General features: G+C 41.0%; 1 protein-coding gene across 1 annotated transcript; it reads left to right on the plus strand.

The window, feature by feature from the left end:
* The first annotated feature begins 447 nt into the window (after positions 1-447).
* MDFI (MyoD family inhibitor) lies at positions 448-57,587 on the plus strand. The gene is made up of 4 exons (XM_060773070.2): positions 448-1,467; positions 39,744-39,971; positions 55,278-55,553; positions 55,991-57,587. Exons 1-4 carry the CDS (start codon positions 1,365-1,367, stop codon positions 56,245-56,247), a joined length of 864 nt encoding a protein of 287 aa, XP_060629053.2. The 5' UTR covers positions 448-1,364; the 3' UTR covers positions 56,248-57,587.
* Positions 57,588-72,089: the final 14,502 nt, after the last annotated feature.

Raw genomic sequence — 72,089 nt, forward strand, 5'->3', positions numbered from 1 at the left:
TATTTGGTATTAAGAATAACCAATTCTTACTGAAATTCTATAAACATATTTAAGAGATGAGTCATTTTCTTGCCATCCCCTCTGAAGGTGTCCCCCAAAGTGGTATGCCCTTCCCCCCATATAGATGCCACTGACAGCACGTCTCTTGAAAGTCTTTACCTTCTTCGCACATCTTAAAAACTGTCTTCTAATGGGACAGCATCGCATTGACTCGACTTTTGTTGCGTTCTGAGACTGTAGGTGCAAACGACTTTTTAGAACAGACACGGTACAGGTTTGGAGAGGCCATTTCCGTTGAGCTAACTGTAATGTAACTGGGCTTCGGTCCGCGTCTGATTCCCCCTCCCCTTCCCCTCGGCTTCCATTTTCTTGAGTTTGGGTTTGTGGGATTGTTTTTTGGCGCGTGCGTGCCTCCGTGCGTGCGCGCGCTCCCGAGCATGTGTTTACTTTTGTCGTCTAAAGCACTCACACAGAGAGATGAGCGCCAACAACTTATTCTAGGTTGCCTGAACTCCAAATATCTCTTTGCATCAAGGAAACGGAGTAATCGAGGCCGGAATGCAATTTCCTGCCTCAGAGCCTGGAGGCTGAACTCACGGGGGGGGGGGGGGGGGGGGGGAGGGAGAGAGAGAGAGAGAGAGAGAGAGAGAGAGAGAGAGGCAGAAACTTCTCCAGTTGTGACCAAACTTTGCCACAAAGAGCGAGCCAGAAAGAGATAAGCTCCTCTTGCGCCTCTTCAGGGAGGGGGACTTGATGGAGGACATGCCCTAAAGAGCTGGAACCCGAGCAGAAGTGGGGTCCGCGTGGCGAAGCTGAGGGGAGTTGTTGACTTTGCACCTCAGTTTAAAGCCAAGAGGACGGAAACCTAGCGGAGAGGAGACATTGTTTGGCACCGAGTAAAACAGTAAGATGACACTTGTGGGAGCGCGGTGAAAGAGTCGCCCCGAAGGAAGTCCTCTCCCACATTGATTCCTTTTCCTCCAAAAAGAGGGAGAGAGTCTCTGTGTCGGAGGGGAAGGAATTGAGAGAGAGAGAGAGAGGTGGTGCTGCCGATTTCTCCAAGAGGCGAGAAAGGTGTCTCCGCTCCAGGAGTTTTGGTGGCCAAGCTGGAATTCCTTCGTAGTTTGCGCGGAGAGGGAGGGCTGCCTTGGAGCCAGTCGGGGGCTGCTCCCCCCCTCAAAGGCTGATTCAAGCCCCCCCACCACCACCTCCCCAACCCCAGGAGAGAGCGCCTTGTGGGCCGGCGGCGGCGGAGGGGGCGTCTTCAATGCGCGCCTCCTGCCTCCGTCCCTCTGCCCCGCTTCCCTCGGCGCCTGGCTTTGCGCTTTGTGGCAGCGGCGGCGTCTCCAGCAGGGCTCGGCCCCATGTCCCAGGTGAGCAGGACCCAGCCCCAAAGCCCGGCCGCCCACCCGCCCCATGGAGAGCCCCCGGGAGCAGGAGGAGAAGACCCGGCGCCCAGAGCCACAGGTAAGGAGCGAAGCGCGCCCGAAGCGCAAAGGGCACTTCTGCGTCAGGGTCTGCGCCTTGCAGAGCCTTCGCTGCGTAAAGAACAACCTCCCCCTGAGTGTGTTTTGTTTATGGATGTGTACGCGTGTGCTTGGGGCCCAGATCTAGATAGGCACAAAGAAGAAGGACCTCTTCCCCTGACTCTTCTGCTCTCCCTCCCTCTGGTCGGAACTTCGCGTGTGTGTCTGAAGTTTTTGAAAGGCTTCGGAAACCTCTGCGCCAGCTGGCTCTCATTGTGCTCGTGTGTATCTACTCTACGTACATCCTCTCTCGCTCTCTCTCTCTAACACACACACACACACACACTGCGTCTGTCTGGTACAGCAGAAAGTTACAAACATTTACCGAGGGGCTTTGATTTCTTCATTCTTCAGCTCAAGTCATGGCCCAGCATTTGTGTTTTGGAAACTTCCCTCTCTCTCTCTCTCTCTCTCTCTCTCACACACACACACACACACACACACACACGCACACTCACTGCATCTTCCTGGTATAGCATAAAGTTACAAACATTTACCGAGGGGCTTTGATGTCTCCCTTCTTCAGCTCAAGCCATGGCCCAACATTTGTGTTTTGGAAACTTCGCTCTCTGGCTTTCCGCACACGCGCGCGCGCACACACACAAATGGTTGTAACCCCCCCCCCCCCCACACACACACACACACACACCCCAAACCTACGATCTCCAGCTCCACTGCTTTGGCTCTCCCCTGAGTAGGATGTGAAACTATCTGTTCCTTGGAGAGGCGAAGGCCCTTCCACAGATCACGTTTGCCGGGGCTGCTGTGTGCCAAAGGGTCTCTCTCTCTCTCTCTCTCTCTCTCTCTCTCTCTCTCCATCCCTTTCTCTCGCTCTGCCTCCTTCCCTCTCCAACCTTCCTGCCCCCCGCCTCCCATTCCAAGACGAAGCCCACCATTTCCTTTGCTCTCCAAGGCCATCCTTTTTGGCAGGACGGGAAGACTTTCCGAGGGGCGGGGAGGAAAGAGGACTTGCCTGCGAAGTTTCTACCTGATCTTTGTTGCAGGCATTGCGAAGGAGTGAATGGGGCTTTAAGCGGAGAGCTTGGGAGAAGTTCCTTTTCAGGGGAAAGGGGGCTGTCTCCCTCCAGACAGGCCATCCGGGGATTCTGGGGGTCGCGTTGGGCCCCCAAGCCAGGCTTGCCAAGCCCTGGGTGCGCGCCACGAAGGGAGCTGAGCTTCTCTCAAGGAACTTTTTTCTCTCTTCCCCCCAACTCTTGACTTCAGGCGTCGTGTGCTCTTGGCTGTGGGCCAATCTCTTGTGGGATTTCGACTTCTCCTTGCCTCCCTACCCTCCCAGTCCCGATCCCATGAAATTTAATAACATCCTCTAGACCTCGCTGCAGCCAGGAAAGACTTGCTTTCTTCTTTGTTCCATATAATCCTTTGAGCAGATCTTGCTCCAGGCTGTGGAACTGGGGTGGGATGGAGGTCTGGAGGGTGCATTCCAGCATCCCATTGCCTTGCCTTGGCAGCCAACTGAATTGGGGGAGAGGGCTTCTTTGGGAGATACCCCTTCCTGGCACCAAAACACGGAGTCAGGAGCAACAAGAGTTGGTTGAGGAGGAGGGGGCAGAGCTTGGCCTTGTGTCTCAAGGCTTTTGCGCCATACAATACAGCAGTCAAGTCTTAAGTTATTCAAGATGGAGGGTCATTTTTCAAAGCCTGCTTATGGCCAGCTCTCTCCAAAGTAAACAACACATTCCAATTTTATGTAGTACTTTTCCAAATTACTTCAAACTCTCAATGCACATGGTATTTATTTATATGGTACCATCAAGGTGTGGCTCTTTAAAGGAGCAATGAGCAAACACCCTGGTGAGTTTCATGGCTGAATGGATAACTTGGATCTCCTCAAAGGGCTTTTTTAAAAGGATTGGCTGGTCTCCTGTTGAATTCATAGTAGGTGGAGATTTAAGCTTTACTCAAGACTTCCTAGATTGTAGTTTGGGCTCTTTGTAGTATGCAGTGCCACCTCTGCAATGCCCTAAATCTGTTTAGTCAACTGTCATGAGAAAGATAATAGCCTTGCTGGATCGGAGCAACCTCTTTAGGTCCTCCAAGTGTTTTGGAATTCCTGACAGTTTGTCAAGTTGGCAAAGCTGAAGTCATGAGTACCTGGAAAGACCAAAGTTGGGATCCACATCAGTAGGGAATGTGCTCAGCCACACTTATGCTTCCTGATGACTGGTATCAAAAGGAACCAAGCATCCATGTGATGATACTGTGTGTATGCCTTTAAGTAGCCTCTCAATTTATAGTGACTCCATGATTTTAAAGTGTTTCCTGGAGCAAAAAATATTCAGGGGTGGTTTTGCCAGTTCTTTCCTCTGATAGTCAGACTTGGCCATGGTGGTCCATGCTCTAGTTACATCCCGAATAGACTGCTGCAATGTGTTCCATGTGGGGTTGCCTTTGAAGACTGTTCAGTAGCTTCAAGTGGTCCAAAGGGTAGCATCCAGATCGCTCACCAAAGCAGCATACATGGAGAATACAACCCTCTTGTTGGACCAGCTCCACTGGCTGCCCATCAGCTACTGAGCACAATTCAAAGTGCTGGCTTTAGCCTATAAAGCCCTAAACAGTTTCGGCACAGCTTACCTGTCTGAATGTATCCCCCTCTATGATCCACCTCAGAGATTAAGATAATCGAGGGAGGCCCTGCTCTCAATTCCACCCCTCTTGCAAACACAATTGGTGGGAACGAGAGACAGGGCCTTGTCTATGGAACTCCCTCCCCAGTGAAATTAGATCGGTCCTTTCCCTCCTGACCTTCAGGGGAAAAACTAAATACATAGCTTTGGGACTAATCTTTTGGTCAGTAAATGGGAACCGTGCAATAAGAGACTGTAAATTAATATAATGACAACTCGGATTGGCCCTGGAATATGACCTGGATTGTGTGATTTTAATTGATGTTTTAATCTTTATGTTTTAATTGGTTTGGATTTTAATGCATTTGTTTATTTATCAATATGTATAAGTATATGTGGCATCAAATCGTTGCCTTTGCAAGGCCACCCTGAGTCCCCTTTGGGGTGAGAAGGGCAGGGTACAAGTGTGGTAAAATAAATAAATAAATAAATCCTACAGCATCTTCCTGTCTCCCAACCAACTACTCATACTGCTTAACTTCCAAGGTGAGATGGGATCTGACTCTTAAGACCTCAGAGGCCTACGTTCAAATCTTCCTCCAGCCTTGAGGCCTGTCCTGGGCCTGTCTACCCTGCTCTTTACTGATTGGGTGGAAGTATATAATCTTTATGCCCCATTTCTAGGGAGCGCTTTACCCTCCAATGTCATCCCGCAGTGAAAAATCAGGACTTTAATATTGTGTGTGTGTGATTACATGACTGCTAGAACCTAAATTTCACTCTGTTTCACTGTGCTATGACAAAGCCATAGAGGGAGGGAAGGCACTCTTCATAGAGTCCCCTCCTATGGCTTCTCACACTCATAACATGCAGGTTGACTGATTTTCTTCATTTAGAAACCTCATGGTACATCAATCAAATCACGTTTTATTCAGAAGGGGGAAAGGGACATCTATGAGCATGGTGGCCATTTGGATCAATTTCTGAATAATTACTTAAATAGAAATGGGAAACATGCAGCTTTATAAACAATGTTGAAATGCAACAGTCCCTAGTCAGCAGTGAAGAATCATGGGAGATCATTGGATTGCTTTAAGTTTTTCAGGCTATAGGGCCATGTTCCAGAAGCATTCTCTCCTGATATTTCACATGCATCTATGGCAAGCATCCTAAGAGATTGTGAGGTCTGACAACCTCTGACAGACCTCACATGCAGGTGAAATGTCAGGAGAGAATGCTTCTGGAACATGGCAATATAGCCCAAAAAATTTACAGCGACCCAGTGATTCCAACCATTAATGCCTTCAACAACACATGGGAGACAAGTCTAACAGTATCTAAAGGGTCTGGCCCAGTCTTAAAATACATTATTTTGAGATATGTGTTTAGTAAAATATTTATATCTTGCCCTTTATCTTAAAATCTCAAAGTGGTTTACCATAAAACCCACATAAAATCCACAATAATTGCAAAAGTGACTGTTGGATTTTGGAGTTTGCAGCTTGCAACCCCTTTTCAAGGGCAGCCTCACACAAAGTACATTGGTGTAGTCTAATTGACTAATGGGTTGTCCAAATCATTCCTCAGCATGCTAAGAGTTGGCAGATGAGTCCAGCTGTGGACTATGATAAATACTCTTACTTATTTAATTTATACCCCACAGGATTCAAGGCAGTTTACAGCATGGTAGAATAAAGTACATCTGACAACCTCCAGAAAGTTACTTAAAATTGAATTCAATATGTAATTGGATGAGCTTGTTACTGTTAACTTGGGATGTAGTGAATACTCACAAATGTTTTGTCCTCTCTGCGAAATGGTACACCATTTTTGCATTTCACGACTTTATTTTGAAAAGTACTGTCACGTCTCCACTAAATAGAGAAAAAACAAGACAACAGTGCATTTTTGCATACACCACAAGCCATGGAAATCATCATCTAACACCTCACTACCTCTGAGGATGCTTGCCAAAGTGCAGGCGAAACGTCAGGACAGAATGCCTCTAGACCATGGCCATACAGCCCGAATAAACCTACAACAACCCATCATCTAACTGTATCTAGAAGTCTCCATATTCCCCAGTGTTGGCTTGAGGCATTTCTCTCTTTGAGGGGAATTCTTTGAAGTATACAGATGGGGTGCTGGGAGAGAGAAAAGCATCATCTGTATTTGGTCACAAGTGTACAATTGATTCTCATGTTCACCTTCCCCATACAAGATTTTTTTTCTTTTTCACTATCATGTCTTGCATCTCATATCTGTGCAGTTCTACACAGTACCTTAATTCACAAGCTAGCATGAAAAGGAAGTCCTCTGCTCCCTAGTCATGTCATAGGCAGAGGGATGGGTGCCTGGGAAGTATCCAACTGCAGCCAGAGAAAACCCATCTCATTCCCAGTCCTTCAGTATATTTGCTGGAGTTCCAAAGGAGGGAAGCTGCTAATTTTTCTTTGTGGCAGTCAAATTCTCTGGGAACCCATCAAGAGAAGTCTTGGCCACTGAATGACTGAGGCAGAGCATGCCTGCCTTTCTAAACAGCAAACTTCCAGCCAGGGATAGTGGGAAGATATTGCACAAAGAACCACCAGATAGTTCATTGTGTAATGAATGTAAAAAGACAGGCACGCATAAAGCACATCTGGCTGGAAACTTCATAAAACAATTGCATGTGCCCAACAAGTTTCCATCCACAGACTTGTTTGCAAAAAAAAAAAGGGGGGGGGGGTTGTGTGTGTGCGAAACACGTATTCCTGCAGAAAATCCAGAAAGGAAAAACTGATCTTGACCAGTAGGGAAAATATTTTTGAGATAATTTATCTTTCAATTAAAGAATAAAATGGATGGGGATTTACATCCTGACAGTTACTGTTGCAAATATGTATTATGAGTTTATTACATTCCTATTCACTTTTTCTTCCATTTCAGTTCTTTTAGAATCATACACTCATAGAGTTGAAAGAGACCACAAGGGTCATCCAGCCCAATCCCCTGCCATCCAGGACTTTCATAATTCTAAAAGTGAGAAAATGATCTAAAATTGAAGGTAAACTCCCCAAAGCATTCCCTCCCCCAAAGTGATGATGAATGGCAATTAGCTACTCTTATTTGTTACACTTAAAAAAATTAAAATGTTACTAACTGTTACATTGTTTTACAAATGCTGTACACTTTAAAGGTATCAGATAGGGGTGTGCAAAATGGCAGAGAATTCCGTATTGCTTTCATTCTGTTTTTGAGTGTCCCCCTCCTCTGTTCTGTTTTTGAGTAGATTCTTCCCCAAACAGAAACTGAACTCAGGGTTCCAAATTATGAATCTGAATGCCCCCCCTTCTAATCTCCCAAATCTTTCTGAAAACAGAACAGGAGACACCCAAAATTCAAAATGAAAACAGAATGAAAACAAAGCGGATTTGCACACCCCTAGTACCAGATATTGTATCATTTCAAAGTTATGGACTTCATTTAGGTAACTCAAAGGACAGCATCTTACATCACAGAATACTGCATTCCTCTTAGGCATATATTGTTGATGCTGTTTTTGTTAGTCCGGGAGAGGAACAAAAAGTTATACTGGGAACCTATGCCTTATCATGTGACTACTGGAAATTTTATTTGGCAATTCTTCTGACTTCTGAGATTTCCCCAGTTGCTTCTTACCCTACCAAGCATATTTCTGCAACAATAAAATGCAAACCATAAGAAAGTGACTTCAAAAAAGAAGACCTCAAGAAATAGTTTAAAAAGTTGAATTCTCTAAGGTTTTCAGCACTTCCATGGATTGCAACATACACACAACCTTGTGGTGATCATTAGTTTCAGATAACAATTCTGACCTAATAATAATCACCTCCAGAGTTTATGTATAAATACAAATCATCTAAGAAGAGTTCATGGCTGATATAGGTCTCATGCATGAGAATACAGTTTGCAGCTGCATTTGGTGATTATAATCTAATACTATTTTTCCTTGGAGAACTATTGTTTTGAACATGTTGAGATCAGATTTTTCAGAAAGGCATTGTTCTCATATTAAATGATCTTTAGCTGTACATATAATAGGGCTGCTTACAATGCAAGTCTATTGAATACAGTTTCAGTTAACCCCAAAAAGCTTTGAATACAATTGAATCATGCTGGAAGACCTAGTGATGCCTATAGAAGTGTTCTCTTGAGGCATCCAGTGTGTTTCTTGGTCAGCTTCAGGTTATTAAAGTCTAGAGAGAACACTTCTCTGGGCATTGCTATGTCTTCCAGTATGATTCTAGGGTATTCTTCAGTTGGGATCTCAAGACATTAATTTCAGTTAAAAAAAAAACAAAACAGGATTCCAGATTATGTGTGAAAATCAAATCACATGAAGGGTCAGTGGCAGAAGACATGCTTTGCATGCAAGGACCAGAAATTCAATCTCTGAAATCTCCTGGTAAGATTAGGAAATATTTGGACAGGCTATATGGCTCATTCAATGTTTATAGTGTTTGCCAGAATGACCAGTACTATGATTTCCTACAGGACAGTTTCATATGTTCCTAATTATCATTGAAGTATTTCAGATGTAACCGCAAAGTATTGTTATTATGTTTCTAATGTATATCCCACATTTTCCCTAGCTATGAAACTCATATGTTGTGATTACAGGCACTGGCAGTCCCCAAGTTACAAACAAAATAGGTTATATAGGTTTGTTCTTAAGCTGAATTTATATGTAAGTCAGACCAGGTACATTTTAAAGTGCAATTTCAGCCCTATACACACACACACACAGAGAGAGAGAGTATTAGCTCTTGATTGCATAGGGAAGGGTTTGTTTTATTTTGTTTTCTGAAGTGTTTGTTTTGCTGTCAGTTCACCTGTTCAGATTTCACCTCACATCCTATCCCTGTGATAATTGCATTATGAAAAGATTGGTTAGAAAGCCTCACCTTTGCCCCATGATAACTCTTTCAGGAATGAATTTTCCCTCCTAAGGGTGGATTTTTCTCACTTTCTGTTGTTTCACCTCCATTCTTAACTATAGACCTCATCACATTGTACTTTTCAGTGTCCTAGGACACTTCCAGGATGCTTGGTGGAAGGAGCGTCCCAGGTCCCATCAGACAACGCATAGCTACTTCTGGTGGGTCTCCATCTTTTCGGTGTCCTGATGGTGTCCTAGGGTGCTGCCCAGAGTTCACAGGAGGCTTCCCGTGTCCTCATTGACAAGAACCAGGCAGCATTTATTTATTTATTTATTTATTTATTTATTTATTTATTTATTTATCAATTTTGTATACCGCCATTCCCCGAAGGCTCAGAGCTGTTTACAATATACATATGCAATATATTACATTTAAAATCAAAGAAAAATGAAGGTAAGCTGGGTGGCAATACCCTGTGAGATGAGGAAAGCAGTGATGCGAGTGATGTTGGGCATGGCAACAGTTTCCCCTACTGCCCACTGGATTCGCTACTCTGCCTGGCAAATTCCCACCCCCCCCCCCCCATTATTACCTGCTTTTTGAACTTCAATGTGATGAGGTCAGAGTCGTTTGTAAGTTGGATGTTTGTAACTCAGGGATTGCCTGTATATGTGAAACAATGGAAACTATGGTTTCTCCGAATAAGCCAGAAGCATAAACCATTATTTAAACTGAGCTAACTCTCATAAAATATAGTTTAAACTAACCACAATTTACTGTGCATGTGAATCTGACATAATATCAAACCATGGTTCATCTTGTTGTTGTTTATTCGTTCAGTCACTTCCGACTCTTCGTGGCCTCATGGACCAGCCCATGCCAGAGCTCCATATCAGCCGTCACCACACCCAGCCATCACCACACCCAGCTCCTTCAGTCACTTCAAGGATACCATCCATCCATCTTCCTCTTGGTTGGCACCTCTTCCTTTTCCCTTTCATTTTCCCCAGCATCATTATCTTCTCCAAGCTTTCTTGTCTTCTCATTATGTGACCAAAGTACTTCATCTTTGCCTCTAATATCCTTCCCTCCATTGAGAGGTTGGGCATTATTTCCTGGAGTATGGACTGTTTCAGTTATCTTGTGGTCCAAGGCATTCTCAGAATTTTCCTCCAACACCACAGTTCAAAGGTGTCTATCTTCCTTCGCTCAGCCTTCCCTATGGTCCAGCTCTCACATCCATAGGTTACTGTGGGGAATACCATTACTTTAACTATGCAGATCTTGGTTGCCAGTGTGATGTCTCTACTCTTCACTATTTTATCGAGATTGGTCATTGCTCTCCTCCCAAGAAATAAATGTCTTCTGATTTCCTGACTGCAGTCTGCAACTGAAGTAATCTTCACTCCTAGAAATACAAGTCTGTCACTGCCTCCACATTGTCTCCCTCTATTTGCTAGTTATCGTGGTTCATTAGAAATGTTGAAAATCTTTGAGGCCTTTTTGATGCCACAGTGAAAAGAGAGGGATGCACAGACTCAGTTATGGTACTAAACAAAGTTTTAGTTTTATGTCTGAAATCAGCCATTTTATTTGATTTAAGTTTTCCATCAAAATAGTTATGCATACAGAGAAACAAAGAAGTTTTCTAGACCAGCTGTTGCTGTACCAATAATGAGGTGATGGCTTCTGTGATCATTGTTATAAGAGCTGTATTTCTTGGCAATGCAACTGTTTAACTCAACAAAATGGAGATTACTTGGAGTCCTAATTTATTCATGCTTTAGGAAGCTATTTTGAAGTACATATGGAGGCTAGAGCAGTACCTTAAGGGAAATGTGCATACATGTGTGCATGCATCCTGTCAGAATGATATGAACCAGAAGAGCATACATTCTTCTATAGTGCAAGTTCATCAGCATTTGTGTGTGCTGGCCAAATCTGTCTCACAGTCTCCATAAATGTCTCCTAGTGAACACTACAACAGTTGATTCACTGATTATTAGAGAGTCTAAAAATCTGATGTGCAGAGCTTGTTGCACCGTTTCCCAGTCTGTTCAAATATTTTGTCATAGAAGAGGCAATTGTACAGTACTTGTTCTGAACTAAGAGACTGCATTTTATATTAAATGTAGTGCAAGGTACACTGCATTAGCTGAGAGTATTGTTGTCTCATTTCAGCCCTGAAGTCAAAATCTTCTGGTATTTAATATGAGATAATAGTAACTTGCAGAGATTGTTGTAAATGTTAATGAGATAATGTTTGTGAGAAACTGAGTATGACCCAAAATGCTATACAAATACCCATTGGTCTGCTTTCACTAGTCAGTTCATTTCAAGGACAGATGGTAGCAATTCCTTCATAAATCTTCCACTGAAGAAAGCTGCATTTTTGGCAAATATTGCCTTATTGTTTGAAAATTATATCTAGAAATGAATTCAAGTCTTGTTGTGCAAGACACTTGAAAATTTTGAGAAGAAAACAGTGACTTGGTTGGACTGTTGTTCTCCCTCAAGCTTCTCTTTCCATACTCAGTTTTCATGTCAGCTTTAAGACAGCTTTAATAAGCCAAAGATCCTGGCTTATTTTAAGCCAGAGGCTCCCATTAGATCTGAATGGGGAAATTGTGGCTTAATACAAGCAAAAGGCAGAACAATGCTTAGGTCTAGGTGTCATTCATGGCTTCATAAACTGCAATATATTTGTGATCAGTAAATGGCCTGTTCCTGGTATAACCATTATTCAGGTATTTGAAAACTGTAGTTTATTAAGCTTCCTGAGTGATAGTTATAGCCAGATCAGTCCATAAACTGACTAGAGAGCCAGTGTCAATCTAGATTTATACATCAGCGCCAAAGACTATATTTGGCAAACTTTTAAAAATGCCTTGTTTGCATCTTCATTATAATAAGAGAAATGTTGATGCCATCGTGATAACACTCAGACCTAAATCCAGTTCTCAGTCCCAGCCAGCATAGACCCATTGAATGAATGAGAACTTGGTGAGTAAAGATCTTTTTAAGTTTCGTTGATTCAATGGGTTCATTTTAGTTGGGACTAATAAGAGAATGTACATCTAGTCAAAAGTGAGAAATAGAAGTTGACTGCATTGTCCTTTAGAAGTATTTCTGTGCTGAACAAAAGCTGAGATATGAGTACTCCATAGTATCATAGTTTTAAATTTTTTAAATCTGAGCAGCTTTGTTAGAAACACTCTGCTTGGCAAGCCAAAAATTGCAAGTGGTATACTAAGTTTCCCTTCAACTCCACACCCTTTGATGCGGAACTTAAGTGATACAGAATTTAGAGCTCTTTGTCTGCATCAGCCACGGGCAAGTGTTCTTATTAGCTTTTTTGATATGTAGGTGACTGCTCCTTGCTAAAGCATAGGTAACCTTCTAATGTTGCTAAAATACAATTCCAGGAGCTTCCAGGAGCCCAAAAGCTGTAGGATGGCTGTGGGGACTCACCCTTGGTGTCATGGAACAGCACAGTCCATTTTCACAGATGGTGGGAATGTAGTACAACACTAGTTGGTGATCCACAGTTTGCTCACTCTGTCCTGGTTGTTATCCTGTATAGTCAGCTGTCTCTTATAGTCACTTCATGAATTTCCACTGAAGGGGAACAGTTTATTGAGACTCAGGGCCATCCAGGCAGGCTCAAAATACAGGACCTGTCTCAGTTTTTACCAGAGGCGACCAAACGACGCCTCCGGTAAAAAACAAATTAATTAGGAATAAGCCAAGGTTTCTTTGGTTTATTCTGAATTAATTAAATACTTCATTTGATCTGGGCCTTCCTGGAAGGTGCATGTCTAATGAGGTATTGGCTGTGTGGGAACTGACTTCCAGGGCCATATTCCGTATTACCAAGGGTGAGTCCCCACAGCCATCCTGCAGCTTTTGGATTCCTGGAGCCCAAAGGTGTGTGTGTGTGTGGGGGGGGGGTCCCCACTCTCTTTCAGCCACCTCAAACTTACCAAAAAGGTTCCTGACCACCATGAAGCCTCTCCTGGCATGGGAAAATTACATGTGAGGAGACCGGGAGGGGGTCCTTCTCACCCTCCCATCTCCTCCGGTGCCAGGAGGACATGAGGAGAGGCTTAATGATGGTCAGGGACCTTTTAAAGTAAGTTTTAGGGGGTAAATCGTGGACTTCCGGGTGGCTTCATGACTCAGGGTGGCATGGAGCCTCCTCTCAGGAAAGCCTGGGTTTGGGTTGGAGAGTGGGGACTTGAACCCTCACCAAAGTGGGTTACTTTAACCCATTTTGGCACTGGTTTTATGGCTGTCTGGAAGCCCCCTCAACATCTAAGATTATTAGTCTCCAGATGTAATGGTGGCAGCACTTTACCCAGAATATTTGGGGAATGAAATTGTAGGAGTTGTAGATTGAACAAGACAGGGACTATAGAGAGCTGGTTTACTCATTTGTTTGTTAGTTGGTGGATATTTTACCTGCTTCTCTAATAATTCTGGAGTAGGCTTCCTCAATATTGCTTGCATTCTGTGCAATATTTTGAAAGGAATCAATGATGTAGGTTTACGCACATAAGTTTTTCATGCAATGTGAAATGCTGATGGTAAAGGAGTCTGATAATGCAGAAAGCTTATACATGCACATAAATGAATAGTCCCCTCTTTGAAAGGTTCTATAGGATGCATGAAAGTTAGGAGTGGAGCCAGTATATGATGACAAGATGAAATCAAGAAGATCTGTTATGCTGCCTCTTCTGCAGTTTGTATATGGAAAAGGTTGAGAAAATACCATTCTTCTAAAATAGAACCACTAGAAGGGGATTAATTGTTCTCCCAACTATGGAAACCAAAGGATACTCAAAACAAACTCAGCAAGTTTGCACAGGTAGATAAAACTTTGGATATGCCATATGTTCTGCCTCATAGGAGCTCTCTGGCACACATTATGTATATTATATAGCCTCTGTTGCCTTCCTTTTGTCTTTTTCCAGCACTCGCTTTCTCTCCCCCTCCCCGCCATCTTTTTCTTCCACTTTGCATTCTGTTTAGAGCTCAAGAGCTTCTGTGGACTACACTGTGAGGTGAGCGTGTTTCCTCAAGAAGCCATGTACTTCAGAAATAAATAAAAATAAATACAAATAAAATTGGCCCATGGAATTTTCTTCCTTGGCTGCTTTCCTGCCTCTCCTTCCCTATTTTCCTGCTGGAGCCAATGGCTCTGCGGCTTCTCCACACTGCATTAATGGAGTTGAGGGGTGAGGGAGGGAGCACTAACTTGTTATAGACACACAGAGCAGCTTTCTAACCACTCTCAGCTAGTTTGCCCTGAGGTAATACATGGGATTGAAAGCAATTTTGTGTCCAAATCCAGACTTAGCTGGGCTGCCCATCCCCCTTGGACGCTTCCAAACAATGCATCTTTCACGAGATTCTTCAACTGATGCTTCACTTGGATTTCAGCCTTTCCAGCCAAATGAAATGCTGATGTGGCCTCCAATCACGCCATTGTTCTGTCTAAATGCTCAGCTCTCTCCATGTGAGGACCCTTCCTTGATATATTAAAACCATAATTTTAAGTGTCAGTTATTTGGCTGTAGGTCCATCCAGGATTTACTTTAGGGCTTTGCTGCTTGAGTTTGTGGCAGGTAAAATTGGGAAAATATTAATGTGACAAAGGAGAAGCTGAGATTGTTCTAGACATTGTGGGATGTAGTTTTCCCTTGCCTTAAAAATGGAGTCTTCCAGACAACATCTGGCTAAGTGTGTTGCGTCATTGCAAACAGGGAATCTGTCCCCTTTTCAGGGAAAGATTTATGCTGGAGCCAGTAGTTGCAGCCTGTGCAGATGTGAAGTGCAAAGAGAAAGAAAAGGCAAAACCTAAGCATAGAACAGTTCTGGATCACATACAGTAAGCATGTTGTATGAGAATAGAGCAAGTCGATGTAACTCAGTGATGGAGTACATGATTTTCATATGTAAGTACCAGGATCCAGTCTTGGATTTCATGAGAAATTAGAAAGCCGTTATCGTATCTACTCTGATAGATACACCATTGTTCTATCTGTATAAGGTAGCTTTTAACTTGGATCTGAAGAAATGTCAAACTCCACAGTGGACTTCAATCATGTTCAGTGTTACGTGACATAAGTCACACTTTCTAAAAAGATTTCAATGGCTGCTTATCATGATGGCTACATTGTAACTCCAGAATCGAGGCAAAAGAAATACCACTTGCAAGGGAATCTGAACATGATATTGTTATGGTGTTCATGTCCTACTTACATACATGTTGTTTCCTGTGAGATCTGGTGGGAGACAAGATAAACAGTCATCTTTGGACTGATCCAGCAGGAGTCTTATTTTCACTCACTGTGATGTAGCTTAACTCCAAACAGTTATAATGCAGCATTCAGAAATATCTCAGTGCAGCTTTTTCCCAAGTAAACATGTGTGTATCATTTATGGAGATGCAATGTCTAGTCAATCTAATGGATGCTTACTAGCAACAGGAGAAATATGGTATTTATATATTCAGAACTGAATTTCAGTTTCTTGGAGCACGATGATTACTTAAAACTTTTCCGAACTGAAGTTCTTTTCCAAGCCCAATTTGGGAATGATCTGAGTAATCATCTTCCTAAGAAAGCTAGACCTGTTATGGGACTGACATAGTATTCGTTCACTTTGAATGATGACCACCTGTGGTAGCTAGACAAGGAGAATGGATCTAGATCACATGGCAGATTTGAGTATCATTGATCATGCAATCCTCCTGGTAATCTTGGTGGTAGGGGGCTACAAATTAACATGTTGCAGTGGCTTTGATCCATTGCAACATACATGCTTGGATATTTCATGAGAAGGAATTATAGCTCAGCTCTCCACCTACTGTCTTAGGAAGTTCCAAGCTTCTGCTCTTTCTCCCGTGCTGATTCATCATTCATATGAAACCTCTAGAAAAACTAATCTGGGATTTGGGACTTGTCTGTCAGCAATATGCAGATGATATTCAATTCTTTCTTTTTCAACGAATGCCAAGGAGGTTGTGAACGTCTTGAATCAGTGCCTGTGAGCAGTGATGAAGTGCATGTCATCTTACAAGTTGAGACCTAATTCATATAGTACAAACGTACAGATGGTCAGTAGAAAAGCTGATTTGAGAATACACTTATTCTATGTGGAGTTGCACTCTCTCTGAAGGACCCACTTTGCAATTAGGGAATCTCATTGGATCCAGCAATGTGCCTGGTTATTAAGAAGAACTTCCTGGTCATACAGACTGTTCAAGCATGGACCGGACTACCTTAATAGACAGCGGGCTTTACTTTGCTGGAAACTTTCAACAGTGCTTGGATAGTCACTTCTCAGGGATGCTTTATCTGGCAATGGCAAGGATGATATAGAGAGGGAGGGAAGTGAGCCAACAACAGAAGCCCTTCAGGAGGGGGAATTGTGCTTTTCACCATTCCTGGCAGTCAGCCACTTCAGGCAGCTTTTGCCTAACTCAGTTAGGCTCTGAATAACACAATTTTAAAGGTGTTTTTAAACATACAAGACAATTGGTACTACAGCAGTTCAGTTAACCTCATGAAAACTGAATCAGGTTAGTATGGTTGCTCCCATTTACAGATACGGACAGAGACAAAGGTTATTTTAATGGGCGTGTGGCAAGTCTGTACTGGACTTAAGTATAAGTCCAGTCAGCTAAAAACCTTTTCATGTATCTTTGGTACATCCTTGTTCCCGGGAAATCTGTACTGAATATCTGCATCTCCTGTTAAAGGCATAGAAGAAGAAGAAGAAGAAGAAGAAGAAGAAGAAGAAGAAGAAGAAGAAGAAGAAGAAGAAGAAGAAGAAGATGTTTATTTTTCTACCCCCCCCCCCCACCTCCATCTCCCTGGAGGGACTTGGGGCGGCTTACATGGGGCCAAGCCCAAAGCAACATACAGTTAAAAACAGAACAATAAAGTATTAAAATAGCATAAAACAGCACAAACCATAATAAGCAAACCTCATAAGCAACAACAGACTCATTTTTGGAGGGGGGCAATAGGGCATAAGAGCCCTCTTAGTGGAAATTGTAGTTAAAAGGTGGTAAATAAATATATTCTGAACAGTACACTAAGTACTGGTACATATGCAAGTGCACCCTTTCTGTTTCTAGTCCATCAACCAAGTTTGAAAGGGAGGATCTTGAGTGAAAAATTAGTAAATATGAAAGATTCATCACATTATTTGCATAATGAGAATATAATTTGCATAATATGCAAACAAGGCCTCCCAAATTGATAAGCTATCCTTGATGTGAGCCCTTCAGGTTCCTCTGCCTAAATTTTCCACTGTTTTCTGTTTGCTAGCTAACTAATATGGACCTCATCACAAAGGCCAGGTGAAATGTCTCGCTTCGGGGAGAAAAGAGAGGGGTAGTGAAGCAATTCTATCTCCCCATGTGTATCTCCCTTTTGGTTATGCTTTTACTATCACATGGGGGAAGCATTGCCCTTCCATGGAGGATCTGTGCTGGCTCCAATGGAGCAAGCACAACACAGGAAGCCTTCCTATGTTGTGGGGGAAGCCTCCGGCAACACTTTCACCTTGGTTGTGGGTGGGGCCTCTGTGAGAAGTCACATGACATTGTGTGATGGCTGGCATGGGTCTCTGTCCAGAAGACAGGGTAAAAGCACCCTAGGATGCTTTTTAAGTGAGTATGATGAGATTATCAGATGTCTTGCCACTATAGACTACCTCTTCGACATGGATTCATTCTCCATAGTTTCATGTACTCACACTCCAAAAACATCCCTATCAAAAGTGTTTGTCGGTCTCTCAGAATCCTCCAGTGTTCTATGGTATGCTTGCAGGTGAAGTACAGTCAAATATAGGGTTCATAGTTATCTATGGTTTCAAATATCCATGATGTGTGTGTCTTGGAATGTGTCCCCCATGGATGGGGGTTGGGAGGGTGTATGTATCATACTGTACTGTATTCTTAAAACTAGTAACTGTGCGCATCATCTTTACTACATCCAAGCCAAAACCTTCTTGAAGTCAAAGGTAATGAGTGTGAAGATTTATCTCTATTAATTTTTGCTTCTTCCTTCGAGTGGCCCTGAATCATCTCCCGACTTCACCATGTACTCAGGTCATCAGCAGTTCATCTAAAATGCTGCCAACATATATCTAGTAAACCCATATTGAATTTGCTTTTCTTAACAAGGATTGGGGTATAATTTCTATAAAACTTTATAATTATTTTCTCTTTAGTTACGCCAGTTTTATTAGCTTATCTCATTAGTAAAGGTGGGTTTCCACCTTTCATCTGTTAATTTCTTCTCCACATTCATTACTCCATTTAATTTTTAACCTTCCTTTTTAAACAACCACCTTTTTGTAACAATAGCTTGCAAATTATGAATATGCCTGTAGAAGTTTTTAAATGCAGCACTAATTTTTCAAAAGAAGTCAAGTTCTGGTGTTATCCCCATTGTCCTCGTTTATGTTAAGATCTCTCATTTGAAAATGAGGATATAACAAAGGACTATTGTTTAACAGGCTCACACATTTTGCCATTCTGAAATATCTCCTTTTTCCTCCCACCCCCACAAACGCACACAGTAATTTTGTTAAAACTTCATCATTGCAAATTCCAAAGCAGTATCCTAATGTTATGTTCTTCACTACAGCAGATACCCATTGATTATTCTAACAACCAGCCATAGGTCCACGAAGAGTGTGAGTGAGGATGTGTACATCAGCAGTCATAAAGCAAATTGTTTTTATATTATTTATTTCTTTGCATATAGTATGGTGTATATTGGTTTATTTTACTCTTCACACAAGGGTATATCAGGACAACTGCCATCTTGCCATAAGCTAGCAGCTCTCTTCAAGAGGCTTAGCAATAACATTGCATTTATAGTAACATGGCTCAGCACATTACCAGAAATGCAATATTTCCAGCAAGTATCTCGGAGTGAGGTGTTTACTGGCAGAAAGGCAGCATTAGGACCATGAGAATGGCAGATTGGGATTGATCTAACCTGATCCAGCTGTCCACACCTCCAACACTGCGTGATTATTCTGGAGCTTCTTGGAAGCTTGGGAGTAAATCCCATGTTCTTCTTTACTGAATGTAGTGGGTGTGTTGTGTGTTTGGCCCATGTGTAATGTGGACTCACCAGAGCAACTGAGTGATGAGTCCACATGATTTTGGCCATATAGATACAGCCCAAGTTATAGATGTGACTCCTGATAAAAGGTGCCTCTCCAACATTTCCAATAGGATCTCTGTCCTGGCCCTGATATGCCCAATGATGTCCAACCCAGGTATCAAAGCTTTGGTTTTTGTAAGGTTAGAGCCTAGTTTTCTAGTTTTCTATTGTGAAATACTGACATATGTTTAAAATAATAACAAACTGAGGGAAAGGCAAAGGAACAATAAGCAACCTTTTGTCCTTTTCAAAAGTTCCAATTTTAAAGCAAAACAATACGTTCTCCTTCTGGGATTTGCTCCCTGCTGCTTAAGCACTACATTCTTGCACAAATTTCTAATTAGATTTCCTTTGAAATTGCCTGACTAGATTCTATTAGTTGCAGAAACCAAACAGCATCCCATTTGGATATTTTTGAATTTCATATTCTCATTTTACAATCTTTCCCAGAACTGGAAAACCACATGCATGGCATGCTTTGGGCTGTGCTTATTCCAGCCATAAGCTTCCTAAGATCTGTGTTGATACAACTGTTCCAAAAATTTGTTGCTATATGTAATCAAATGAGGAATGTTTTTATTCTGCTGTTGCACGTTTTCTGTTTTGGATTGGCATATGGCAGTTCACCTCCTTAACTTTGGAAGGTGGTGGGGCAGTTAACAGATCCATTTGAGAATCAGACGAAAGCTGTAAATACTGTCTTCAGAAACATGCACTTAGGCACAGTTTTCCTTGTAACCTGAAGGAAATAGAGGAGATAAAGTGGAAGAAGGCTGTACCTGGTTTGTAAAGCCACTGAATCCTATCCAAGAATCAGTTTAAGAATTCTTCTAATCTAAGGAATGAACTGTATTCCATTCTTTCATTCCTTGACTGTGTAGTGTCTCCCTTGTTCTAATCTAAACAGATTTCTGGGTGCAAAAAGGACCCACAAATTGTGTAATGCTACTAGTTTTTACTGTATTCACAATAGTGGAGCTCTGGATTATGGGCCCCTTCCCACCACTTTCACTTTTCTCTGTAACAATAACAACAATAAACCAAGAATGATTCCAATGCTGATGGGCTTTCAGCAATCCTAGAACTTACTATGAAACCATGAAAGGTTCAGATGCTCTGGATCAGAATAGGCAAAGGGTAGCTCTTCAGATGTTGCTGAACTGCAGTTTCCATCAAATATAGTGACCATAGCCAATAGTGGGAGATGCTAGGAATTGCAGTCCAACAACATCTGGCTCTAAGCATTTTTATTAAAAGTATTTTTGGAAAGCTGGACTTTAGAGGTGTTCAGAATCAAGCTGCAGAACTGAGTCCAGTGCAGATGATCTCTTACAGATAAGTGATCTCTTATTTGAACAATAACATAAATTTCTGTCAATAATCTGCTCTGCATCATATATTTTTTCCATTTCAGGAGAAGGTCGGTTTTTTCCAATTGTATACTTTCTGAGCAAGAAAATATCCATGCAATATCTTTAATTTTTCTTATCCATGCTCCCAAAAATGATCCCTCCAGGAAATGTTTGTTGGTCTCTTTAGATCCTCCAGTGTAATTCTGTGGTATACTTCCAGACAAGTATAGTCAAAATGGAGGTGTGCTATTCACATTTTCAGGCATCCATGTGTGTGTTCATACACCTTGAAATGTATTCCCTGGGAATATAGGGTCTCTGTTGTATTTTCAGATACAGGTAACATGTTGAATGTGAGGGGGGGGGGGGGAGAGAATACTGATTTGAAGAGAAAACCATTGACTCAGTAGGAAAATAAGTGTCATTGCTAAAGTATGACATTCTAGTTAGATATATTCATCTCTAGAAGGACAAGAAAGACCAAGATTAGCTGGCCTTTTGAAGGGGTGGCTTTTGGATAAGATGACCTTTAGTTTAGTTTCTGTTCTCCTCCAGGTCCACTCAGAGCACCTGGGATATATCTTTCCCAATTCAGTGTGACTAAAGAGTTTTTATTGCTTCTCCTCACAGAGAAGATAATCTGGCCACATCATTTGACCTTGTAAATTCCAAGCAGGCTATGACTGGACTGCAGGAAAGGGTCAAGATGAAAGGCCATGTGACGTCAGCAAGAGTTGTGGGCAGCATTGCTCAGTATAATGAGCTAGCCTATTATATGAACTGTTGGAAAATACAGTTATCCTTCTATATTTGTAGGGGTTAAGGGTACAGGGTTCTTGTGAAAGTTGAAAACCTGTAAATATAAATAAATGCCATGAACACTATTTTTGAACACTCCTCTAGACATGTCTAGGTCCTCCAGCATGATTCTGTGTTGACTTTCTGGTGGATGTTGATGATAGAATTGCACTGGAAGACATAGAAATGTTTAGAGAGAACACATTTTTTTCATTTGCAATTAGGGCAGCAAATACTTTAGTCTCCAAATAATCAAATTCATGAATGATTAATGTGCAAATGTGGAGGGTCAACTCTACAAAGTGCATTTATTTGCATTTTTGTGCCCGAGATTGTCTATTTGGTTTTTGCACTTATTAGTACATACTGTATTCCATTCTATGTCCTAATTAGGGGAATAAGTCATCTAATTAACAAAAGAGCATAAAGAAAAAACCAAAGGTGCAAATACAAATTTGGACATTGTGTTTTATAGTATCCTTAGATGCATAGAAATTGCTCCTTTTCAGACTGAACTCAAGTTTCTCTGAACTAAATATTAAGGGAGTGCACATTATTTGCAATTAACTCCTTTTCTTTTTGCCAGCAGGATATCCTTAGAGATGTGAACCTCCATAATCACACTGACAAATTAAGCCTCTACATGTCTTTCAAAGACAAATCACAAAAGAAAGCATGCTAGATGCAAGTTACATAACCAAGGAAAACCACATGCTATGACAGATGTTTTTCACTCTTTGAGGGAACAGCTCTTCTAAAAACATGCTGCGCATATCATTTAGTTTGACTCTGAATTCATTATCACTTTGAAATTATGTCACATCTGGATTAGGTATCCTCAGACAACAATATGAGGCATGAATGCCTTCAGGCCATTAATCCGATTTCAGTTTTTACATCAAGATGTGTGTCTTCTGGTTCCTTACCCTTCCCCATAGCAAATAATGTGAAGCAGCAGGGATGCTCAAAGAATAACTACATGTATATAAGTGGCCACTGTGAGATTTGATGCCTTCAGTTGCCATTGTTTGATGTTGTTTAGTACTTTAGTAATCTGATTTAGAGCTTTTCGCCCAACTTTCACTTAAATTGCGACTTAGTTTGAAAGTAGCAGAAATCTCTCCAGAGCTTTCACTATTGATAATTCATTCAGAACCAAATTAATATACAAAAGTCCCTCCACTTTCACGAGTGATGGGGTACAGGACTCCTATGAAATTTGAAAAATACATATTTTGAAAATGCTAAATTTTGTTACTTGAGAAAACACTTCTCTAGTAGAAGTGATCATAGAGTTGCCTTAGAGGATCCAAAGATTCCTAGAGAACATTTTTAGCACATCAATGAATAATCAAATTGACAAATGTGGAGGGCCAAGTATATTGCTGTAGCTCAAAACTTAGAAAGCTACCTTTAAGATGTACTTTGTTACAGTTACAGTTCCATATACAGTTCCAATACCTTTAGCATTGGTAAAAAGTAACTCTTTCCATCTCTCTTTTTCAGAATTAACTAAAACAAATCTGAATGCTATAAGCCACTGGCCTTTCATCTCTTTTCATCTTCAGTGTTGTTGCCTTAATACCTGTAACAAAGTCCAGGGCAGAGTCATGGGCCAACCCATGGAACCTTGGGATCCTCTCTTTCCTCCATTGCGGAACTAAATGGAGGAAATGTGTATAAAGTTACAAAACTGCTGCTCCACTATAGCATTATCCCTTGTTGAGCTATAGAAATTTCATACTGTTTATGTCTACATTGCTGGGAAAATGAATTAGTGAGATGGTTACATAATTTTAGGAATTATAGTCATTTATAGTAGTTCCTTTTAAGGTCTGCTATACTTTTAAATTACTGTCTCTCAACAACTACTCTGTGAATCTCTGAATGTGTTCCAGTTTTAAAGATCGGAGTGTGCAATACTTGCAAAACATTCTGTAGCTTGCATCTGGGATCGAGAACAAATTTTATGTGAAGTGCAGGTTTACATCTCAAATTTTCAACTTTTGTTGGCACTGCTGGTGGCAATTAATTCTGTGAAACCAACATGCCCTATTTAATCCTCACAGTATCGTGTCACAGATTTTCCATTACGTCTTATTTATCCAAAGCTGTAATATGATGTTGTTTCAAGCCTAGTTCAACATAGCTAGAACTGGAAAAAAAATGAATGACAGCATGTTTATATGACTGTCACAGCATTGCTTGTCTTTTACCTGTGGCTGTAAATGGTAGTTATTGCTGGAGATACAATTTTCCCCATAAATTTAAGCTCTTAGTACATTGTGGGTACAGGTGAGGACTAAACTGGAATGTGTCAATACAATTTTTAACGTTTACTCAGTAGCATTGCTGTGAAAACTATAACACTGGAAAAAGACATTATTTGCCATTGACCCATACAAAGAATGTACAGACATCTTCAATCCACAATGCTTTCCTGAGGCACATATATAGTGGCAAATAAGTATGCCGAGTATATTTCTGACATTATAAGTGAACTGAGATTTTAATTTCTTGCAGGGTGGAGGATCATCCTTGATTTCTTTTCTATCATTTATAGTTGCAATGTCAATTCATAAATGTATTGTTATGTGCTTATATAACTCAATGAAAACATCTAAAAGGACCATCTCCTGAATCTTGCCACAGAAAATTCAGGCTGCTTCACAAGTCACTCTTACCTACAAGAAGCACTGCCTGAACATCAAGCAAAAAGTGGGTGCCAGAAACAATATCATACGAAAGCTGTCTGGCACAACCTGGGGATCACAACCAGATACCGTGAAGACATCTGCCCTTGCACTGTGCTACTCTGCTGCTGAGTATGCATGCCCAGTGTGGAAAACATCTCACCACACCAAAACAGTGGATGTGGCTCTTAATGAGACATGCCGCATTATCACGGGATGTCTGCACCCTACACCACTGGAGAAATTACACTGCTTAGCCGGTACTGCACCACCTGACATCCGTCGGGAAGTAGCAGCCAATAGTGAAAGGACCAAGGCAGAGACATCTCCAGCTCATCCCCTGTTTGGGTATCAGGCAGCATGTCAACAACTTAAATCTAGACATAGTTTTCTAAGATCTACAGAGACACTCGCTGGAACACCTCAGCAAGCGAGAGTCCAAAAGTGGCAGGCTCAAACCCAGCACCTCAACCAATGGCTGATACCAAATGAGAGACTCCCTCCTGGGAACACAGAGGACTGGGCGACCTGGAAGGTGCTGAACAGACTGTGCTCTGGCACCACGAGATGCAGAGCCAACCTTCAGAAATGGGGCTACAAAGTGGAATCCTCGACATGCGAGTGTGGAGAAGAGCAAACCACTGACCACCTGCTGCAATGCAACCTGAGCCCTGCCACACGCACAATGGAGGACCTTCTTGCAGCAACACAGGAAGCACTCCAAGTGGCCAGATACTGGTCAAAGGACATTTAGCCAACTACCAAACTCACAAGTTTTGTATTTTGTCTGTTTGTTTGCTTTGTTCTGTTAGAAATGTAATATAATGGACTGGTTGCTCTGACACGACAAATAAATTACAAGTCACTCTAGTACAGTGGTTCTCAACCTGGGGTCCCCAGATGTTTTTGGCCTTCAACTCCCAGAAATCCTAATAGCTGGTAAACTGGCTGGGATTTCTGGGAGTTGTAGGCCAAAAACATCTGGGGACCCCAGGTTGAGAACCACTGCTCTAGTAGTTTACCCAGTCAGCATGAACATATTGTACCTCAGTGATAACTGCAAAACTGTTTGGTTAGCGGATTTATTATTTGAGATTAAAACATTATATTAGGGATGGGTAACTGCAAACATGGTAGTAGCCATTCTGTCTCTCTCCTCCGAAGGCAGCAGCAGTATGTTTCAATGCATTGGATGTGATGTGATGCCACTTCCAGGTGCTATTTTGGCTGATTTGTTGAGGTTTTCAGCTCTGTTGAAATCATGGGTTTGGAGACCAGTGTTTCTAGCTCCAAAGATCAATTGAAATGCAAACAGGTTGAAGGCAAAAGGAGCAAAGGTGTTTATTCACCTTGGCCAAAGTGTATGCCAGCAGAGTCTGGATTCTAAAGAATGTCATAAAGCAACTGGAACCATACAGATTTATTTATAGTGCTTCGATAGCATTTTGAATCAAAGGACTTTGCCACACTGAATGCTGATTGGTCCTGACTGAGGCCAACTAGGATCAGCTCATAGCAGGCCCGTAGCCAGGATTTTGTTTCGGGAGAGGGGGGTTTCGGGGGGGCTGAGTCTGAGTGAAAGAGGGTCTAGCCTAGCAAACCTTTTGTATTGTTACCCCAATACCCCCATGCATATGGGATATATTGAGTATGGTGATCAGATCATGATATGAATAAACATAACAGTTTAAATAATGCACCAGTAAGGCCTTTTCGCGAACCACCATCAGAATTACATGCCTGGCTCATAGATTGGTTGAGGAGTTCTGTTTGCCATTGTTGCTGATTGGTCACCAGGTTTGGTGGAATTTTTAATTAATTGTCATTATTCAGTTTGAAGTTTTTGGCTATTGCTTGTTCTACCTCTCAGGAGTATGGAAAGGGAAAGAATGTGGGTAGGGTTTGAGCTAATGGGTGCTAATGATGGTAGTATTTCCAGCATGGGTGAGGACAATAGTCTTTGCTGGTTCCAAGGAAAAGGACAAAGGTGAGATGTTGGGCAGTTTCCATGACTTGTGGTTTGGTCCATTGTTGGGTGCGTGGAGACATTGTAAGAGGATTATGCCTATGTCTTGAAGGGGAGATGGGTTTCTCCTATATTCCTCCTTGTTTAAACTGCATTACATGTCAGTGTAGACGGGGCCTGAGATGGTGACACCTTTGCTTTTTGTACACAAGCTTTATTTCATGTCTAGAAGTATTAACACATTGTATCAAATTAACTTCGGGCTATGTGAATAAGAGATGAAACATCAAATGAATTATGTGTTTATACTTGGGTCCCATCTCCAAGATATCTCATTATGCATTTGGTGATCCAAATGTCAAGATAACCATGGAGGTCATTCAAACTGTTGTAAACACACTGTCAAAAATATGTCACTCCAGAAGACAATTATAGTGGGGTATGGTCTCAAAGAGGAAATGTGGATGTGGGGACTACAAAATGTTTGAGTGGTTTAGTCTCCTAGGCTTTTTGTTTCTAGCACACTTTTTAAGTGTAGCATTCTGAATAAATGTAGATAAAATGGATGGATAATTCTACATTATATCAGAAAATTAGGCTAAGTAATGTCATATCTTCAATTCAGCTTTAGGCAGTATCCTTTGCTTAGTATAGTTGAGATCCCTTTCATGTCCCAGCTTTGAGAAGTTAGGAATACTGACTAAATGCATTCCATATTGGAATCAGCTGGGGTTTGATTCTAGGGGACATACACACATATATCCTATAGATACCAACATTTATGAGTGATAAAATCTCAATCTATAAAGTGATATATTGTATATAATGAGAAAATAAATGTTACTCTTGGATTCATGGATACAGAATCCTTAGATACAGAAGACCAAGTGTGCTTAGTACAACAACATGGAAATGTATTGTAATAGCAGAGTTAGACCTCCTGAAATTGTGATCTTTTCTTCCATCTCCATCTCTTTGAGTATTTATCTCTTATCTACATTTTCTAATCTCTCGATGGTGAAGATAGTCATGAAAGTACATGAGTAATATCTGGGGAATCCAAAAAGCCAACAGGGGGAACTGAGATGGGTATCCATGCATTGTTATTTGATGTTTTGTATAGTGTGGAATAATTTACAGATTGGCATAACATGCATTGCTTTGTATAGGTTGGTCAATTCAATTATTATCACCACAGCGCTGGATTACACAGAGTGTTAATAAGTATATACATACACACACATACACACTTACAGTCTTTCTTTAATGTGTTTTGGCACTGGAGAACCTTGGTGGAGAGCGACTAATTAAGAAATAAAGTGAAGTGAAGTGAAGAACAAAGTAGCAATTTCATTGCCTGCTTGATATATCCTAGTGAAAAGCACAAGAGCTTTTGCTGTGGTCTTAGTCATACCTTTACCTTGTTTATGAAAACTTCAAAATATTTTCAATTTGATATGCAGGTTTGTTATATGCAGGCAAAAGCAGACGGTATGCACATATCCTTAGATCTTACCTATGGTGGAAACCAGGCAGTATTTGAGAGTTTTTATATTTGAGCATTCATGCATGTACCTTATATTAAAAAATCTAATATGAGCTCATGTTGTCACTGGCTCAGATAATACTATTTCAATAAAACCTAAGCTCAGGGATGAGTCTGACTTGCGATGAAAGAGTTGGATATGTTCAAATTATAATTTTCATTAATAATGATGTCCACTAGCTCCCATATATCTAATCTTCAATTAACTTCTCAAAAGATCTCTTAGCAGGTTAGAGAAGCACAATTTCCCCTTAAAGAACCTGTGCTGGTTTGACCCAAGAAGGTTATACAATTACTGTACCAGCATGTTCTTAATTAGACTCTCCATAATTTTCCTTGGCATGACGGTCTATGTGAAAGGTCTGCAGTTTCTAAAACCTCTTGAAGGTGATCTGTACCATATGTAGCTGTTCTCCCAGCCTTGAAACTCATCTGTGCTGTAACACAGAAATAAAATGAATTGTGGGAAGTATTACATCTCTATCTTCCTAAGTTTTTTTTGCTTTTCAAAAAGAAATAGCTTACAATAGGATCTACCATTTTGAACTAAATTTAAAATCAGAGTCTTAAATGGCTGTGTAAGAACTCCTTACAAATATAGTCAACCGAGACAGGAAATTTGACGTATCTCAGGCAGTCAGGAATGATTACTACTGCAGTTGTGTACCTCTGAATTTGAAATAGCTCAGGCAGGGTTTAATGTCAGGTTAAAGGTAACTTTAACAGGCAAGATCATGGACCACGGTTGTAACTATTACACATTTTTAGCATAGGCTGTGAGATGTTGCCCTAACTCTTCCCATCTCATTTTTGTAAAATGAAGTATCCACACGAAAAACTATAAACAGGAACAAGGAGCCATCTTGCACAACACTGGGGTCAGAATGGTGTTTTGTTTTTTTTAAAAAAAATGGTACAGATAAAAAACACAGAGGAGTTACAATGTTATAAACACATTTTAATAGTGTCTAATATTAAAACAAAATTTAATTGAAAGTCATTTTTTTAAAAAAACTTCAATATAAAGAATATGGATAAGAGATTGCTTGATCTGATACCTGATGTTGCTCAAATGTTGATCAAATTAAGTCATGGGCGATCATGCATGGCTGAATATGATTGTCTTCCAGAGGTAGAGTCTTAGTGGTGGGTCCATAAGTGACTGTGGAGACCTATTCTGGATCTGAATGGTCTTTTTTCACCTTGAGGACATAGATTTTCAGGTGAAAATTAGTCACAGCCAGGGTTTACTTGACGCACCTTCCTCTTGGTACGTTCTTCCTTTTCACCCTCTATTTGTTCCTCTCCAAAATCCATAGTACCATTGGTAACAGTTGTAATGCTTGAGTACCAGGGCTTCCCAGTTCTGGGTGTTTATACCACATTTTGTAAGGTTAGTTTTAAGTCCATCTTTAAATCTTGTTTGTTGTTGACTGACATTCTGTTTTCCATTCTGAAACTGAAAATAAAGTAACTGCTTTGTTTCAATTATTGTGGTCTTTGCTTCTTCCAGAACATTGATGTTTGTGCAGAATAGACTTCTCATAGAAGCAGAAGGTGAAAGGACAAATTATACTTCTAGTTGTACAGTTGCAAAAAAAAAAATTGGCAGAAGGATGAAATGTCTTTGGTCCATACACATTTGTGAGTTTGATTTTTGCAGAATTGATTGAAATACAATCTCTGAGAATATCTAGGTCCTCCACTGCAACTTATGGCCAGCTTTTGCTGGATGCTGATCATACAATTGTACTAGAGAACCAAGATGTTCCTAGACACCTGTTCTCTCAATTCAAAAAATAGCATTTTTATTTTATTTTTTCCACTTTTGCTGGAGTTCCAACCCTAGCAAATATGAAGGGCTGATTGTATATTATGACAAATTATTGCACTAGATTTCACAGATGTTGATATTCAATACAAAGATAACTATGCAGGTAAAATGTCCACTGGGAAGTCAATCTTCTACTTGAGAGACATGGGACTTTGGAATCAGACCATGCAGGACTGCAACTATTGGCCTCATGAAGTCACATCTCTGCCATTAGGAGGCCCAAGTGCCTGCCCACATGCATTGCAGCTCTGAAGACAATTCACAGAACCCAGCTGCCATCAAAACACATCCTCCCAATTGTGGGTTTCTGTCTTCAGCCAAATCTATTTTTATGTCTCTTTCTCTGAAAGAAATAGACAAAATCTGAATGAACTGGGGAAAGGTTCATTTCCTGCTAACATGTTGAAAACAGTTTGCTTACTAACACAAATGATTGTGTTTCATTTTCTTTTTTGGTATCTAACCTTTCCCTTCTACACATTTAAATAGCGTCAATGCTACATTTAGGAAATACTTAACATTACAACCAGTTCTGTCGTGCAAAGTGTGCTTGCAAGTCTGAACAACTTTACTGTAGAGTAAGCCTTAACACATTTGTTGATTTCTAAGCATATATAAAAATAATAAACTGACTATTTGACTATTGTTGACTTGGGTTGCTATGATTAGCATCACCCATAGCTGTAGCTACCTTGTTTTCAAGAGGACACTTCCACTCCTAGATTTTATATTGCTATTGTTTCCCATCCCCTGATTTTGGAGTTAATGGGTTTCTAAAATAAACTAGTTGACAATGCCATAATTGATGTGGCTTCATGTGTGAGCCCTCCCCAAACATGAGGGTCAATGCAATTGCCTCCTATGTCTCCCCTTTTAAGAAGACCCTGGAGTAGTTGGGATGGATTTTAAGAAAAGTTCTTTGGATATTAGATAAGTAATACAGTGGCTTCTCCACAATTTTGGGATTATTTTTTGCAGATTTGATTATTTATGGATTTGATTAATATCTTCTCTAGGAATCTCTAGGTCCTCTGGTGGAAGTTAGCCATAAAAGCACTATAGAAAACCTAAAGATTATCAGAGAGGTTTTCTTCCAGATTAAACAAAAAGGGTTGATTTTTTAAAAAACCAAAAAGCTGTAGACTTTCCCACTTTTGCAAGGTCCTAAACTGATAGTTCTGAGCAGATGTTTCAAAAGTACTTACAAGAGCAGGTGGAGAAACTAAACCCTCTTTGTAGGCTTATGTCAATTATCAACCTGATTTTGCAAAGTCCTCCTGGATTTGATATTGAACCTAGAGGCCCAGGTATCAGCGATGGCCGGGAAGACGTTTGCACAATTAAAACTTGTGTGCCAGCGGCGCCCATTCCTTGAGAAGCCAGATCTGGCCACAGTGGCCCATGCCTTAGTTACATTCCATCTGGATTACTGTAACACGCTCTGAAGAGTGCTTGGAAACTTCAGCTGGTCCAAAGAGCTGCAGCCAGGTTGCTCACTGGGGCTGGCTAAAGGGAGCAGACAACCCCTTTGTTGAAGCAGCTCCACTGGCTGCCAGTCTGTTACTGGGCACAATTCAATAGTGTTTCAATATGTCTATATTTGTGTATTTTAAGTCGTACTGAAATGCTTTTAGTTGTGAGCTGTTTGGAGTCTCCGTATGGAGAGAAAAAGCAGGATATAACAACAACAACAACATTCTTTTTAGAATGACTTTTTACACCTGCCTATCTCCTTATTGCCTTCTTCTTTATGCTCTCTGTAGAGAAGACATAGAGGAAAATGGCGGAGGGCTGGAGAAACATAGATTTCAGTGTGTCATTGCAATAACATTTCTGCACCGAACACTATAAAACTATGAACTGGGAGAAATGGTATTCTACACTAGCTGATGCTTCTGTAGCTGTATCCACCTGTGTATATCAGGTCAAAGAAAGAGCAGCTGCCTCCAGCATTTTTTACTGTATGTGCATGAACAGAAAAATATAGATAAAAGAGAGAGGAGATAAGCAGATGTTCCAATGCTAAACTTCTGCATATTTGTCAAGTACTGTATACATCTTACACAGTAGAAATTTTATTAGTCTACCCACAGCTTTGCACTGGTGTCATATAATGTACTTTCCATATGTTATATGTATCCATTACACTGCTATATTTTATTTCCAAAATGTTATCCTGTTCATTTAAGCAGGTTACTTTTGGGAAAGAGCCATAGTTGGGTAACAGTTTCATCTCCAGAACCACCTAGATTCAATCTCCAGCATGCACTGATACGGTTGGGAAAGACTCCTATCTGAAACCGTGAGAAGCTGCTGCCGGTCATGGTAGACCAGGCTTTTCCATCCCGGTGCCCTCCCAGTTGTTGGGTAGCTGCTGTGCTACTTCTAACTGCCAGACCACAATTGACAGTAGTATCTTCTTGAATACGATTTTACAAGGCACACTGGTTAGACACATCATTAAATGATGGATGAGCAAACCAACATGTTCCTTTTTCTTCAGTACTCTGTCATGTTTCTCATGAGTGTCACATAGATCAACATTCCAGTCCACCTTATTATTTTTGGAAAGTGTTACAAACTGCCGGATGGAAGATCATCCCAGAGTTAAGTACATTTGTCAATGTTGTGAATGATGAAGTAACCAGAATGCTGTAATTTCATGAGTCTTTCCAGGTTTTTTTCTGGATCTGGATTCATTCTTTGTAAATCTGTTGCTTCAGCATATAGACGGTGACTAATAGAATATACCAGCATCTATTATATATGGCAAAATTTTTCATTAGATTGCTGTCTCCACATATCTTGATGTTAATGTAGAAACTCTATAAATATACAGGCAGTCGCCAGGTTACAAACATCTGGCATACAAAGAACACATAGTTAAGAACAGAAATGAGACAACAGAAAGTGAGAGAAATCTACCCCTTGGAAGGGAAATTCACTCCTGAAAGAGTTACCATGGGGAAGAAGTGTCTCAACTGAACCTTTCTGACCAATCCTTGTTTCCACAAGCCAATTTTTTCAAAATCCAATTATCGCAGGGAAACAAAGCGAGATGAAAACTTTTGAACAGGGACACAGTCAGCAAAACAAACACCACGTGGGTGTTAACCCTTCCCTATGCCATCCAAAGCATGCATTCGCGCACACACACATGTATGATTGGAGTTGCACTTTAAAATGTGGTTGTTCTGACTTACATAAAATTCAACTTAACAAACCTACAGAACTACAATGTTAGAAGAAACAAGACTTATCTTGTTCATAATTTGAGGACTGCCTGTAATCTGACAAAAATATAGGAGATTCTTGAAGGACTTTTTTTGTTTCATCACATTAGTTCAGTGTTTCTCAACCTGAGGGTCAGGACCCCTGGGAGTCGTGAGGGGGTTTCAGAGTGGTTGCCAAAGACCATCAGAAAACACATGTTTCTGATGGTCTTATGAACCCCTTTGGCAGAGAAGGCTGACAATCTCTCTACCTGTCCTTCTCTTTATTTTTGAAAACAGACAGCAAATCCTCCCACCAAATCCTCCTTCCTCCTGTTGTGATTGTAAGTGAACTATAAATCCAAGCAACTACAACTCCCAAATATCAAGGTCTATTTTCCCCAAACTCCACCAGTCTTCACATTTGGGCATGTTGAGTATTCGTGCCAAGTTTGGTCCAGATTCATCACTGTTTTGAGTCTACAGTTCTCTCTGGAGGTAGGTGAACTACAACTCCAAAACTCAAGATCAGTGCCCGCCAGACCCTTCCAGTTTTTTCTGTTCGTCATGGGAGTTCTGTGTGTCAAGTTTGGTTCAATTCCATCATTGGTGGAGTTCAGAATGCTCTGTGGTTGTAAGTTTACTATAAATACCACCTATCACTCCCAAATGACAAAATCAATCCCCTCCAACCCCACCAGTATTCAAATTTGGGCATATTGGTATTTGTGCCAAATTTGGTCAGGTGAATGAAAATACATCCTGCATAGAAGATATTTACATTATGATTCATAACAATGACAAAATAACAGTTATGAAGTAGCAACAAAAATAATTTTATGGTTGGAGGTCACCACAACATGAAGAACTGTATTAAGGGGTGGCGGCATTAGGAAGGTTGAGAACCACTGCATTAGTTAATCAGTATCTCCGTTAGTAATGACATTAACATTTTTAGAATTGGGGCTCAAAGTACATACTTTTTTTGCATGTTATGGCCATGCATATTTTAAGGAAAACAAAACTTCCCTTTAAATGCTTGGTCATACTGGTGTGCATTCCTGTGCTCTGCAAGTGTGCATTCTTCAGATTGCACAGCCCAGATTTTCATAAAGTGCTCAACGCCAGTGGAAACTGTTGTTGTGTGTCCAGAAGATGGTCTGTCTCACTTCATCATTGCTATTGTTGAACAACCCTTAGGCAAGGTATGTTCAGATTTGAAAACAGGTATGTCCCAAGAGCATATAGGATGAAATTTGACCTTTGAAACGATTTCTGAGTCTTAGCATCAAAGGAGAAGGGAGAAACCTTTTGAACATTCTTGTTCAAGCACATAGTTGTACTTACAGATGTACTGTGGGGATTGGCTTCTGCTTGCATGTTAGGAAGTCTGTGAGAAAATGGAAGGAACAACACAGATAACTTCTTTTGGGAGCTGCTGCCTGATGCTGTTACTAGATATGTATTCCCTCAGTCCAGCATGGCAGTTTTTGGCTGTTTATAATTGCTGATCAAATTTCAAAGAAGTTGGCCTGTCCCTTATTTTGCTTGCCAAAGGGGCATCAATACTATGTGGTCAAATCTTTTGATCCATTGTGGTATGATTATTTTAAAAGACATTGGAAGACTGCTATACAACAATGTCTGTGTGAGAGAGTAAGAGCTCAGTGCTCAAATTAACATCTGCAAATCATGTGGTTTATGAAGTTGTTTCTCTACATAGTTTCTGCAGCACCAATTCATAATGCAAATAGCTGCACCCAGAAAAAGAAAAGGAGCCAGAATTTGCTGATATACTGTATACTGAGAGCCATTAGAACAAAATGGATGGTAGCAAGTGAAATTGTTGCATGAACCTAGCGGAGGTTGTTATTTGTTCATTTACAAGGAAGTACCTTCCATTGAACGTGGTAAGATTTGGTTATTGTCAAATGAATATGGTTGCAATCTCAGACTTTTATTTGGTATTTAAGTTAAAGTTTGAATAATTTTCAGATGACTGTGCTGGCAAAACTACTTTTGAATTCAGTATATGCAGAAGAAGCTTTATAACATGTATTCTGGAAGACCCTTCAGTCCTGCTCCCTTGAAGCAACCACATTCCTCTGGTCAAGCTAGGAGTACTGAAGTAGACTAGCTACTAAATCATTGTATATAACTATTTATTTCCTAGGTGATGGGGATGTAAACATATTGTAAGTAGAGAATAATCTTCCATGTGTATAGCTTTGGGTAAAGATTCCAAAATCACTGTGTTTTACAAAGAATAAAAATATCTTGGATAGTATTTTGTACTTTTTCTACCCATAAATTATCGAAAAATTCTAAGCTTGAAATCTTTGGCTAATAAATTATCTCTCTCCTTTTGGAGACACTTTATCTTAAAATAATTCCAGTGCTGAGAAGGAGAAAAAATGTTAGGCCAAATCAATATTTGTCTTCCTGTTTTGAGAAACAAAGCTATGATTGTCTGGGAGGGATTTCAGACAGCCCCTTCTTCCAACATGGGCCCACCTGACATGCAGATCGTGGACACAACTATTCACATACGGATCCCTTGAGGGCAGTTCAATGAGCACAGCAGCAATGGGTCAGGAAAAGTGCAATGCACTCAAATCTTGCATTTTTTAGAAAGTGTGAATTTGTCTGGCCTTTTCGGTTCTTCCTGCTTAGGCATCTTGAAATGTCTCCTTTATTCTGGACATTTTTCTGTGTTTGTCTGTTGCAAAAAATCAGTAACAACAAAGAGTTCTCCCTTAAAGTCTAACAAATTTGGTGTAATTTAAGCCAGGCCTACACAAACGGTGGCCTTCCAGGTGCCACAACCCTCAGTAGCCATGCTGTGAAAATCTCTGAATTTTTAACAATTGTATAGAAAGAGGAATCCTTAAAGAACAAGAATTAGCTGAAGTAGATCAGCTCTTTACTAAAAATAGGATTTTTTTTTTTACCTTCAGCTTGCGACATTGTAGCTACAGAATTTGGATACAGGGTTTTGTCGTGTGTCAGAGCAGCCAGTCCATTATATTACATTTCTAACAGAACAAAGCAAACAAACAGAAAAATACACAAGTTGTGAGTTTGGTAGCTGGTTAAATGTCCTTTGACCAGTATCTGGCCACTTGGAGTGCTTCCGGTGTTGCTGCAAGAAGGTCCTCCATTGTGCATGTGGCAGGGCTCAGGTTGCATTGCAGCAGGTGGTCAGTGGTTTGCTCTTCTCCACACTTGCATGTCGAGGATTCTACTTTGTAGCCCCATTTCTGAAGGTTGGCTCTGCATCTCGTGATGCCAGAGCGCAGTCTGTTCAGTGCCTTCCAAGTCGCCCAGTCTTCTGTGTGCCCAGGAGGGAGTCTCTCATTTGGTATCAGCCATTGGTTGAGGTGCTGGGTTTGAGCCTGCCACTTTTGGACTCTCGCTTGCTGAGGTGTTCCAGCGAGTGTCTCTGTAGATCTTAGAAAACTATGTCTAGATTTAAGTCGCTGGCGTGCTGGCTGATACCCAAACAGGGGATGAGCTGGAGATGTCTCTGCCTTGGTCCTTTCACTATTGGCTGCTACTTCCCGGCAGATGTCAGGTGGTGCAATACCGGCTAAGCAGTGTAATTTCTCCAGTGGTATAGGGTGCAGACACCCCGTGATAATGCGGCATGTCTCATTAAGAGCCACATCCACTGTTTTAGTGTGGTGAGATGTGTTTCACACTGGGCATGCATACTCAGCAGCAGAGTAGCACAGCGCAAGGGCAGATGTCTTCACTGTATCTGGTTGTGATCCCCAGGTTGTGCCAGTCAGCTTTCGTATGATGTTGTTTCTAGCACCCACTTTTTGCTTGATGTTCAGGCAGTGCTTCTTGTAGGTAAGAGCACGGTCCAGAGTGACTCCCAGGTATTTGGGTGTGCTGCAATGCTCCAGTGGGATTCCTGGAGCGACCAGCATGGATACAGGGTGGGATATAAATATCTTAATAAGATGTAGTAACATAAATATTTTGTAACTATGAAAGGTACAGGTGACCCTCCTATCCATCCAAAAACAGAAATATATGTTTTGAGTGCCAATAACTCCTTGTCTCCAAAACTAGGCAAAGTGTTGTATTTTCAGAACTCTTCTCCAGCAAAGATCTTAATCGACAGTATTTAGATTGGACTGGAAAACAAAGAGCTTTTTCCTGACTTTTGCTACTTGTGTGTGGGGAGTCAAATGGAGCCTCCACATACTTACCTGAGATTAAAAAAGAACATCTCAGCTATAAGCTATGTATTTCAAGTAGTGTGTAGTTAAGCCCTTTAAAATATGTGACTACTATACATGTCACCAAATCTATGTGCCACTTGCCTGATGTGGAGCCTTCTACAAAAGTATAAAAAACACCTTATTAACTGTAATAGCCTGTGGATCCAGTTAGTACTCTTCACGCTGGGTTCTGTGTTACAGTCACTATAATTATGTGTGAGCGGTCTGTCTCCTTTCCTCCCTGTCTGCCTGCATGTAGGACCTCTTGTTATATTCAGTTTAATGATGGGTCCAAGACCTCTTGCTTCCTGCGTTCAGCCCCCTGCCTGACTGCGAGTAGGCCTTGTTGTTACCGTCAGTGTAATTATGGGTATTTGGCCTCTCTTTACCTAAGGTGTAATTTACTTTATTTAAAGTGTGGTCCCACCCCTCTGAAGTTGCTGCACTCTGGCTGCTCATCACATCTGTAAATTGTTGCTATTCTGAGTACTGAATGGGAGAAGGAAGGGGCTCTAAAGGAGGGGTCAGGGTGGTGAGTAGGTCTGTGAATGAAGCTGGAGCTGCACAGAAGGGGGAATATAAGGATCAGTCTGTCTGCCCTCCTAGAGTCTCAGTCAGAATTTTGCCCCTGACTGCTCTGAATCTAAGTTTCATTTTATGTCTTCTTGTTCCTCTGTAGTAAACAGGTTCCATCTCAACTCATTAAAGTCGCAGCCAGTCTTTGGCTGTGATAGTATCACTCCTTGCATATAACTGACAGCACATTGGAAGAATCGCTTGGGATGGTAATTTTTTCCAATAGCACATCATGGGGTAGCCTCTCGTAGAATATGGTAGCAATGTGCACTGGAGCATACCAGTTTTCATATCTCTGTGCATATCTCTGGGCCCCAGTTAATTTCATCCATGTGAAAATTACAAAGCACATATATTTATTCCTTTGAAATTGTTTGTATGTTTAACAGGGATGTTGCATGGGTCACACAGAAAACCACCTGATGAAGTGTTGATTGTTGGTGTTCTTTTTCACATTCCTGAGACTCGTTGCAGTGCAGAGCGTTGAGAACTGCAGTAGACCACAGTTTGAAACCTCCCTTAGGCCCATCCAGACAGTCCCAAAATGCGGGACCTGTCTCAGTTTTTACTGGAGGCCAGTAAAAACCAATTCATTTGGAACAAACCAAGGTTTTCTCGGTTTAGCCCAAATGAAGTAAATACCTTATTAGATCCAGGCCACCCCATATCTTTTGGGCTCCTGGAGCCCAAAGGTGTAGGAGGGTGCCCACTTCATTTCCCTCAGCCCTTTTAAAACTTACTGAAAAGGTCCCTGACTGCCATAAATCCTCTTCTTGTGAGGAAATGACACACGAGGAGACTTGGGGGGGGGGGATCAGGAAGGGGTTTCCTCCTCACCCCTCCCATCTCCAAACCAAGATTGCTCAATCTATTACATTACAAACTTTCAGATAGGTAAAGGTAAAGGTTTTCCACTGACATTAAGTCCAGTTGTGTCTGACTCTGGGGGTTGGTGGTCATCTCCATTTCTAAGCCAAAGAGCCGGCATTGTCCATAGATACCTCCAAGGTCACGTAGGTGGCATGACTGCATGGAGTGCCATTACCTTCCCATCAGAGCAGTACCTACTGAACTACTCACATTTGCATGTTTTCAAATTGCTTGGTTGGCAGAAGCTGGGGCTAACAGCAGGAGCTCACACCGCTCTCCAGATTCAAGCCTGTGATCTTTCGGTCATCAAGTTCAGCAGCTCAGCGGTTTAACCCATGACGCCACTGGGGGCTCAAACCTTCAGATACTACATTTGAAAAGGTCATCAGGATAAATATAGAAAACTCTCACATAGGACTACGTTTTGTAATCTCAGTTACTCTCCTGAAAAAAAAAAACAAAGTTAATTTATGCAGTATACCATAGCATTTAGTGCATCATAGCACATGGCCAAGTAGATGTACACAAGTAGACTATTATGCCAAGATATGGTCAAGCCTTTTGCTTGCTGAAGTTAGCTTCATAATACCTCTATCCTTCTGTTTTCTCTGCAGTGGAACATTTCCTCCATTAATTAACCATAGTTTCTCATTACATCTAAATCAGACTGCAAGAACTGGGATAAGCTGTGGTCTTAAACCACAATTTGAAATGGGTTTACATTCCAACTTAGGTTTCCTGGTAACTAGAGTTACTCTTTCAAAAAATGGGAGGAAATAAACTTGGAATATTTCTGGAATACAACAAATAATTTCATCATGTCCTAACCATTTCTCTATCTGAGAAGAAGTGGAGATTCAGTATGCTGCCAGATTCAGTATAGCTAGGCTAGTATCTATACATTGGTATAGGTACTTAGGATCTTGGTTAGTATTTCAGAATGGGATGGATACCAATGCCCTATATATTGCTAGAGAAACATAAATTTATCTGAGTGATACTAAATCTAGACAGTTGAGGCAACTAATTGCGCAACCAGTATCCTGACTTTGGCTCTTGTGTGCATTGAGAAAGATTGGCCTTTCTAATGTTTACACGTAGCCAATTTCTGAGAAAGCACAATGACTTGTGCAGTAATTCTTTAGAATGGAATAGTAACCATTTTAGAACTGTGGTTAATTGTTTCTAGAAGTGTTGCATATTTGTGGACCTAGAGGAAAATAAATGGGCAAAGCACAGCATTCGTACATGACTTTCTTAATATTATGTGTGCAAACTGATGTCCTATTACAATGTATGTGTATGCATGTACATCTATAATGCAACATTTAAATGGATGTGATATGTTCCTTCATTTATGAATGTGGATCTTTCCAGGATCTCAAAAACAATCTGAAAGTGTTGTTTCCTGAATGAATTGGGACTGATGTTAGACTCTGCCTTCTTTTTTTAGGTCAAGATACAAATGTGTCTCCATCCTCCATGTCTAATTCAGCGATAGCAACAACAACTTTGGATTCTTCAAACCCACCTCACAGCTCTCAAAATCCAACCACAGAAGTGAAGGAAGAAGCTCCATCACAAGAACATTCAGCATCTCACAGATCCATGGTGAATGGAATGTCTTCTTCAAAGACAAAATCTGAAGATGGCTTTGCAACAGCAACAGAAGCTGTGACACGTAGGTTTTGCTCACCTTACTCCCATCTTTCTTCTCCCCCTTCTTCCCCAATTCCCTCATACTTGTACACTGCTAAACCAAATCTTGGGAGAATACAGTCAGCTGAAGATAGGAATGTAGGGCCACCACAATCATTATAGTTATTTATATACCAACTCTTTTGCACTATAGAACCAAAGGTGGCTATAAGGTCTTTTGTTTTTTGTTTTGTTTTTTTACAGCACAGACTATTTGAAAGATATGTGGAGGAGATTGTGAGGACAAAATCATTGTTTTGCCAATATTTTGTCCCATTTTGAGGAGACAAAAAAATGCCCCAGGTGGGGGAATTCGGAACAGAGCATCCAAAGAGCATCACTCTCTGCAGTTTGGGGCCGGTGGATCACATGCAACCCACAAACCACATTTTGTGCATTCCTGATATACACCTAAGCAGGACTCTAGACCTGGAAATGTCTTCACTTGAAGACATGGGGACCTAAAGGTTTGGTGGGGACTTGGTCTTGTACGTAATCCATGTTCCCTCCATACACCCAATAGTGCTTGAATTTTTTCTTCAGAAATTTTCACCATGTGACACTGTGTGGCAAAAAGGTGTTTTAAATGTAGTGTGCGGTGATTTGTGCTTTTTTTAAAAAAATACATTGCTTTATATATCATTTTTTTGAAATAAATGAATGCAGGAAACCATTTTTAGGGGGTCAGTCTACGTTAGGTTCTGAGGATGCAAAATTAGCCATAGATAAGCTGAAGTCGCCCATCCATAGACTACAATTTCCATCGTTGTCCACATTGTCATTGGCTGATAGTAGTTAAAGTCAAACACTGGAGACTTAAATGAAACAATAATTTCAATATAGAAAATGATCTCTGCCCATCACAATTATTTCCTGTATTGCCACGGTGAGAGAAGAAAGATCTTGTTAGATGGGAACATTTATCTAGAATTGTGTATTAACAAAGCACTATCACCTACAACTAATGCCCTAATAAATAAGCTTGGTTTTCAAGTTGAAGCTGACTCACATTCAATCATCTTGAAAGAGCTGTTAAGACAGGATGGTCTAGTATTGGTCTGGGATACTGACATGTGTTGTTACAAAGTCAAGATCAGAACTTGTCAATCATGTAAATAGTCACCAAACAATCATTTTTTAGTTTTGGAAGCTTTGGTGAAATGCATAAGGGAGCATAAAGGCAGAAAATATCAAAAGCATAATATAGCCATCCCCTCACTCCAGCTCCTAGAATCACTCATTTATGATGGCTAATAGTGGCTATGGATCAGTGAGAAAAATTATTCTGACCTGTACTACAAAAATTATTCTATACTTCTAGTGCCTTCCCTACACAAATCCCCAAAGAAGGAGGCTTTGAGCTATCATTGTATGTGTTACAGTGTAACCTGTCAAGATGATTCCTCCTCCTCCTCCTCCTCCTCCTCCTCCTCCTCCTCCTCCTCCTCCTCCTCCTCCTCCTCCTCCTCCTCCTCCTCCTAGTTAATTCTGTTTTATGGCATTCCAATCTAGGATTACCATGGCTGAGTGGGAATCCAATACTTGGTTTCTCAGAGTCCTAGTCCAACACTGAGATCACTACATTATAGAACTTGCTGGCTGTCAAGCTCTATTGAATGTTAAATTCTACTTTATTTCCCAAAAGGTCCTTCCCTCTCTAAAGTTGTACAAAATTAAGACATCTCCCAACTGGGACAAAGGAAAGCAGAAAAGCTTTGTATGAGACTTCATGTTGTGTGAACAGATATGTGAACGAAAGGTGACTAGGGAAAGCTGTCCTAGAAATGTTGTCACACTGCAATCACATGGCTGTCTGTGAGCATCTGGTGCTGGGCTGCCTGCCTGTTGATCTTCTGCATCGATGAGTCACTCTGTAGTCATGTTGCACCCTCTTTGGAAATGGAGCTTTCAGCTGCTTTGCTCCAGCTGTTTTGTCATCACTACTGTTCTGCTGTAGGTTTATACTCAAGCAGGCACACATATGCTGTTTGACAGTGGAATATGCTGTCTTCTCTGGAAGTTCTTAAGCAGATGCTAGGTGGGCATCTGTCAGGAATGCTTTGATTGTGTATTCATGCATCCAGAATGGGATTAAACTGAATAGCTCTTATGGTCTCTTCCAACTTTCTGATTCTATGCATTGTGCCGTCGCGCCTGGGGGGCTATTATTCTCAATAAAGGAGGGGTGGATGTGGCATCTTTCCCCCCAGGGGATTGCTTCTTGCCCTCCTATAGGAAACTGGAACTCCCAAAAACCCAAAATGCTGTCAATAGCTCAAAATAAGTTTTATTTATCACAAAGTCATTTCTTCAAAGCAATGAGCTGGAAAACTTTAGAGGGGTGAAGGAAAACATACATTACAGTCTCAATCAGTCCTGGGTCCAAGGGGTTTGAAGCCTCACCAAGTTTCCTCTTTCCTCAATGGCTGTGAATGCCCGAACAAACCACAACCCCAGTTCAGATGGCCTATGTTTTGAAGATTCAGGATCTTCCTTTGGTGCCAAAAGAACCGGCTTGAAGGCGCCTGGGTCTCCTCAATAATTGTCCAGGACAATCTGGACATAAAGCATGAGTCCAAGGGGTAAAAGACCTCAGAACTGATGCTAAGAGGTAACTTAAATCAGGGTCTTTTAGAGTCAGGTCTCTTACTCACGTCCATCTGGTACGAACTCTGATGGCAGAATGAAGAAAAAGGAAGCTCTCCCCTCATGCAGGAAGAGGTGGAGCCAAACAGTGCTGATTGACAGCTACAAGCAACCAATCCATACAACTATACAAAAGCAGGATAAAAAGGGGCAGGATTAAGCATGATACAACAGTTTAAATCTTGCAACTAACAGTTCTATACATAGGTGGCGTCACTTGCGCCGTCACATGCATGGACATACATATAGCTGCTTTTTCTTAAAACTCTCCATGGGGTGATTAGCCAGAAAGAAAATCCGCAGAGAAAACCTTTGTGTTAAGAATATATATCTATATAAATAAAAATGTAATGTTCCTTGGTGGGATTAACATAACTCAAAAACCACTGGACGAATTGGCACCATATTTGGACACAATACACCTATCAACCCAACAAATGACCATCACTCATAAAAACACTGTAAAACACAGCAGAAGAGACTTAAAAAGTAAAAAAGTAAAAATACATTACAGCGAATGCGCAAAACCACATATATATACGCAAACACACGTATATACACATATATACAAATATATACACACACATATACAGACAAATAGTACATATATACAGACTGGGCCACAGCAATGTGTGGCAGGAGATGGCTAGTTTCAAATATTTTCCTCTCCTTCTATAATTTACACAATTCTACATAGACACAGACACATACTCCAGTTTGGAGGTTGATTGAAACCAACCTGTTTCACTATGTAGTGCCTACACAAACGCCACAGGAACTGGTTTGAGACTGAGATGGAAGTCACACTGCCTACTGATTGTTGATTAGAACCAAACTCAGGAATTGCAGTAGCTGCGGCTAGACAGCTGCTAGAAAATGCAGTTTTTTCTTAAATAGTTCACTAAGATACACAGAGATATCCATTTCTGTTCAGGATCACCCTGGTTTCAAGCCCTACATGAGATATACTCTGATCAGCTGCAGCACATTATCTCATTGTGACAGACCTGCTAGTGAGTTTTTTAACACCCTGTTTCTAGCTTGATGCATACTGCAGTGTGCATTGGGGTATTGTGAAAACCTCGCAATTGAGCTGACTTTGGATTGGATTGTAGTGTCTGTGTAGAACCATTCTAGAATTACATTTCACTAAGAGTGAAGAGATTACTCCTTCATAGTCTGATATTGATCCATGAGGCAGTTCTATGTTCAAGAATATTTAAACAAGAAACATTTCTCTAAGTGTTGTCATGTTTAGGTGGCTTAAAGTTCACTTTTCATCTTTCTCGAGTATCAATATATTTTGATCCACATTCCTTTTGAGCCATTCCAGCCCAATATTTCTTGCTGCTTTCAGAACTTTTGCCTTCGTATGAGGCAAAATAAAATGCCATCATGGAGCTGAACAGTATAACTACTGGAGTGTTGTGTTTGGATATGGAAGGCACTGATTGAAATTTGGCTCCTTCTTGTTGCACACTACCTGGTCTTGGTTAGCTTATTTTACCATTCAGTTGTACCACCCAGAGCAACCGTGAGAATGAATGTAAAATTCTGCAATGCATTGGTGAGCTTATGTTCATATGTTAGACATTATTTTAATGTTATTGATATTTTAATTCCATTTTAATTGTGACTTTTTAAAACTGTGTTGTGTTTGTGTTGAATTATAATCCACTCTGAATCCCCCTTCTGCAGAAAAGGTCAAATAGCAATCATAATATCAATAATATCCTGGCCTTCCTCTTGGAAGCTTGGGCCAGTATATATATTGCCATAATATATATATATTGCCGTAACATATTAATTTAGGCCATGAGCCCCTGGTGGCACAATGGGTTAAACCCTTGTGCCAGCAGGACTGCTGACTGAAAAGTCAGCGGTTCGAATCCAGGTAGCAGGGTGAGCTCCCATATGTCAGCTCCAGCTTCCCATGTGGGGACATGAGAGAAGCCTCCCACAGGATGGTAAAATATGTGGCATCCTCTGGGCAATGACCTTGCAGACAGCCAATTCTCTCACACCAGAAGTGACTTGCAGTTTCTCAAGTTGCTCCTGACCCAAACAAAAGTTTAGGCTGAGATTTTCAGTAATTCATGGAGCTTTCTGGCCAAACCAAGGATGCAAATTCCCTCTAGTCTAATGCAACTTCTGCCCTAGTTAACTGGGAAGTACAAGAAATATATAAAATATGTTCAACATAGTCCAAAGATCTGCATGTGGTCCTTATGCTATGCTAATGCATATATCCCCAGCCCCCAACATACTTTAAAGCCCCAAAGCAGCCTCATAAAAGTCTTCCATGCTTCAACATGAGCAGCCAGGATCAGAAAATATCTTGTTACCCCCCCCCCCACCACCACCACCAATAGCCAGATGCACCACAATGACATCAGAACTGAGGTTTAATGGAGTTCTTCAGAGGTCTCAACACTTCTGTAATCACTGTGCGACCACTATTAGAAGCTATTGCCAGATGTTTCCAATCCAGAATGTTTACATTGAAGCATGTAATGCTGGTTTGAGCTGGTATGGGGACTTTGAAATAAGCCAGGAGGGGTGGCTTTGGAAGCTGCTCCTAAAAAAAATAAATCACATCTCTATGTATATGTGTCCCATCCTGAATTCCAGCTGAAATGGATAAATTGAGACTGTGGCCTGCAAAAATGCAGCATTGAATCAAATTGACTTGATGTTTATATACTTTGCTAACTAACTTTTTAAAGAATAATGACCAGCATTCATGATCACATCCATGCAGAGAGTGCCAAAGACAGAAAGTTGGCCCCAGTATCTGCTGGCATTGCTTACACCTGATTTAAATTTTTTAAAGCTTTGACTTGATTTCCCCATTTTTGTTTCTCTCTCATCCAAATGGAGTATATGTGGAACTTTTTGCTCATTTGGATAGCCTTGCCTAAGGGATGTTCCCTGTGGATTGTACCAGTGGATCTTCAGGCTACTTGCCCTCTTTCACCCGTGAATCAGAGAGACCTTTAGAAGCAATCCAAGCTGCTAATGGTGTATTGGGTGTTGGCCTGCTTTGTGCAAGAAGTCTGTGTTGGAGAGCAAAGGGAAAATGTAATAAATGGCTGGGAACAAAATTCTTATCATCAGTGGAATTCCCACCTGTAATTATCTGATTAGGGGATTCACCACTCTATAATTTCATCCCTGAAATAATGATGATTATAATGGTTCACTCATGCCACTGCAGTTAAGGTCATGTCAGTGTGTGAACCCATATTCTCATGGGTTCCATTTGAACTCAGCTGGTGAAATTCATTCTCAGCCTTAAGCTGGAATTGAAAACTAGATGGATGTGTCTATAGCAAGGGGCCTGTCCTTCCTAGAAAAGTTTGAAATATAGGGAAAGGATCTGTCTCCATTCTTTAGTACAGAGGGGGCAATAAGTGCACTTCAATCCTGCAAGCTATTTGCATTAAGTGCAAGACTTTAATGTGTGGTCACTGTTCGCATGCTAATGGACGGTTTCTCTGTTAAGAGAGAGAGAAACCTGGCAATTGGTATGCTATCCAAATGAAAACCGCAGGACATTTCAGAATGCCGATCATTCCATACCCAGGTTTCACATGGGTCAATATGAAGATACATTATTTAATATACAGTTTAATTTCAAAAGCTTTTGTATTGGCAAAAAGTCTGCTGATATAAAAGACTAGAATAGTTGAGAATTGTAGCCTTGGAACTTGGCCATGACAAGGTATGACAGAGCAAACTCGTTGGCGTCCAAAGGTTATTGGGCAGTCTCTTATTTATGAACTCAACTCAGTAGCCCTGAATAAAAGGCTCTCTGCATCTTGTGATGGTTGTGGTATAACATTGGGATGAAGCTGCATATTACAACAAGCTTGGCCCCTCTTGTCATATTGAGGAAAAGGAGGCAAGTTTGTTTTCTCCTGCTCTAGATACTAGGACACAGAGCAATGGATTCAATTCACAGGAAAAGATATTCTACCTTAATATTAGGAAGAAAGTCTGGGTGCTGCCTTAGAGTGTGGTAGAGTCTCCATCATTGGAAGTTTTAAGCAGAGGTTGGATGGCCATCTATTGGGAGTACAGTAGACTCATAGAATCATAGAATCATAGAGTTGGAAGAGACCTCATGGGCCATCCAGTCCAACCCCCTGCCAAGAAGCAGGAATATTGCATTCAAAGCACCCCTGACAGATGGCCATCCAGCCTCTGTTTAAAAGCCTCCAAAGAAGGAGCCCCCACCACACTCCGGGGCAGAGAGTTCCACTGCTGAACAGCTCTCACAGTCAGGAAATTCTTCCTAATGTTCAGATGGAATCTCCTTTCTTGTAGTTTGCCATTGTTCCGTGTACTAGTCTCCAGGGAAGCAGAAAACAAGCTTGCTCCCTCATCCCTGTGACCTCCTCTCACATTTATACATTGCTATCATGTCTCCTCTCAGCCTTCAGGCTAAACATGCCCAGCTCTTTAAGCTGCTCTTCATAGGGCTTGTTCTCCAGACCCTTGATCATTTCAGTCGCCCTCCAGTAGAGTCTTGTTTATCCAACCTTTGCTCATCCAACATTCTGTATTATCCAACACAGTCTGCCTCCCACCCGGATCCACAGCTGTTTCAATACATTGCAATGTTTTGATGCTAAATTGGTAAATACAGTAATTAATTACTACATAACGTTACCATGTATTGAACTGCTTTTTCTGTCGATTTGTTGTAAAACATGATGTTTTGATGCTTAATTTCTAAAATCATAATGTAATTTGACATTTAATAGGCTTATCCAATGCTGGCCCGATTATGTTGGATAAGTGAGACTCCACTGTACTTTGATTTGTTCCTGCATGGCAGGGAGTTGGACTGGATGGCCCTTATGATTATATGATTTTAACAATTGACCTCTTTATTTCTCCCAATAAAGAGTCTCTCTTTTGCTGTTTCTCATTCTTTCTATCCTTTTCACTCCTCTCAGAGAATTCTGGTAGCAAGATAAAACAATCATGTTCTTTTGTGCTTTAAAGTATTATTATTTTGGAAACTAAAATCGATATTTTTCTGATGAACTGCTGCTCTGGGCCACCCATGATTGTTTCATGTTAGGTTGACTTGTTTTGAATATACTCTTATGTCACAAGCTAAAAAATGAAACATAAATCTTTGAAATAAATAAGAAATAACAATGATAGAAGGTGCTCCATGAATGTGAAGGATCTCACTGAGTGGCCATCTCCCATGGATAACACAAGCTCTTCAGTAGAAGAGTAATACATAGAAAAATCTGGACCTCATTTTTCCAATTTTTAGGCAAAATCTTAATTTTTAATGAGATCTTTACTGAGTACCAATAACAGCAGCTCTTTGTATGTAAAAGAATCTGTAGGAAAGTTCCATTTATCCAGGATAACGTGCTGTGAAATGCTGTGTGTACACATGTGTACACTGGCATGCTATTATGTTTGGAACACAATACAGAGTCAGAGCATTGGTGCATCCAGCTTTTTATTTTCAACTCCAGGATCTCAAGCATGGTGTGAGAATGAAGTACTCTACTTATATGCATGGCCTACTACTGCTCCCCTATGTGAATTTTATATAGTGCCTTCTCTTAACCATAGTTCTTCCACTGCTCAGAGAGCATGTGGAAGAAATTACTAAGGAAGATGTCCAGGTGGCTTCTGGATCCTAATGGAAAGTCCTGTCTTTCTGCAGCAGCAAGATGTGAAGACACAATGATTTCCTCTTCTGGCAACAGCATATGAACACACAAGAATGGTGCCTTCTATCATCACCACTAAACTGATGATCAGCACCAGCAAGCAATATTGATCTCCATTTCGGCAGGTGTTGGGGATGAAGGGAGGAGTTCAGTTCAGTTTGGATGTATACATTCCATTCTATAGATCATGCCATGTCCCAAAATCAAGTTGCTGCTTCCTCTTCTCCATACTCAGGCCAAGGAAGCAGAAGTTAATACATTTCCCAATGCCTTCGTTTTCATTTCTCTTCCCGTTTGAGTCCATGTGAGTCAAAATAGAACCTTGTGTAAACTTTGCACTCTCTGGTAGGCTATCCAGACCAGAGAAACCAAGGTTGCCTTCTTGCCACCTACTGTGCATTGCCTGGCTCCTCAGTAGCCGGAGACAAGAAACATCTTGTGTTTGAAGGCTGTGTGCAATGCCTTCAGGATGACTCAGTCTGGCCCTGTCCAGCAGGCACCCCAGAGAGAATATAGCTTCTGTTCCCCGGATTGGCTCAAGGTGCCTTCTGCCCTCAAGCCTTTCTGCTGAATCACTGCTTGTTTACAGATCAGAGGGAGGAGAGAAATGTAAAGTCTAGCAAAGAGAGAAAGAGAAGCAGAAATCTTAGATGAGACTTAGATGGGGTTGTTTGTTTGTATTGTGCCCAACTGCATCCTCTTAGTTTGCCCAATCCTTGTCTAGACTCCATCCGTTTGGAAGCTGCATACAAGAGGTCCAGTGGTAATTTGTACTTAGGTTCCTCAAAATATCTCTCTTAGTCAAAACAATTCAGTTTATTGTTTCATGAATCTGGAAACTCCAAATGGCAATTTGTATTCTGCTAAGCAATTTTAGGAACACTTTATATACACAAGGATCATTTCTGCAGTGCCCAAATTACATGGAGAGTTGACCACATCAGAAGGCTGTGGGGTTTTGCTAAAATGGGGTGGAGTGGGGAGTTTGGGTGGATTTCATCCTTTCCCGATACTGCAATCCAATCTGTGTTTGTGTGGAGGACGGGGGGATGATGTACAGTGTGCACATATCATGTATGAAGAATGCTTAATTATATGTGTTTTACCACAAATCAATATATTTGAGAAGTCGTGTCTAATTGAATTTGGGAGACCTTGTCCACTTGTAACTTTCTATTGCACGCATAGGCATTGAATGTGGGTTTGCTGTATACATAGCTACTACATTATTATGCTTTCTAGATTGCTATTTACATTAAACAAGATCATGATTCCCTTCATGACATATTGAAGGTATATAATTATCTAAAATATGGGTAGATTACCACGAGGGACAATTCTAACTGGATAAGGAAATTTTGGTACAAATTGATTATCTATAAGTTAAGGATTTCTGTTCTTATGTTAAAATGGAATAGAAAAAATAATAATAGAAAGAATGGCCTTCTCAAAAATATGCTTTCTATTTAATATGAGGCAAATTGACTTCTTACAGCATTTCCAATGTGTACGTTTATTGAAGTTTTACTGATATACACATTTATTTATCTATCCTTCCCATCTTTTTCATAGTATGGGACCCGAGGAAGGTTACAAAAAATTCAAAATATACATTTTTTACACATCATTTATCTTCTTCTGCAACAGAGAAATGATGTATTTATTTAAATTTGATGAATTATTTTTTTAATGTAACCTGTTTGATGGCATCAGGGAACTTTTAAAGATCTTGAATATATGGACTTCAGTAATGAAACGTGGGGTTCTTCTTACGTTTTCATTTCTAACTGTGATTTTTTTTCTGTCACAGTTTTAAATTTTACCCTGATGCAGCAGTGTTCAGACACTGATGAGAAATATGGCTGCCCACAGGAATAATAATACAGTACAGTCTTGCTTATCCAACCTTCGCTTATCCAACATTCCGTCTTATCTGGCGCTCTTATCCAACACCCCCCTTTTCCTCCAGCATTTCCCCTTCAATTAAAGGAGTGCTCCCCAAATCTTTCTCCTTTCCCAATAAGTGAAAAGGGCAAGATGAGGAAGAGGAGGAGGGAGGGAGGGAGGAAGGAGGGAGGGAGGGAGGGAAAGAGAGAAAAGAGGCAGAACCGGAAGCATCCTCCCTCCTTCCCTCTGTGATTTCCACATCCAGGCACTTCCTGCTGGGCCGCCCTAGCCCCGTGATGTTGCTTTGCCTTAACACTTTGAGTGCCTGTTGTTAGTATTCTAGGTGTCTAATGCCATGTAGGATGGGTAATAGCAGGAAACTCCGTATTATCCGACATTTTCATTTATCTGACGTTCTGTCGACCCGTTTATGTTGAATAAGTGAGACTCTACCTGCCAGAATCTCCCAACACTGCGGTTCTGGAATTCATAGTTAATCAGGAATAGCTCACAGCGTTGCTTTGTCACCATTTGTTATACCAGCAGAGCAATAATGTGCGTGGAACAACAAAAAGCTGCTGCTCCCATTCCAGTGACTATTTCTACTTAACATTTTACTACACTTTTATTTCCTTGAAAATGGTTTGTGTGACATTGCTGTACAAACATATTTTCTGTTGTCTGAATACCTTAGTTCAGGCTCATTCGTGGATTTGAAGAGAAAGTATGCATTGAAGCAGTGTGTGAAAAAGCTAAAAATATATCTATGGCTATGTCATATTTAGAACTATAATTCAAAATGCTGAATTGAGATCTTAAACAAAGGATTTTGAGTCTACCACCTACTTAATGGTACCTTTAGGAAAATGACTGTCACCGTCATGCCGCTTCTCCATTAGGCTGATTTTCTGTGAGTTTATTATTTGCAGCAAGTGTGTATGGTTTTGCATATTCTTAATCTTGTGGTCAGTTAGAATTTTGGTCCAAAAATTGATAGAGTGGTACCTTATTTGAATATATTTGCTTATATTCCTCCTCCTCAATGAGTTGGCACATTTTCAAATAATCTGTATTGGACCAAAGAGCTAAATTGACTCCGTGAGACCTGTAATTACAGTTGTTTTCTTCTTTCAGGTCTGGTAGTTGAAGATTTAGGTGAGAAGGGTCTAATAGTCCAGCACTAGCAGAGATATTTCTAAGTGTACCCTGAGAAGGAAATTCGGCTGTGTAAAATGGAGACACCCATTTCCCGAAGCTACGCACATACCCTCCCGGTCACTAACACCAAGAAATTCTACTCTCTCCACCATTACCACCAAGAAAGAATGAAAAACAATTTTAGGAGCCACAATGCCTGCATTATTTAAGCAAATTTGTCCCAGATGTCTCTTACCAACTAAGATGGTTTCAGTGTTTGCTGTGCTTCCCAATGGAGTCATTTTCTAGCAGGGATAGGGAATTTGCAGTTCTCCAAGTGGTGTTGGATTGCAGCTCTCATTAGCCCCAAGTGAGGAGAGCTTCACTCCAACACTATCTAAAGAGTCATTCAGTCAGCCTCCTTCTTTTATATTCAAGTGCTATTGAAGCAAAGTGGAATTACTTCCAAATAAATAGAGCTGGGTTGGTATATGGTATCAAATTACGTTGTTCCAACTTTGAGGAGCAGTTTAGGGAGCTCAATATGTTTAGCTTGGAAAAGAGAAGGCTAATATTAGGAAGAACTTCCTGATGGCAAAAGCTGTTTGACGGTTAAACATGCTGCCTCAGAATATGGTGGTCTCCTTCTTTGGAGGTTTTTAAGCAGAGGCTGGATGGTCATCTTCCAGGAGTGCTTTGCTTATATATTTCTGCATGCAGGGGAACTGGCTGGATGTCTGTTGTGGTCTCTTCCAACTCTATGAGTCTATGAAAGACATGCAGTGGCTGTTTTCTACTTTTTAAGCTTTTAAAAGTTATTAGCTATAAATCCCTATATTCTTCAGGTCCAGTATGTCTTTGAGACCACATCTCTTTCTATGAACCAGCACAGGTGCTAAGGTCTACCGGGGAGGCCCTCCTCTTGGTCCCACCTCCGTCTCAAGTGTGGTTGGTAGAGACGAGAGAGAGGGCCTTCTCGGTGGTGGCCCCCAGTCTTTAGAATGCCCTTCTGAGGGAGATCAGGCCTTCTGTACACAATTGAAAACATTCCCACCACCCCCTGGCAATCCTTTGGCCATACAGTATTTTGATTCCTTTAATGAATATACGTGGGGACCCATATATTTCACCAAGCACGTTACATGACTGAGATTGATTACTGTTGTTTTATACCTGCAGCTATTGCTGTATTTTACTGATTTTAACCAGGGGGGGGGGGGGGGTGTAAAGAAATCTTTATGTTGGCTGTTATTGTTCATGTTATTGTTTCTACAATGTTTGTATTTTGCGTGTTTACACCTTTGAGTGTGAGCCGCCCCGAGTCCCTCTGGGAGATGGGATATAAATAATGTTTTTAAATTATTATTATTATTATAATTATATTATATTATAATTATAATTATTATTATTATTATTATTATTATTAGCCCCTGGTGGCGCAAGTTCTGAGTTGCTGAACTTGCTGACTGAAATGTCACAGGTTCGAATCCAGGGAGCAGCATGAGATCCCGCTGTTAGCCCCAGCTTCTGTTCTCCAAGTGGTGTTGGATTTTTGAACCTATCAGTTCAAAAACATGCAGATGTGAGTAGGTACCACTCCGGTGGGAAGGTAACAGTGCTCCATGCAGTCATGCCAGTCACATGACCTTGGAGGTGTCTATGGACAGTGCTGGCTCTTCGGCTTAGAAATGGAGATGAACAACAACCCTCAGAATTGGAACATGTCTAGACTTAATGTCAGGCGAAAACCTTTACCTTTACCATTATTATTATTATTAAATGTCATGCTAATTTGTCTTTGAATATCTGTTCAACTGCCAGACTTGTTACGAACCTGTCTGGTTATTACATGCTGTAAGAGAAATCCTTTTGTAGACTTCACTACTTTCAGGCCCATTTCTTGGGCCTTTTTCTTCACCACTGTCCAGCTGTAGAATAGTCTTCTTTCAGAATTGTAGCTAGCATCTAGACACCGAGTTTTTTTAAAAAGGTGCCTCTATGCCTCTTTTCAGTCTAGCCTTTTAATAATCTTGGTACAGTTCTGCAGACACCGTAAACTTCTAACAAGACAAATGGAGTCTCATTTTTAAAGAAGTTTTCCAAGGAGACGAATCCATTGTGAGATTAGTTTCAGCACCTTGGATAACTCTTTTAAAGTTCAGATATAACTCCAGAACAGGTTCACCATCCTATTGACTTCAGAGACATTGAAATATGATGATGATGATGATGATGATGATGATGATGATGATGATGATGAAGCTTTATTTGTATCCCACCATCATCTCCCTAAAGGGACTTGGGCAGTTCACAGAAAACACTCAGTAGTGCAACAAAATATAAATACAACAAAATACAAAAAGTAAAAAATCAGTAACAATAAAATTTACCCAATTATGCTTAAATCAGCAATAAAACCCCAATTTAAAAGATACTATAAAACCCAGCAAGCTAAAAAAAATAGAGTTGGGGGTTTTATCAATACCCATAAAGTGCAGAAGTGAAGCAACTCACTAAATCATCGAATATAATTATTAAGGCCATAATCCTTAACCATGGTCAAAAGTTTGTCAAAGTTTCAGTAGAAGTATATTAACTAGAATAGAATAGAATAGCACAACTAAATTGAATGCCTTCCTCAGCACACACCTCAAAACAGCACATCTATCCCTCCACACCCCAACCACTGCCACACAGCCCCCAATGTCACATCAATGAGAAACCATGGAGTTCAACATAGCCACAGCTCTAGGATAAAAGCTATCTCTCAGTCTGTTTGTCTTTGGCTTTGTCACCCTGTACTGTGGCACTAGCAGTGGCAAAAATGTTAAGAATACTTAAGAAAGTGAACTATCGCCCTTTAAAGTTTGTGCTGTGATGTATTTTAGTATCTATATTGTGGAAATGCCTTTATTAAGCAATCAAAAAAAGCATACAGATCCAGTTAAGTTGTTGAGCCCTCCATGCTCTTCCTTAGGAAAGTTCTTATTTAAAAAAACAGACAGAGAAGCGAGGAATGACTTTCTCTATCAGGTCTGCATGCTGTCTTAAGATGTAATGGTGAGGAACACTATGCAGAAACTCAGATAGAGCTTATCTGAATTGCTTATTGGAGGAGGTAAAGCAATAATAGACAATACATTTTGATTCTCCATTTCAAAAATAAGTGTGCATACATTAAAAACTGGTATTCTTCAGCTAATCAAACATATTAGACTATATTTGTGCTAGGGGCCTTCACAACAGAAAACTTTAGGTTGAAAGCTAAGAATTTTCATTAAAAAGAACTTTGGAACTGCTTCACATATGGCAAATTTCTTCATAGAAACTACCCCATACTTCTCTTTTTTATACAAAGAAGGGTAATTTTAGTGACCGAGAAACAAAGATAAAGCCAAGGATGAAACAGAAACCTTGAAAAGATTCCACATTAAGACTATTTCCTGCTGTGTGTCATTGTTTTTCACAACTAACTGGAAGTAAAATTGAAATTCAAGTTTCTGAACTGTACTAAGTATAATACTCTAATATCCAGAAAACTGAGGCTTAATCTAGTCAAGACAGTACTTGTATCGTTCACTGTAAAGATTTCCACAATTTTGTATTATTCTGCTGTAGCAGCAGAAATAAGTCTAAAGAATGTATTACAGTATAAGCTGTTGTGAGCTACCGCCCACTTACTCAGATGCATGGAGTGTTGTTCAGACTTTCAGTCATATATGCAATACATATGGTTGGGAGTGGGTTTGTAAAAGAGCCTGGAATCTATTATTCTGAAATAATAGGATACTTAGGCTGTAATTTAGAAAGAATTTGTTGGTGTTATGTATTTTTCAAAGAGTGCTATGTTAATGTTTTAACACATTCCTATGTAGTTGCTTTTTAAAAATTCTTCTCTCTGTCCCCAACAGGCCAGCCCCAGGGCCGGGTAACTGTCCGGAGCCCTCCAGCTTCGACTTACGTCCCTCTGCTGCAGAATGGTGTTGGACCGGTTTCAGATGAGCTTGGCAGTTCAAATGGCGAGGCTGGAAATGGTGCCTTGTGTTCTGAACTCAGGTCACTCTCAGGCTCCCAGAAGCCTCATCGGAAGCTACAATCACATCACTCCATCAACAGTCAGATCAGCAAAAAGAGCAAAGGCAGCTCCAAATCTGCATCCTCTCAGATTCCTACTGAAGCACAGGAAGGTACTTCTCTCCTTTCCTTAATATTTTGGAGGTTCTGCTTAGAGTTTGTTTGTTCTTTCAGGCTTTGGCTAAGAGGGAGAGAGACTGAGAGAAAAAGAACCAGCAGATGCATTGATGATCCTTGTTATTATTTTAGTGTATGTGGTCTTTTAGGACCCTAGCTACCTGGAATAGGGGCAGTCAATGCCAGGGCTGGTACAATACTTTTTTGCTATGTGAAAAAGACAATATGGTTCCTCCCATGTTCATGTCCAACATTTGTCTAAACTAACAGCTGGTAGAACATTGAAGCCACACTCATGCGAAACTCTGCCATGCTCCAACTATGCTCAATGTCACCTGCCATCTTCTTTTGCTTGCCCATTCTCATTTTGCACATGCCCATCACAACCAACATGTTGCCTGCTTTTGGTTATTCTATTTCTTTCTGCTTCCAGATTGCTGTGTCCACTGCATCCTCTCCTGCCTCTTTTGTGAGTTCCTGACCCTCTGCAATATCATGCTGGACTGTGCCACTTGCGGCTCCTGCAGCTCCGAGGATTCTTGCATCTGCTGCTGCTGCTGCGGCTCTGGGGAATGTGCCGATTGTGATCTGCCCTGTGACATGGACTGTGGCATTATAGATGCATGCTGCGAGTCAGCTGATTGCCTGGAGATCTGCATGGAGTGCTGTGGCTTGTGCTTTTCTTCTTGAAACTGGGAGCCAGATCGTCTTCCTTGAACACAGGTGTTCTAGCCATGAACTGGGTACAGGAGGGAGAGACCTTGGCCACGATCTCTCTATTATTCTCTCCTGCTATCAAATGACAAGGCCCATAGAAGCTAAGTTTAGAGCAGGAGATGAGCCCAGCATGGATTCATCTGGAACAAAAATCCTGCTTTTTACCAGACTGACACAAAAGATTTGCAGGACTCTTGAAGTTCACATAGTGGATATGTTCCCTGTCTGTATCTCTCTCTTCCCTTCTCACCAGATTCTTCCTAATGGAAGCTGGCAAATAACAGTGTTCCTGCTGCCTGAGCCAAGAGCAGGGAAGGAATAGCTGCACAGCCAGCTTTGCTGCTTGGCAAGGATCTGGAGCATCCACACAGGGCCAAAGATCACCTTCAAGCTATGCTGCCAGTGTTTTAGTATGCCAGTAAGCTATGCCATCTACTGGGCAACAAGTCCAGCCACCAGCATCCAGCTACTAGAGGAGTTTTTCTAGCTCTGGTGTGTTACTGGCTGCAGAAAGTGCCTTAAATGTAGTAGTGCTGTCAATTAGTTGGCAGTCGTGCTGGTTGCTGACTGGCTCTTGAGCCCCTTGGCGCCCAAAGAAATGGCAGCTGGCCTAGTGTGCCAAGAAGGAATGCTTTTACACAGCTGCTGTGGGCCAATCCCTGTCACTGTAGATGCAGCTGAGTTCTTCCAGTGGTGTGATGAAAGAAAGCCAGATACCCAGAACAGCCTTTAACCCAGTGAGAAAAAGGACTGGAGAGGCTTCCCTGGGAGCTGGCATGTTCTCTGAACCCTTCAAAAGGAACCATATCTCATCTCTGCCCCACTTCTTCCTCCATCTCTGAGTCATCCTTTTGGATATTGGTGGTGAGATTGGATAGTTCTCCAAAAGCCAAGAACACAGCACTCTCTACTGCCAGATATGCTCATTCAAGGGCCTCTTGGCCATTCTGCTGCCTGCCAGAGATATCAAGATGCTGTTTAATAGGCTGGGGGTGTATCATATTGGTGTGGTAAAGACAAGAAAAGCTGCCACTCTTTATCTTCTCCCCACAACAGACAAAATGCTAAGCCTGGCTCAAAGCCACAAGTCAGTTTCATCTCCTCTTAGCAAGATATTGGACACTGATGTGACAGCATTCCAAGTGAGCCATCCAACTTGGTAGAATGCCTTGGACCAGGAGGTGGGACAACTTGTACCAACTGAAACATGAGCAGGCCTACCATACCGAGTCCCCGGATTCCTTTTAATATGGGAACAGTTTGTATTTTGTTCATTCTTATTTGTTACTGTAAATAAAGATTTTTTTCATTTCTGTCTCAGAAGGAATTTTTCAGTGTTACATACCAATTGTAACATTTTGTAAAAGTATCCCATGGGGAGTAAATGAAGTGGTGATAGAAGATGACTTGCATTCCTACTGATCCAGGGTTGATTATGTATTTACTTGTAAGTTTATGTTTACAGTGCAAATTTTCTGGGTGTGCCCAGAGTGGATTGTGTGGGAGGGGGCAATCTACCCAACACCCTGCTGGTGACATATGCTTGCTTAACCTGAGGATAAAACACTCAGGTTTGGTCTAGCCTACCTGACAATTGTACTATAGCTAGTAAAACTGGTTGAGTGAAGCAAATGAGCTGCACCTATTACTCTTAACAAAAGTACTCAGACTGTATCTGGGCTTCATGGAAGTCATAAAATTTCTTACCCACAAACAATAGGGCACATACTTGCAGAAGATGTGGAGACATAGCAGGCTTTCACAGAATGGTTGTGCATGGGGACAAACTGCAGCACTAAGACAACATTGCACTACACTACATAAGAGTCCATCTTGGTAATGTCACTTTTTGGAGACTGGGGGCCCTATCGCACTATACTGTTATAGTGCTATTATTCCACTTTAACTGGCACATCGGAGCACCCGGTGGCACAGTGGGTTAAACCCTTGTGCCGGCAGGACTGAAGACTGACAGGTCACAGGTTTTAATCGTGGGAGAACACAGATGAGCTCCCTCTATCAGCTCCAGCTCCTTGTGCGGGGACATGAGATGATAAAACATGAAAACATCCAGGCATCCCCTGGGCAATGTCCTTGCAGACGGCCAATTCTCTCATACCAGAAGCGACTTGCAGTTTCTCAAGTTGCTCCTGACATGACAAAAAACAAAACAAAACAAAAAAACTGCCACAGCAACATTGGAATTTGTTGTTTAGGGAGGAGCATTTATAAATTCACAGACTCAGTAATTGAGGACCTCACTAAACTAAAAACCCTAGAGTCCCTCTAGATGAAGCCACAGCAGTTAAAGTGGAATAATACTGCTACAATAATGTAATGTGATATGGCCCTATTATTCCTAGAATTGCACAGTTGCTCAGTACTTCTGGAAAGTGATACAACAGTTTACAGAATGCACACTATTACATTTTTTAAAAATGAAGTATCTTTTCTACAGAATGCCTACCTCTGTCTAAAAAAAGAATAAAACAGACTAGGCTGGAACCTTACTCCATGGCACCTTGTTTTCTCTGTGGAGAGAGAACTATACACACAAGTCACGTTACATCCCATTTGCTTCATGTTATGTTACAGCCCAGATTATAATGTCAACCAGACTTACATATAGCATATTGCAATTGCATTGCAACTTTGAAGTTTAATCTATATAAATAAAAATGTAATGTTCATTTGTGGGACTAACATAATTCAAAAACCACTGGATGAATTGACACCAAATTTGAACACAGTACACCTTATCAGACCAACAAATGACCATCACTCATAAAAACCCTGAAAAACACAGAAGAGACTATGTAATGAAAACATAATTCAGTGTTAAATGTTAAAGGGTACTTTAAGAGACACTCATCATGACCCCATATCCAGTCAGATCCTGGAAGCTAAGCAGAACCAGGCCTGGTTAATACGGTGGAGGGAGATCATCAGGGATCACTCTGAAAAAAGTTAGTGATATGATTCCACTATAACTTCCATGGCTGCAATTCCTGAGATTGGTGGTTTGGTGAGACGCTAGAGGTCTCTAGTTGAGAATTGTGGATGGCCCTCCCTACACAGGATTCTAGGGAATGCCATCAGTGCTGTTACAGTGGAATTGTACTGTTATAATATTGTAATGTGGATAAGCTCTGGGTGCTGCTATATTGTTCTATATTTCAGAAGAAGGAACTGGCAAAACTATCTGTGACTATTCCTTACTTAAGAAGATCCTACAAAATTCATGGGATCACTACAAGTTGGCAGATTACTTGCTGGAACACACAAGCATATATGAGGGGCTGCTAATCAGTCTTTGGCTTTATCTAGAAAGAAACAAGATAGAAAGATGAAACTTTACATTTATTCCACATACTTTCCACTGATATCAACACACTTCTTACATCGATATTCCAAGTTCTGTAAGCCTTGCAAAAAGAAGGATTTTGGTTGTGCCTCAAACGAGTTATCTGTAGCAGCCATGGCATCAGAAATGGTGTGAAATTCTGTACCCTTGAGCTGTTTCTTCAGGTTTCGAAAAAGATGATAGTCGGGGGGAGCTAGATCTGGTGAATAAGGTGGGTGGTTAACCAGCTGGAAGCCTCGTTCCACCAGTTTTGCCATGGTTGCTTGTGCAGTGTGAGCAGAGGCATTGTCTTGCAGGAACAAGATTCTTTTGGACAGCTTGCCCCACCTTTTGGCCTTCAGAACTGCCTTCAATTGGTCCAAAACTTCAGCGTAATACCTTGCATTGATGGTGGAACCATTTTGAAGGTAGTCCACTAGCAGCACGCCCTCCTTATCCCAGAACACAGATACTATCACCTTAGAGGCTGCTTTTTGCACCCTGAACTCCTTTGGATGGGGAGAACCACTGTACCTTCACTCTTTTGATTGCTCCTTGGTTTCAGGATCATACAGATAAATCTAGGTCTCATCCATAGTGACCAGTCAATCCAGGAAGTTCTTATCAGTCCGGATATGTTGACAAATATACCGGGAAGTTTTTACTCACATGCTTTTCTGATCTGTTGTCAAACATTTGGGGACCCACTTTGCAGAGAGCTTCTTCATGTTCAAATGTTCATGGATAATGACACAAACATGTTCATGAGAAATCCCCATGATGTCGGCTATTTCTTTAGCTGAAATTCGCCGATTCTCCAGTATGAAGTTGTGCACAGCATCGACAATCTCCAGAAAAACATCCACTATTGGTCATCCACGATGTTCCTCATCATTGGTGCTGAAGTGGCCCATTTTAAATTTGGCAACCCTGTTCTTAGCTGTAGAATATGAAGGGCATTGATCCCCCAATATCTGCGACATATCACCATGAATATCCTTCGCAGACTTTCCTTGCAGAAACAAGAATTTTATCACTCCCCTGCTCTCATTTGCTGTGAATATCACCTTAGACTCCGTCATTTTGTTTTCCCACGTGCCTAGATCACTGTTGCTATAAGCTACAAACATAAAATTTTGAAAACATATATCAGACACATAAGCCTTACATGTGATGTAACATTTGTTACCATAGAAACAAAACAAGAACACAAAGCCAAAGACTTATCAGCAGCCTCGTACAAATACCGAATGACCATTGATATAAAGCGCAAATTAATCAGGTATTTAACCTTGTCAAATGCTGCAGCCATAGATTATGCTGGCTGAGAAGTCAAGAATATGTACACTGATTCTATGAACCCCATGGATATCAAAATACATGGATGCCCAAATCTCATTATATACAATGACATCATAAAATGGCATCCCTTACACACACAAAACAGAAAACGGTATATATTTTGTTTATTTTCAAGCTGTGGATGGTTGAATACATTGATGAAGGATCAATAGATTTTTCCCCCTCCTGTGTCAGGAGCAACTTGAGAAACTGCATGTCACTTCCAGTGTGAGAGAATTGGTCATCTGCAAAGACATTGCCCAGGGGATGCCCGAATGTTTTGATGTTTTACCATCCTTGTGGGAGGTTTCTCTCATGTCCCCACATGGGGAACCAGAGCTGACAGAGGGAGCTCATCTGCGCTCTCCCTGGATTCGAAACTCTGACCTGTCAGTCTTCAGTCCCGCCAGCAGAAGTGTTTAGCCCATTGTGCCACCGGGGGCTCCAGGATCAGTAGATAATAGTTCCAAAATACCATTTTTTAGTCCTAGTAGGAGGAACCCTATCTTTTGCTGCCTTGCTGATATTAAATGTTTTCCAGCCAAGGTTTTCTTTTAAGCAAGAAGAACAAGGAGCAAACTATAAAGGAAGTGTCAAGAAAATAGCTGCAGATGTCTTGACAACATTTCGAGCCAGCACTCAGAGCACAGCATTCAACCTCGGGGAGAGAATTTGCCTTTCAAAATATCACTTTCAACTGTGTATGACCTTTGTCAAATTCAAACACTGGTTCTCTACTAACAGGAATGGGAGTGCCAAATTTCAGCTGAATTCATTTTTAAATTGCCAAAATTTGCAGAGATACTTATATTCAGGATGGAAAGAATGTAAACGTCTTTAAAAAGCAATGCAAGAGAAATCAAAATTGACAGATTTACAAAGGCTTTCAGGACTTACATAGATCTTAAAAGTCTGGATTTTATTGTCAATGTATTTGACTCTGTCAAACCTGAATTTGGACTGCCACCACTTTTTTTCTAATAAGCTCCACGTATTTAATAGATATATGGCAGAGGACAAAGACAACGTGGTCTTCTCCATCTTGGGAATGAAAATGGACCCACCTAATTTTATGACAGCACACAAGGACAAGCAGTTCATCCCAGATCAATTTCAATATGAACTGATAAAATTTTGCAAATTTCATTGTATTCAGTTTAGATCAGTGGTTCTCAACCTGTGGGTCTCCAGATGTTTTGGCCTACGCCTCCAAGAAATCCCAGCCAGTTTACCAGTTGTCAGGATTTCTGGGAGTTGGAGGCCAAAACATCTGAGGTCGAACAAGTTGAGAACCACTGGTTTAGATAGTTATATGACTTTAAAATACCAGCACAGTAGCAAATTAAATGGGCAAACTCTTCCACCTGTGAGTGTGTGGTCCTAAGAAATCACTTCAGTACCTCCCGAAAAAGGCAGATTGGTGTGTTTATTGCAAGATGATGAAGAAATATTTTCCAGTGGAGCATCTGGGGAAGGGTATTAAGAAGCAGAAGGCCAAAGTAAGCCTGGCTCATTTCTCTCCTACTCTCCAACCCTTTCCTAGCCTCCAGCTCCCCTCCTATGGCAATAAAGGGGCCTCCCAGCCAGCTTCCAACCAGAAGCAGGGATACATCTACTCCCACCCTTCACCACTATTGTCACCCTGACACTCCTTCTTCCATAACAACAGATGTTTTGTTAGGAAATAATAAGCAATTTTAAAAATAGAAGGGTGTTGGTTAACTAAATAGCACTTATACTAATATGTTCTTAATTAGCATTCACAGACATCCTAAAATATTGTCATTGTTTAGAATGGGGGATGTGTGAGTTTGTGTACAAGAGAGAATCTATCACAGGGTTTTCTTGGTAGACCTTAAATATTTTGTACAAGAGGAATTTCTAGCACATATAACATGTATAACATGTATGGCAAGCCAAGCCTGCTGAGATTCAATCCTATCAAGAAACAAGGATGTGCTTTCCACCTATGCAACCGTGAAGCCAACAGGAAATTGAAAGTTACTAAGGAAGGTCAAGAGCTTGAACATTGTTTCCATTCTAAATATCTCGGTGTCACCCTAGATCTAACACCAACATATAGGAAACACTGCATGAGCACCCAGCACAAAGTAGCTGTACGCAATAACATCCTGCAGAAACTTACTGGCAGTGCATTGGGTGCAAACCCAAAATTAATAAGGACATCAGTCTTACTGAACTGCCAAGTATGCCTGCCCTGTTTGGCATAAGTCTGCCCACACGAAGCAGGTAAACGAAACATGCAGAATAATCACAGGATATCTTGTGATCACCTGTTGATAAATATCAGAACTGCTCCATCCTGCACTACTGGGGAAAGATGAGAAGCTCTAAGCAACATTGGGGGGGGGGGGGGATGGAAATGAGAGCAATGCTAGAATGAAGATACTTACTTAGGCGATCCCTTGTTGTCCAAGTGTTGTGTCTTGGTGATGGATACGTAGATGATTGTAGAGCCCTATTCTTGATCCGCATGTTCTATGGTGAAGACATTGGTTTCCATTTGAAAGGCGGTCCTGGTCAGGGTTGGCTTGACACACCTTCCTCTTGGTGCATTTCTCCCTTTTGTCCTCCATTTGTGCCTCTTCGAATTCCACAGCACTGCTGGTCACAGCCGACATCCAGTTACAGTACTCAAGGGCCAGGACTTCCCAGTTCTCAGTGTCTATGCCACTGTTTTTAAGGTTAGCTTTAAGGAAAAGACTTTTAAAGAGATGTCTTTTCCTGTCAGCTAAGGTTCTGTTTTCCATTCTTGAGTTGGGGGTACAGTAACTGCTTTGGGAGAGGGTGATCAGGCATTCAGATAACATGGCTAGCAGAGTTGATGGCGGAGGAGCATCACTTAAATGCTAGTGGACTTTGCTTCTTCCAACATGCTGGCATTTGTCTACCTGTCTTCACAAGAGATTTGCAGTATTTTTGGAGGCAAAACTACACAATTATAGCACTACAATTCCACTTTAAATTTGTCAAACCCTGTGATGGTAAAAGGAATTACTTTTTCAAAGTGACCTTCCAATCTTTGCAAAGTACAATTAGTCAAGCAACAGGATTCCTGCACGTGCTTGCATCAGATCATTTTATGTGGCCCAGAATTGTCCGTCTAGCAAACCTGGACTGCAGGCATGCTTGAATGGTAGGATGGCAAAGTTGTTCAGGCAGCAGGTGGGAAAACCTGCCGGCAGCAGGTGGGAAAACCTGCCGGCAGCAGGTGAGGGAAGAGTTAACCAGGCTTTGGGGAATTAATTAACAGCAGATGTCTTCAGTTTCAATTAATTAATCTCCTGCCACACTCGGTTTTACAGTTCCCCTGGAGGCCTTTCCAAAGCAAGGAGCTGTCCAGATGCCAAGGCAAGCTCTATGCCTACAGGCCCAGTGGGTCACATGGTACCAGAACAGCCTGACTGGGCAGGGCAGAGAGTAAATGGGCTTGTTGTTCTCCCATTTGTGCAGCGCCAGCTGGCCGGACCAGCACACTTCCCCTGACGTTGGCAGCAGTGACGCATTGCGCGTCATGCCTCACAGACAATTTCTCAAGGGGTTGAGGGTCATTGGCCAGGAATTACTGCCACCTGGTCCAGGAAGAGTTTGAAAATCAATTCACATTAGGTAAATAAAAACATGTGCATTTGGGATCAGTTAAAACTAAAAGGAGGGCAGTTACTCACAATTTTACAAGGGAGTCGTGGTTTGATTAATCTTAAAATAGAGGCTCTTGCATAAATATTTGCATAGTGGCAGACTTGAGTTGTAAAAGGATGGCTTTCTTAAAGAGTTAAAGGAATGTGGCACCAACTTTTCCCACTGCTTCCTGCAAGTCATCCACCACAGCTGGAAGAAGATTCCCTTTAACATGTTTTCTGGGCTGACAAAGCCTTGGGGTTAGATTTTTCCTGACTATCATTTTTTGTTTTGTTTTGTTTTTTTCTTGTCAGGAGTAACTTGAGAAACTGCAAGTTGCTTCTGGTGTGAGAGAATTGGCCATCTGCAAGGACATTGCCCAGGGGATGCCCAGATGTTTTGATGTTTTACCATCCTTGCCTTGACTATCATGGAAGTCCTACATATAGGAATCAGAGCTCTGTAGTAGCACAATACATCTTTCATAACCTTAACTACCTAAATTGCAATTTGCTGAACAGTGAATTAATACAGAATGCAGTCAGCCCTTCATATTTGAAGTCTTGATGTTTGTGGATTTGAGTATTCATGGATTTGATTTTAAAAATGTTCTCTCTAGGAATCTTTAGGTACTCCAGTGCAACTCTATGGTCAACTGGACGATCTAGAAATTCCTAAAGAGATAGTCCTTCAGATAAAAAAGTAGGGTTTTTATTCACAGTTTTCCACTTTCATGGGGATCTTGTGTCTGTAACCCCAGCAAATATGGAGGGCTGACTGTAGTTTTGATGCTGGGCTGAGATACTCTGGATTCAGACCGACATTTACTCCAGTGCATGGATTTAAAGAACTAAAGTTTATTACATCAAATAGAAGGCAAAGATAAGTATTACTTTCCGCCCCTCAAAAACTCAATTTATACTGAATAGAGTTGCTAGAGGACACAGTTCCCTGCAGCAAAGGACTACTTTATTAAACCAGATTCCAAAAGTTACTAGTATGTCCTTTTAATGCTTCCAACTTTGAGTGGCTACCATATGAAGGCTGCTATCTTCTAAGGATATTCCCTGGCAGCTTCCACCTTCCTGTATTTTCCTATAAGAGTAGGCAGGATGCATTATCTCTGGAGATTTTCTCCTGGTTTAGGGTTAGTGATAGAATTCTATATAGGATACGCTCTCAGCATTTCAGACCCCACTCAATCTGTTGTATTACTGCTGCAAAATGATGGAGAGACAGCCTAATTCTCTCTTTCCTGATACTATTTTTCTTCTCATTTCAAAACACAGTGAATATTCAGTTATTTTGTGTAGGCAAAGAGGAATTACTCTGAAAAAGTCCTGATTTTCCTGAAAGACTGAGTGGATGGGTTGTCAGATTGGCTTCAGGACAGGGCTTCCATAACTTTGATCCTTAGCAGATCTTAGAGCATAGGGCCGGTCCATAGAGTACCTTTATCCCAGGAGCTTCCGCAGAAAACAGGAGGGTGGCCCGATGCCTTTCCCTGTAAATGCAGAAGCAATCACTACAAAAGGCAAAGATCGCAAGATTTCCAGGTGTGGAAATATCATGGTTTTGAGCTGAATATCTGCATCTTCGAATGTCTGTATATCCCTTCAATCAGAAATCATGAGATTTTTTATCTAGTTTTGTTCCTGGGTTTTAGATGTTTGTTCCTGATTAGTTGGTTTCTAAAAAGAAGGGGCCAGGTGAGTAGAATGCAAAAACTTTGCTTGTGTGCCAGAAACTTTACAAAACATCTGGAGGGCACAGTTCTCTGGCCAGTATAAAGAATGGAACTTTTGCAGTCATTCACTGCAGTGATTTTCCGCATATCCACAACTTGAGGTTTTTCTCATGGAAGTCCTGCAGTGGTCATCTTGGGACCCTCTAAATCTTGCAACAAAGCATCATGTTTGGACAATTGAGGCAGAAATCCTGGGACCAACAGATCTGTATGTGGACCCCTTCTGAAGACCTGGGATTTTTGCCCCTGTTTAAAACCCGTGATTTTGTGCTGTCTGGAAGTGTCCATGGAGCTTTATGGTACTTCATTCTACTCCAAGATATGTTAAAGATTAAAGTCACAGAAGGCCTGCCTCAGATTAAATCTGGCAACCATGCTCAGTGGTCATACACATACTTACATGCACATAAACCTAGGTTCAATCCTCATTAACTGCACACACAAAAAGTCTGAGGGCATTTTCTCTCTGAAACACTAAAATGGGGCTCTTCAAACTTTTAAAGCAAAGGGCCGGTTCATAGTCCCCCAGACTGTTGCAGGACTGGACTATAGTTTGCTAAGACATGGACAAATTCCTATGCACATTACACGTATCTTATTTGTAGTGCAAAAAAAATTACAGGAAAACACAATACAATATTTAAAATGAAGAACAATGTAACCCAAAATAAATTTACCAGTATTTCAATGGGAAGTGTGTGTCTGCTTTTGGCTGATAAGATAGTCAAGTTAATTAGGATTGCTGTTGTTGTGTGCTTTCAAGTTATTTCAGACTTAGGGTAACCCTAAATTTAAAGTTTAGGGTGGGGGCCAGGTAAATAACCTTGGAGGGCTGCATCCCTTAGTTTGGAGATCTCTGCACTAAGAGAATACCAGTCATGGCAACAATAGTAAGCGAGATAGATGCATCATCTGACATGATATAATGCAGCTGGTTGTGATTCAGTAAAGGTATCCAATGGACCAGTCTGGCTGGAAAACCATTCCCTGGAACTCCAGGCGGATTTATTAAGCAGCAAGTGAGATGGACTTTGCGAGATGGCTTTTCAAGTAAATTTCATCCAGAGGGCCCCTGTGACAGAGTACGCTGAGGAGAGCTTTAATTTTCATCAGCCTCACTACCGGCGATTTATTATGGAGCATATTAATAATGAAAGTTTATTGTCTAATTGTTAATTGACTGCAAGGGAACTACATTCCCTGTGCTCTGTCTTTACTGTGCAGCTTGGGAAAAGGCATTAAGGCACGGAGCTCATTCAGCCTTCTGCCTTTGCATGGAAATTGCTTTAGGAAACGTGCTTCTCTTTGTTAACTGTTGAGGTTTGGCTGAAGTCCCAGCCCATGGAAGATGTCCAGCCAGATGAAAAATACTGACCTTGAACATACTAGAAACAGCAAAAAAGCTAAGCTGGAGCACATTAGCCATTATGTTTTTTAAAAACCCAACAACCCTTGATTGGTAGCACAAAAGCTGTCTCCTTAGTACTATTTAGCATTCTTTATGATTTGGACTTGCCTTCATTTACTTCCCCATCCCATGAGCTTAAAGAATAATTAATAGATGTATAAGAATGCTCCACTGCTCTTCACTTATTCCTTCTCTCTATTGGTATTCCTATACCAGCAATTCCCTTAGGGCTCTGTGAAGCAAATTGGGGGGGGGGGGCTCCAGGCTTTCCCCCTCCTGCTATTACTACTACTAGAAAGGCTGGATAGCAATCTGTTGGGGGTGCTTTGATTGTGTTTTTCCTGCATGGCAGAAGGGGGTTGAACTGGATGGTCCCTGCGGTGGTGGTGGTCGTGGTTTTTCTTCTTCTTCTTCTTCTTCTTCTTCTTCTTCTTCTTCTTCTTCTTCTTCTTCTTCTTCTTCTTCTTCTTCTTCTGTGGGTTAAAATTTTTCTTAATTTTAAATATTGTATTATTTTATTTTATTTTGCACTGTGTGAATTAGTTCACAGAAACACTCTCCATTCATCTGCCACTGGCCAGGCCTGTGCCTGATATATATAATATAAATAATATAAACATTTCTTGGGACTTCACATGAAACTGTTGCTTCAAAAAGTGCTCAGCAACTGAAAAAGTTTGAGAACCCCTGCTCTAAACAATCACAATCACAAGTGAGATTGATTTCTTTTTTTCACTTCATTGGTAGTATCCCGAGGGGAAAAAATTCTGTAGGCACAATATATGTATTGCGGGATTTGGTAAAACTTCCTAGTAATAAAAGACCAACATAATTTTGTTTAAATACTTCATAGGTAATCAATGATATGCAAACTATAACAACAACAACAACAACAACATCCAAAATAATGAGAACTGAACACTAAGCATCAGTTCCATGGGTACTAAAATATATAAGATCTCTGCAAATACTAATATTCCACATCTTTCATGGATAACAAAATCTATAAGAGCATAACCTTAACTGTAGTTCTTAAATGCAATGGGAGAATAAAAAGTTTTAATACAGCCTAGACAACAACACAAGTACCAGGCAAGCCTCTCTAATGTGACCATTCCACAATTGAACACAGGCTCTGTCATTTTTGCAAGAATTAGAGGTGCAAGATCTCCTTGAAAGTGGAAAATCTGCAAACAAAAAACTTTTTTGTTTGTGTTTTGCCTGAAAGAACTTTTTTTGGAGAAATTTCTAAATTCTCCAGTGAAACTTTACAGTCGACTTCCAATAGAAGCTGACCATAAAATCATGCATAAAATCGCAGAGAACATATTAAACAAGGCTGCAAACAAATACACAAATTGACATTATACCCCAGTCTCCCCTTGAAAGCTCAAACTGTTCTAATACCTTAGTTGCAAAAACCCAGTATCAAAATGTTTCTGTTGGAGAAGAAAATGAAAGAGATACAATAGTATACAATAAGGAGAAAAAGTCTGAATGAAGAGCCAATGTACTTGAAGTATTTTTGGCTAAGTAAATCTAATCACACCTTTTTCATATAAACTAGATTACCATTGTCTCCTTTTCTTTATCCTTTATACATTTGCTTTATGTAATCCTCGCAACAATTTTAGGTTCTGCAACTCCAATTATTTCAATGAGTGAATGAGTGAGATGATAAAATAGACACACATAACTAAAGTCATTACATCCATGCCTCAGGTATAACCTCAGCTCAAGTTTCTCAAAGCTAAAACCAAGAGCAGGGCCTCCCCCAATTGATCTTAATCTTCAACATCTTTAGTGGTCTTTTGCTTCTCCACTGAATCCAGAGCTGTAGTAAATCCATCTGTGCTCCAGTTCAATCTGGCCCTTTAATCGCGGTTATGGCAATCAGGTCTTTGACATCTCATATGCTATTTGTAACCAGATTCTTTAAAATTCAGTACACTTGACACCCCGTTTTTCATTATTTCAAAAGAAAGCTCCAGCTCGCTTCCTGGCTGGCTGCCTCCCAACTGGCACAAGGGGCAAAGAGACGCAAACTGGGGCCTGGTCCCAAGTCAACCTGAGCACCCCTTTGCTGAAATGAGTTCCTTCCCTGGAACAACCTGAGCATTTAAAGGGCAGGGACACACATGGCAGCAAAATGAGTGAAGCCAAGAAAAAGAAAAATCCTCAATCCATAGGAGATGAGGAGGACTTTTGTTTCATTCTGGAGTTGTGCTGCACTGCCTCTCGTGAAGCAGGGGCCAAGCGGAGAAGGCTGCAGTCTATTAAGTTCCCTTTGAGAGCCTGCCAGACTGACAACAGCTGGAAGAAATTCACATTTCAAAACTGTCAGCCGACTTGCTGCTTACCCCTCCAGAAAACAAATGGCTTGACGGCTGGAAATCTCTCAGCAGCTTCACCTTGTCCCGCTTCAGACAATTCCTGGCTTGATTTTGGTGTTTAGGGTTTTTTTGTTCCCTCCCCAAACTCCCTCTCAATTCAAGAAAAATAAATACACAGCAAGCTAGAAAAGTTGAACTATTTGTATAGAAGAAGAAAAACTGGCTACAGTAATGACTTTTTAAAAGAGATTTCACTGTTGAGCACTGGATACTATAGCACCACTCCACCACAGCACACAGAAGCCAAAACAATGGGAGAGCTATTCCATGACACTTGGTGTCAGACTAGTTTAGGGGCTGCAGGACAGGTTGTGTGGCCTCACCTGTTTTGTCTTTTAATAGTGGGGAATGCCAATAGGCTTGGGAGGTCTGATGCAATTCCATAACTATGGTCAATAGTGAGGCCAGCCCTTGAGAGCCTTTGACAACATTCAAATATAATACTATGATTACACCTGTCATGGCTCCACAAAATCTCATCAGCAGTAACATAGCCAATGGCAAAGAATGCTGGGAGCTTCAATTCATCAACTTCTAGGGATACCTAGATCCCATCCTTGGTTTACAGGAATAACCAAACCGACACAACCAAATCCAGACCTAGGAGGATCCATCACAATACAGGTCTTCTCAGAAGAACACCACAAACAAATGCCCACTGAACATACTTGGAGAAGGGGGGATCTGGGTGGAGGACCCAGTGCAACATCATGAGAACAATCACCCAGATGTCAAGTAGTGACATCTGGGTATACTTACAGCAGCAAAATACAGCTCTGAAATTGCAATACCTGAGCTGGGCTAATAGTAACTGCATGCCTTGGAAGCCTCTCACTCACAGGATTGCCATAAGTCAAAATGAATAGCAGTTAACAACAGCATTTGGAATCTGGGGCCATGTCCTTCCTTTTTATGAATATTCACTGTGGTCATGAATAATTCATTGAATTTCCATTCCTTAACTTTAAAAATTCAGAACAATTTCACAATGGTTGTACTAATAAATGCAGTAAACGTTGTTTTTAAAAGAAAGGTAAAACACATGGAAAAGATGTGATGTTTACTTTTTCAGTGTTTGAGATATTAGACGTGTTGCATTTACCTCCAGTCCCCAGAGCATGGATCTTTGCTCATTTTGAAACTGTTTGTCTAGTTGCCTAGGAGTAGGGGAGCCAAGTCTGATCTGTGTTGCTATCATGTAATGTCTTGTGGGAACAGAAGCATTCTGGATCTTCTAACAGTGGAAACAAGGCCTAGTTGGCAGGTCTGCTCTTTCCCCGTGCCAAACTGCAATCTGTCTGGGAACTTCAGCTTCTCTTACACATCTTTGAGTGAGCACAGCCCATATTTTTTGTACATTCTGCATTGCTACCAGGTTGGAGATATGATTTGCTTGGACTGAATAGAGCGGCGGAAGGGAAGAAAAGACTTTAATCATGGCAAGGATAGCAAAGACCAAGAAAATCAGTGTTATCTAGCAATATCAAAACATGGGGAAATTTCTCTGAAAACTTATGGGGAAACATGTTCTTGATCTAAAAATGTTCTAATAATGATGCTAAAGTTCTTCCAGACACAGAAGATCATGCCAACTAAAGTAGATCCACTGAAGCAATTGGATTTAAAGAAGTATCAACTTACTGTCATGGATAGCTGGTGGCTTCCATGTCAGTGGAAAAACTCAGCACCTCAATCAGTGACTGATGCCAAATGAGACGCTCCATCCTGGACACACAGAAGAGTGGACAACCTAGAAGGTGCCGAACAGGCTGCACTCTGGCACCACCAGATGCAGAGCTAACCTTAAAAAATGGGGCTACAAAGTGGAGTTCCACACATGCAAAGTGTGGAGAAGAGTAAACCACAGATCACCTACTACAATGCAACCTGAGTCTTGCACAGTGGAGGACCTTCTCACAGCAAGATCAGAGGCACTCCAAG

Source organism: Anolis sagrei, chromosome 4, assembly GCF_037176765.1.
Source record: "Anolis sagrei isolate rAnoSag1 chromosome 4, rAnoSag1.mat, whole genome shotgun sequence".
In the NCBI taxonomy this organism is placed as follows: domain Eukaryota; kingdom Metazoa; phylum Chordata; class Lepidosauria; order Squamata; family Dactyloidae; genus Anolis; species Anolis sagrei.

Coding starts and splice junctions, on each gene's coding strand:
- MDFI (XM_060773070.2), top strand. CDS start 1,365: ATGTCCCAGGTGAGCAGGACCCAGCCCCAAAGCCCGGCCGCCCACCCG. Junction 39,972..55,277: donor AGCAACAGAAGCTGTGACAC/GTAGGTTTTGCT, acceptor TGTCCCCAACAG/GCCAGCCCCAGGGCCGGGTA. Junction 55,554..55,990: donor TCCTACTGAAGCACAGGAAG/GTACTTCTCTCC, acceptor TTCTGCTTCCAG/ATTGCTGTGTCCACTGCATC.